The sequence below is a fragment of the Mustela nivalis genome (genome assembly GCF_964662115.1).
Source record: "Mustela nivalis genome assembly, chromosome: 1".
NCBI classification, from domain to species: Eukaryota; Metazoa; Chordata; class Mammalia; order Carnivora; family Mustelidae; genus Mustela; species Mustela nivalis.
In genome coordinates, this window is record NC_139020.1 from 199,542,192 (window position 1) to 199,610,251 (window position 68,060).

Consider the following 68,060-nt stretch of genomic DNA (forward strand, 5'->3'; position numbering starts at 1 on the left):
TCTTCTCTGGATTTTTTCCTCCCCTCCCCTACCTTTCCCTCCCCTCTTTTCTCTCTCCCTCTTTCTCCCTGTTTCCCCCTAGAGGAAATGTGCTTGTAGGGAGGAAATGTGCTTGTAGGGAGAATCATTTCCTTGGTTTTCTGCCATGGATCTCTAGACATTGTTTTGCCTGTTTTTGAATTTCACACCGTATGTACCTTTCCGTGTCCGGCTTCTTTCCCTCCGTGGCATGTTATGACATTGGCCACGTCTCCGTGGAGCAGGCCACTCACTGTTGGCAAGCATTCTGAACCTCCCCCCTTCCTTGGTTAGCTTTCAGTTAAGGCTCTAACCAGCAGTACTGGTGTGAACCGTCCTTAGAATCTTCCTGTGCATCTGTGCATGACCGTGTCCAGGGCACGCAAGTGGGAGGGTGCATACAGGTTGTGGGACAGGCATACACTCTGCCTTACTAAGTGATCCCATAGTTCCCCACCGTGCTGGCCCGGACCATACCCCACCAGTGTGCCAGCAACCTGGTTACCCTGCATCCTCGGCAACCCTGGTGAGGAGGGGCAGGAGGGAGCTGTCCTAATGGATAGTGTGAAGCACATGGGGTCCCTGGGGGGAACGTGACTTTCAGAGAGGAAGAAGCTTGCAGGCCTGGGTCTTCATGAGCCAGCAAAAGAAATGCCTTCTTGGGGACCTCAGTGAGGTGCTGGGGAGGGCTCCCCAAGAAGGCATTTCTTCTGCTGGCTCATGAAGACCCAGGCCTGCAAACTTCTTCCTCTCTGAAAGTCACGTTTCCAGGCCTGGAACACCTGGCCTCCCTCTACCCAGGAGCCAAGGTTGTGGGAAAAAGGAAACCTCAACTTCTGGCTCAGGTACCCCCAGTAGGAACTAGCCATCATCCCCTTCCAGTGCCTCAGTTCCCACACCTGCAGGGTGCTCTCAGAAGGGTTTCATGGAGACTGGACTGGGCACCGGGGTCTACAGGTGCTGTAGTGGGCTCAGGACTAGGCACACAGGAGCACCATCAAGGTCAAGGCTGAGCCCAGGAGGCACCGTCGTGAGCCAGATACCAGCTGCTGTCACAGGCTCAGGGCTAGGCACTAGGCGCATCATTCCAGGGAGCGGCCTGGCAGCAGCATCCCTTTATCACGCAGGCCAAACCTCACCATGACCACACTCTCCTTCTCAGGATCCTGCTTCTGTCCCAGCTGGGTGAGCCCCCGACCCTGCGGCAGAGGCCCACTCCCCGCTACCGTGAATAAACAAACCATGAGTTCTAGAATTCTCACATAGTGGAGATGCCCTGCCCCACCCCCACTCCCCACGTCCCATTGGGGACCAGTGCAGGCTGGGCACCTGCTGGCCATGGAGTGTGGGCCAGGAGATCTTCAGAACCTCACATCTCCACTTGCCTCTGCCAGAGATGGGAACACCCTGTATTTTGAAGGTAAGTCTTTAAGGACATGGGAGAGAAGCGGGGGAAGGGAGTGCTGTCCTCATGCCTCAATTTCTCCATATCCTGATGGCCACATCATTACCAGCCTGCATGGTGTGCCAGCCTAGTGACCCAGAGGGTGTTGCAGAAGTTCTGGTTCACGAGTGGCCACGACTAGAGGGAAGTGCCTTGTTAGAACCTGGGGAACAGGGGTGCCTGGGTGTCTTAGTCTGTTGAGTTGATGTGGCTCAGGTCATGATCTCAGGGTCCTGGGACTGAATCCCACATCAGGGTCCCAGTTTAGTGGGGAGCCTGCTTCTCCCTCTGTCTGCTGCTCCCCCTGCCTGTGTGCTCACTTGTTTCTCACTCTCTCTCTCACACAAATAAATAAAATCTTAAAAAAAAAAAATTCGGGAACAAGCTAACAGCCTTGGACCAGATGAGCTTGTTTGAGGGGCGCAATCTCAGAGAACCAGGGCAGTGGGAGGTGTGAGTGACGGCTTCATGCTACCGACCCATGGTCTCAACCATGTGAGCTGGGCTTTACAGTACCCCCATTTCACAAGAGGAAACTGAGGCCCAGGGGACTTACGCGACTTGCGGAGCCGGAGTCAACACCAGTTTTCAGGAGACTCTTCCGGGTGGAACATTTGGGGCGCCGTGTGACAGAAGTCCTCTCAGCTGCCGCGTGGGATCTGGCCGTGGCAGCCCTGGCTCAGGTCACCCGCCGGCTGACCGCTCAGCCACTTGTCAGGAAACATGCTGGTGTGGAGTCTGTGGGTAGGGACATGTTCCCCAACTCAGGGACCTCGCCTTTCTTTTTCCCTCACTGTGCACCTCCCCTTCTGAGACCAGTGCCTTGTAGAGTGAGTGAGTGAGAGAGATTGTCCTACTCAGGCCTGCCCCTTGACATCAGGGATGTTTTAGGGCAGGGAGGGTGGGCTCTGCCCCCCCAGAGCTGGCTGTGGTGCCTACGATGATGTGGGAGTGGGCGGTACGGGGGTGTGACCTTACAGAGACAGAGGTCAACGAGCCAAGACACGTTTTCCTGTTGCCGCAGTTGAGCGTGGGCCGCGATGTCGAGGTGCAGCTTGTAAGTGGGCGTGCTGTGACTCCCGGGCTCTAAGAAGGGGTAGAGGTCGTCTGCTGTGGAGTCCATTTGAGCCCCCGAGGGTCCCCTGTGTGTGGGTTAGTGATACTGGGCCTCTGGGGAGGGTGATCTGCCAATCCATCATGGCTCGCCCCGGATCTGGGGGAGCTTGGCATCTCCAGGCAGAATCCTGCCATTCCTGTGTGAAGTTTTGAGGCAGAAGGTTGGAGTAGGTGTTGTTATGGATGTGAGCGTGGGGAACGCATGCGAAGCCTACGCCTGCCCCTAGGTCAGTCACTTTTTAGGTGCTGAAGGTCATTGTACAGAACCCTGGCTCCGCAGGGCCCACAGCTTTGTGAGGAAGGAAAGGGCAGGCTTCTGGAACTCTTCTTTCCTCCCAGAGTGGGACAGTGCCCGTTGGGCAGGCTGTCCTCTGAAACAAGGTAGCCAGAACCCTACCATACCACATGAGAGGAGCTGGACATGTGGCTCGCTGCTGAGGGGAGATGGAACATAGGACAGCAAGCCACTGGACAGAGACACAAGCAGGAACGGAACAGTGAAAGAACAAGGCAAGACATAAGTCCGTGGAGATGTGGGGCCTCGTGAGGGTGCCTGTGGACCCCTGTGGAAGGCCCTGTTGTGGGCAAAGGTGTCCAGCCATCGAAGTCTGTGGCAAGGGAAGCGGCCATCCACATGTCATTGCCCTGGGACACGGTTGAATGGTTTGGGGGGACTTCTATGAGGCAGGGCTCACTAGATGTTTCTGGACCACCATAGAATATTAGGCTTATCTGATTATTAATGGACCCCTCCACCAGCGTCATGGGCCCTCCCTAGGCAAAGACAAGTCTTGGTTACTGCTTCTGAGTCCCTGATGATCTGCTTGGCATGCACACTGAGGGAAACAGACTTTCTGGAACCACACCAGCTTCTGACGGCTGTAAACACATGTCTAGCTTTGCCTGTGATCTGTGATTGTGTGTTAACAGCTTGTTGGCCAGCCCAAACGTGACAGCAGGCTATATGCATAAAAAGCCTTATTTGTCTTTCTTCTTGGTCTCCAACCTTTGCGGTAGCATTTCTCCCTTTCCTGTCCTCAACGATGTTCAGTTATTAAATCCCAGTGCAAAGCAGTCCAATTCAAGATCTCAGTCTCCAAACTAGTTCCATGCAGCTCCTTCTCCTCCCACTCCTCCCTGTTGGGGACAGGAAGGGGCAACGGGGGGACTGACATCACTACTCACTTCCACCTATGGTCACACAGAGCACACCTCTTGGGCCGTGGCTGTGAAGGTGGGCCCTGGAGTTGTACAAGGTGGCATCATTGTCCAGTCCTTTCTGGCTGGGCATTTGCTGCCTCTGGGCCTTTGGGTATCATTTTTAGGGCAGTATGTGAGGTGGCTAGAATGTGGTGCTCTCTGCCTCGATGGTCTGCTGTGCTCAGCAGTTAGAGGGCCACTTGAGAATCTGCTTTGGGCTGGTATAGTCCCCTTTTACCATTTTCCTTAGATCCCTGGTTACAGACCTGTGGTCATACCAACACTGCCTGCAAGATGGTGAAGGGGAAGCTGGTGGAGGTAGGCAAGTGGCCTTGGCACGTGAGCATCCTGTTTCTGGGAGCGTACATCTGCAGCGGCTCCCTCATCCACCACCAGTGGGTCCTCACGGCTGCACACTGCCTGCACAGGTCAGTCAGCGTGGCCAGCGGGTCCCAGGGGCTTTGCTTTCTGTCCTCAGGGGGAGCCCCCTGGTAAATCTGGGGATCTGGGACTAGGGGGCTGGTGATGCTATGCTCTACTCAGTCTGTGTCTCTCCAAACACTTTTGGCCTCACTGCTGGCTACCTGCCTCCTACCCCTGGCCCTGCAGATCCAAGGACCCCAAAATGTACTCTGTCAGTATGGGAATCCAGCACCTCCCAGGCAACGGCACTCAGCTCCTGCTCACCCGCATTGTGATTCATGAGGATTTCCGCAACCTCATATCCCAGGACATTGCTCTCCTGAAGCTCAGGGACCACATCTCCTGGTCCCCCCTCATCCAGCCCGTCTGCCTTCCCAACAACAGATTCAAGCCATCTATCGGAACCTCGTGCTGGGTGATCGGGTGGGGACGTAAACGCACTCAAGGTGAGTGAAGGCAGGCAGAGGGACCAAGACCCGGGACTCTTCAGAACACAACTCCAGCATGGGCTCATTTTATCAGTCTATCTATCTATCTATCTATCTATCTATCTATCTATTTACTTGAAACAGAGAGTGAGTGGGGGCTGGGGTTGGGGTGGGTGAGGCAGAAGGAGAGAGAAAATCCCAAGCAAGCTCCATGCCCATCCCGGAGCCTAATCTGGGGCTCGATCCCACGATCCCCGAGATTATGACCTGAGCCAAAATCAGGAGTTGGATGCCCAACTGAATGAACCACCCAGGCGCCTCACTTTGTTCATTCCTTTATTCACTTGTTCCCTCCATCAGCACACATTCCTGAGAACTCACACACACTGCACATTACCCTGACTTCTGTTGCTAGGAAGATACATACAGGGCTCTTGTGTAAAAGACGTACATAACCTTCATGAACCTCTGTTGCCAAAGTGGGGTTAAATCCAGTGCCAAGCCCACAACTTGCAACATGGCAGGGAATTGATCTTTGGCTATTAATGGGGTTCTCTGTCTGCAAGTGGTATATGGGCCATGGTCTCAGGAAGCCTTAAGGCTTTGGGCAGCATTCATGCATACTCATTACCACCAGGCACCAATAATTCCTGGAGATCTGGCCTTTGTGGGAGCCACCCTCGAGTCCTAGAATCGAGGAGTGTTTGTGGGATCCTGCCTTCCAGGGGGTGGTGCACTTCGGGCTCTGGGGTCTTGACATCTTACCAGGTAGCCTTGGAGCTGTCAGAGTTTAGCCTCCACCCTCATGAAACCTGAATTATTGCAGGAATCTCTCCTCGTCCTCATTCAGTGCCTGGGTGTTGTTTTGAGCCCTCGGGGATAATTTTGCTTCAGTCTTTTTAATGAGTTTAGTGTTCCCCACCCCACAAAAGTCAGGCATGGGGATGGGGCCTTCACAAATTACCATCCCAGGAAACAGCCCTGCCTCTCACCCTGGTGAATCTGGGCAACTTCAAGTTGTAGGTGTGCCCGACAGTTGCAGGGATGACAAGGAAGGATCTCTCTCTCTCTTTTTCTCTCTCTCTCTCTTCAGTAACCCCAAAGAACACCTACAGTCTTCATGAGATGGCTGTCAAGATCATAAGCAGTGAAAGCTGCCATCAGCAGTATCAGTTCCTCTTCTTGAAGGACAAGAAGGACTTCATTGGGAAGGACATGCTATGTGTCAGCTCAGAATGGGGCATGGACTCTTGTCAGGTGCGGGGTGTGTGGCCCAGGGAAGGGAGAGGGCTTTCAGGCGCCATGTCTTCCTTTTCACAGGGCACTATATAACCTTATGAAAATCTCCTTTCCTTGGTCTTCATTTTCCAAGTCTGTAAAACAGGGCAGAAAATAATCTTTGCATTTGTCCCCAATAATGGTAATAATTGGCAATGCATCTCAGGTCTTCAAAAAAATTTTTTTTAAAGATTGTATTCATTTATTTTTGAGAGAGAGGGAGAAAGCAAGCACGTGCACGCACAGGGAACAGAGGATGGGCAGAGGGAGAGAATCTCAAGCAGATTCCCTGCTGAGCATGGAGCCCAACACAGGGCTCCATCGCATGACCCTGAGATCTAGACTTGAGCCGAAATCAAGTCAGATGCTCAACCGACCTAGCCACCTAGGCGCCCCAGGTTTCAGTTCTTTTCATATCACACACTGCTAGGTAGTCTCACACACATCTCCCCATTTACACGTTCCAAAATTTCTCGATGGGATGTATCCCACAGGGAACTTGTGGGTCATAGGCTGTGCATACCTTCATCTTCAATAGTTCTTGCCGAATTGTTTTCCAAAGTGATTGCACGAATCCGTATTCTTAGAGCAGCGTTTGAGAATTCTGCTCTTCCCTATTGTTGCCAACATTTTTGGTACTGGCAGACTATAACACGTTTTCCATTCTGTTAAGTGAGAAACAGAGTGATAGTACACCATTGTGGTTGCCGTGGGCATGTCCCCAGTTACTAGTACAGTTATACATCTTTTCCCGTGCTTGTTCTCCATTCGTGATTCTTCTTCTATGAATCACTATTTCAGCTACTTTGCACATTTTCTATTGTTTACCTTTTCTTTTTATTATATTTTTGTATTTTGGATACTGGTTCTGTCTTCATTGTATATATTTCAGGTATCTTGTCCCAGTTTTTCATTATGCTCCCAACATCTGTTGCTGAAGAGCAGTTTAGGTTTTTTTTTTTTTTTTTTTTTTTTAAAGATTTTATTTATTCATTTGACAGAGAGAGAGATCACAAGTAGGCAGAGAGGCAGGCAGACAGGCGAGGGGAGGAAGCAGGCTCCCCACTGAGCAGAGAGCCCGATGTGGGGCTCAATCCCAGGACCCTGAGATCATGACCCAAGCCGAAGGCAGAGGCTGAACCCCCTGAGCCACCCAGGTACCCCAAGTTTAGGTTTTATGGTATCAAATGTAGATCCATGTTTTCCTTTCTGGTTTATGCTTTCTGCATCTTATTTAAGAAATCTTTCCTTTTCCTGAGGTCATAAAGACATTTTCCCGTATTATTTTTTTCTTAAAAGTTGGGAAATTTTGGTGTTCACATTGACATCTTAAATCCATAGGCATTCATTTTGTGAATGGTGTAAGATTGAGAGAGAATTATTTTTATTTATTTCCTCATGTGGACTTGCATTTGTCCCAATGGCACCCATTGCAAATTAAAAAAAAAAAAAAAAAAAAAGGGGACATCATATACACAAAATGTGGAGGTGATGGGGGTATAAAAATGTAGTGTTGAGAATATGTTCAAACTTAAGTGATGTTAACTTAAAATAGATTGTTATATAAATAGGATGTTATGAACCTCAATGGTAAACACAAGTCAAAAACCTCTAATAAATACCCCCCCAAACACACAAAGAGAAAGGAATCTAAGCATAACACCAAAGAAAGTCATCAAATCTCAAGAGAAGAGAACAAGAGAGGAAGAAAGGAACAGAGAAGAACTATAAAAACAACCAGATAACAATTAACAAAATGGCAGTAAGTATATAACTATCAGTAATTACTTTAAATGTAAATGGGCTAAATGTGCTCCACTTAACTGAATGGATTTAAAAGAAAAAAAAAAAGCAAGACCCATTTATATGCTGCCTATAAGAGACTCACTTCAGAACTAAAGATACATGCAACCTGAAAGTGAAGGGATGGAAAAAGATATTCCATGCAAATTGAAGCAAAAAGGAAAAAAAACCTGGAGTAGCAATGCTTATATCAGACAAAAGAAACTAAAAAAAAAAAAAAACCCTAATGTAATAAAGAAGGGGATTGCGTAATGATAAAGGAATGAACCTAACAAGAGGATATAACAATTGTAAATATCTATGCACCCGATATAGGAACATCTAAATACATAAAGCAAGTATTAACAGATGTAAAAGAAGAAATTAACAGTAGTACAACAATTTGGGGGTAATTTAGCAAGGAAACAACCCACTAGGTCAGATGGACTTTAATATAGTATATATGCTGCTGAATGTTTTATATATATAATATATATGTATGTGTATGTATATATATATATGTGGTGTGTATATAATGTATATATTATACATACATATATATAAAAAATCCCATCCAAAAACTGCAGAATACACATTCTTTTCAAGTGCACAAATGCACGTTCTCCAGCATAGATCATTCTCCAGGATAGATCACATGTTAGGCTCCCAAAACAAGTTTCGGTGAATTTAAGATTGAAATCCTATCAAGCATCTTTCTGACCACAACAGTATGAAACTAGAAATCAATTACAAAAAAAAAATAAAAAAATTAAAACCCTGGAAAAAAATGGAAATGTGGAAGCTAAACTACACACTCCCAAATAAGCAATGGGTCAATGAAGAAATCAAAGAGGAAATTAAAAAATAACTTGAGACAAATGAGAATGGAAATGCAATGGACCAAAATTTTTGAGATGAGGCAAAATCAGTTCCTCTTTAAAAATATTTGTTGTTTTTAATTTTAATTCCAATATAGTTAACGTACAGTGTTACATTAGTTTTAGGTGTACAATATAGTGATTCAGCAAATCTATGCATCATTATGCAGTGCTCATCATGGTAAGTGGACTCTTACTCCCCATCACCTATTTCACCCATGCCCCCACCTCCCCACTGATACGCTTTATTTTTTTAAAGATTTTATTTATGTATTTATTTATTTGACAGAGAGATATCAAAGGTAGGCAGAGAGGCAGGCAGAAAGATGGGGGGAAGCAGGCTCCCTGCTGAGCAGAAAGCCTCATGCAGGGCTCAGTCCCAGGACCCTGAGATCATGACCTGAGCCCAAAGGCAGAGGTTTAACCCACGGAACCACCAAGGTGCCCCCGATATGCTTTATTTTAAATGAGTACCCTCAGTTAAAGTTACTATTTTTTTTTCAACAAGAACATTTTTTACTTGAAGCATATTTCAAAATACATGGTCCTAAGAGATATATAGAATATATTCCATCCAAGAAAAATACATATTTTCCACAAGAATACATAGAAGAATACTCTGATCAAAATATAAGAAGGAATACTCTGATCAAAATATAAGAAAGAGAAGAATAGGGGCACCTGCGTGGCTCAGTGGGTTAAAGCCTCTGCTTTCAGCTCAGGTCATGATCCCAGGGTCCTGGGATGGAGCCCCGCATTGGGCTCTCTGCTCAGCAGGAAGCCTGCTTCCTCCTCTCTCTGCCTGCCTCTCTGCCTACTTGTGATCTCTGTCTGTCAAATAAATTAAAAAAATAAAAAATTAAAAAAAAAAAGAAAAAGAAGTATACTCTGATCAAAATATAAGATAAATATTACAGATTTAAGACTGAAATCATACCAAAGGTATTTTCCAACAATATCAACAATAAAACAAAACTGGAAAGTTTATAATGTAAATATTAAATATTTAATACATAAATATTAAATAACACACTACTGCACAAGCAATGGGTCAAATAAGATGGCAAGTCAAAATATGTCTCAAAAGATAAAGAAAACACTATTCTAAAACCTATGAGATGCAGCAAAGCAGATTTTAGAGTGAAATTTATGTTATAAGTGCTTATATTAAAAAAAATTTCAAATAAATAACATTACACCACAAGGAGCTAGAAAAAGAAGAGTTGTAGCTAAAATTTAGTAGAGGAAGGAAATAACAAAAAAATCATAAATAAATAAAAATAGAGACCATAATAAACAATAAAGTAACATTGAAAGTAATGACTAGTTTTTTCAAAACAAAACAAAGCAAAAAACAAAACTGACAATGCTTTGACTAAAAACAAGTTTGTAATATACAGGCCTACCTTGAGAAACAAAATATCAGACAATCTAAACTTACATCTGAAGGAACAAGAAAAAGAACAAATCCCAAAGTTAGTAGAAGGAAATAATAAATATTGGAGTGATATAAATAAAAGAGACTAAAAAAGCAATAGAAAAGATCACTCAAATTAGGAGCTGGTTCTTTGAAAAGATAAAATCGATAAACCTTTAGCAGGCTCATTAAGGAAATGAGAGAGGGCTCAAACAAACAATGAAATTAGAAATGAAAGAGAAGTTCAGGGCGCCTGGGTGGCTCAGTGGATTAAGCCGCTGCCTTCGGCTCAGGTCATGATCTCAGGGTCTCTGCTCAGCAGGGAGCCTGCTTCCCTCTCTCTCTCTCTCTGGCTGCCTCTCTGTCTACTTGTGATTTCTCTCTGTCAAATAAATAAATCTTAAAAAAAAAAAAAAAAGAAGTTCAACTAACATCACAGAAATACCAAGAATTATAAGAGATGACTATGAAAAATAATACACTAAAAAATTGGACAACCTAGAAGAAATAGATAACTTCCTAGAAACATATAATTTTCCAAGAATTAATGAGGAAGAAATCAAAATTTGGAACAGGCTGATCACTAGTAATGAAAAATGAATCAGTAATAAAAAAAAACCCTCAAAAAAAGTCCAGGACAAGATGACTTCACAGGCGAATTCTACCAAACATTTATTTTTTATTTTTTTTAAAAAAGAGGTTGGAATCTTTTATTTTACTTTATTTTATTTATTTGACACAGAGAGATCACAAGTAGGCAGAGAGGCAGGCAGAGAGAGAGGGGGAAGTAGGTTCCCCACTGAGCAGAGAGCCTGATGTGGGGCTCAATCCCAGGACCCTGAGATCATGACCTAAATGAAAGGCAGAGGCTTAACCCACTGAGCCACTCAGGCGCCCCTCTACCAAACATTTAAAGAAGATTTAATACCTGTTCTTCTCAAACTATTCCAAAAAATTGAAGAGGAAAGAATGGCTCCAAATTTATTCCTTGAGGCCAGCACTACCCTGATACTAAAACCAGACAAAGACAGTACACAAAAAGAAAATTATAGAGCAATGTCCCTAATGAACATCGAAGCAAAAATCCTCAACAGAATATTAACAAACTGAATTCAACAATACATTAAAAGAATCATTCACCAGATCAAGTGGGATTTTTTCCAGGATGCAAAGATGGTTCAATATCTGCAAATCAATCAACATGACACAACACATTAACCAAAGGATAAAAATCATATGATCATTTCATTAGATGTAGAAAAAGCATTTGGCAAAATTCAACATCGATTCATAGTAAAAACTCTCAGCAAAAAGTGTATTGAGGCAAGATACAACATGATAGAAGCCATATATGAAAATCCGCCAGCACAAAATACTCATGATGAAAAACTGAAAGCTTTTTCTCTAAGGTCAGGAACTAGGCAAGGATGTTTACTCTTGCCACTTTTGCTCAACATAGTATTGAAGTTTTAGTCACTGCAATCAGACAAACAAAAGGAATAAAAGGCATCCAAATTAGTAAAGAAGAAGTAAAACTGTTTCTATTTGCAAATGATATACTATATATAGAAAACCCTACAGACTCCATCAAAAAACTAACAGAATAAAGGAATTCAGTAAAGTTGCAGGATACAAAATGAATATATAGAAATCTGTTACATTTCTATACACTAATAATGAAGTAACAGAAAGATATTAAGAAAACAACTCCATTTATGATTGCATCAAAAAGAATAAAATGCCTAGGAATAGATTTAACCAACGAGGTGAAAGACTTGTACTCTGAAAATTATAAGACATTGATGAAAGAAATTGAAGACAACCCAAACAAATGGGAAAATATACCATGTTCATGGTTTGGAAGAATTAATCATTAAAATGTCCATACTACCCAACTGAATCTACAGATTCAGTTCAATCCCTGTCTTAATACCAACAGGAATTTTGACAACTAGAAAAAAAAATCCTAAAATTTGTATAAAGCCACTAAAGACCCAGAATAGACAAAACAAACTTGAGAAAGAAGAACAAAGCTGGAGGTATCACAGTCCCAGATTGCAAGCTATACCACAAACTAGAGTAATCAAAACAGTATGGTACTGGCACAAAAATGGGCACAGATCAGTGGAACAGAATAGAGAGCCTCCAAACAAACCCATGATTACATGGTTAATTAATCTATGGCAAAGGAGGCAAGAATAGACAATGAGGAAAAGACTGTCTCATTAATAAGTAGTGTTGGGAAAACCAAACAGCTACATGCAAATAAGTGAAACTTGACCCTTTTCTTACACCATACACAAAAATAAACTCAAGATGGATTAAAGACCTAAATGTAAGACTCCCAAACCATAAAACTCCTAAAAGAAAACAGGCAATAAACTCTTGCATATCAGTCTTAGCATTATGTTTTTGAATCTGTCTCCTCAGGCAAGGCCAACAAAACAAAAACAATACAATTGGGACTACACCAAACTAAAAACTTTTGCACAGGAAAGGAAAGCATCAACAGAATGAAAAGGCAACCTACGGAATGGGAGAAGATATTTGCAAATGATATTTCCTATAGTGGGTTAATTATCCAAGATATGTAAGAAACCATCAACATAAAAAAAATACCCCAAACCAACAAAAAACCCAAAAATCTGATGAAAATGAGTAGAGGGCCTGAAAAGACATTTCTTCCAAAGAAGACCTACAGATGGCCAACGGACCCATGAAAAGATGCTCATCGCTCATCATCAGAGTAATACAAATCAAAACCACAATGAAATATCACCTCATGCCTGTCAGAATGGCTAAAATTAACAACACAAGAAACAACAAGCATCCATGAGGATGTAGAGAAAGGGGGGACCCTCTTGCACTGTTGGTGGGAATGCAAACCAGTGCTGCTGAAAGACCCCTCAGACCCCTCCCCCAGAAGATAGATAAGATAACTAACCGCTTGTTTGCTTTTCTGTAAACCGCTGGCTTGTAGGCATAGATTAGGTTATTAATTGAATTATCAAGTGCTTATTAATTGCTCTCTTGCCTTTCTGTAACTGCTTGGCTTATAAAAATAGAGATGGCACTCCTCCCTTCCCCTTTTCATGTTCCCCTTTTCCCGCCGCTCTCCTCCCGCGCGAGCGGGTCCCCACCCTTCCCCTTTTCATGTTCCCCTTTTCCCGCCGCTCTCCTCCCGCGCGAGCGGGTCCCCAAGGCCAGTCAGCAAACTCCACATATGCCTTTTTCAAAAGTTCAAACTGTCCACCAATCAGTTGCGCCCCACCCAAAACTTGTTTGTACCTGTCTATAAAAACCCGGCACCACCCCAGCCGGGTGTGCTCAGCTAGCAGGAGCTGCTGACCACCCGCAGGTGCGCGCTGACCACCCGCAGGCGCCTGCGTAACAATAAAGAACCTCTTGCTGATTGCATCCAGTGGCAGTGTTGGATTCTTGGGTAAGGGGATCCGCGGGTCTTTCACTGCCACTGTGGAAAACAGTGTGGAATTTCCTCATAAAGTTAAAGAGTAGAACCACTCTATGATTCAATAATCCCACTGCTGGGTATCTACCTGAAGAAAACAAAAACACTAATATGGAAAGATTAATGCATCCCTACACAGATTGCATTATTTACAACATCCAAAATATGGAAGCAGGGACGCCTGGGTGGCTCAGTTGGTTAAGCAGCTGCCTTCGGCTCAGGTCATGATCCCAGCATCTTGGGATCGAGTCCCACATCGGGCTCCTTGCTCAGCCGGGAGCCTGCTTCTCCCTCTGCCTCTGCCTGCCATTCTGTCTGCCTGTGCTCGCTCTCTCCCCCTCTCTCTCTCTGATAAATAAATAAAAAAAATTTAAAAAAAAATATGGAAGCAGCCCAAGGGCCCACCAATAAATGAGTGGATAAAGAAGACCTCTAATGTGTTTTTGAGCTTTTTTCTTTTCTAATAAAGGTGTTTAAGGCAGGGCGCCTGGGTTGCTCAGTGGGTTAAAGCCCCTGCCTTTGACTCAGGTCATAATCCCAGGGTCATGGGATGAGTCTCTCTGCTCAGCAAGGAGCCTGCTTCCCCCCTCCTCCCGCCTGCTGCTCTGCCTACTTGTGATCTCTGTCAAATAAATACATAAAATCTAAAAAAAAAAAAAAAAAAAAGTATTTAAGGCTACAAATTTCCCTCTAAATACTGCTTTAGCCTAATGCCACATATTTTAATATGTAGCATTTTTACTGTTATCCACTTTCAAGTATTTTCTATAATTTCCATTCTTATTTTATTTTGACCCATGACTTATTTAGAAGTGTTTTTTTTTCCATCCCCAAATACACGTGTGCTTGTTTGTTTCATTAATGATTTCTGACCAAGTCATCATGTGGTTATACATGGGGTAATACATACAGCAATACCAATTACATGAAATATGTTGCAACTTGCCTAGTTGCCTGGTATGTAGTTTAGTTTTTAATATTTATCTCACTGTTTTCTATTTCTCTTAATTTTTGTCCTTCTTCCTTTGGGCTCGAATTTTTTTTCCTATCTTCTTGAGCAAAAAGATTTAGTTTTGTGTTTGAAGTACTTAAAACCATGAAATCATCTTTTAATTAAATGTGGTTTCATCTCTTAAATTTTATATTATTGTGATTCCTTTATGACTACCTTATTTTAAAAATATATATAGTGTGATTTGAAAGGAAATGCATGCATTTCCTTCAAAAGGTGGTACATAAATGAAAAAATTGGGAAACGAAACTCTCCTATAATCAAACTACCTAGAAATTTCCCCTCTAAGTTGCTTAGTTTCTATCCTTAACACTTTCTTTCTATTCATATATGAACTTCTAAAAAAGTTTTAGGGTCTCTTCCTAGTTTTTAATCTTTAATGAAAGACTGTATTATAATTTTATTCTCCAAATTGTTTCTTTTACTTGAAATAGATCTCGAGCTATCTCAGACTGTCTATATAAATACAGTCCTTTCTTCCTAAATACTGAACAACAATTCTCTCATATGGCATAATCTATATAATCATTCTCCTATTGATAGACTTATTAATTCATTTCAGTATTTTTCTACCATGCCAGAGTAAAAATCTTTATTCATAGATCTTTGCACATTTGTTCAAATATTTCTCTAAATAAATTTTTAAAAGTGTAATTATAAGATCAGTTGTATGCACATTTAAAATTTTTAAAAATATTGACAAATTAGCTTTCTCAAATATTTGATTTATATCAACACCAACAGTATTTTCTCTATGTCATCACCAGAATTAGGCATTATTTTTATTTTAACTTTTTTTTTTAAAGACTTTATGTATTTATCAGAGAGGGGGGGAGAGAGCGAGCACAGGCAGACAGAATGGCAGGCAGAGGCAGAGGGAGAAGCAGGCTCCCCGCTGAGCAAGGAGCCCGATGTGGGACTCGATCCCAGGACGCCGGGATCATGACCTGAGCAGAAGGCAGCTGCTTAACCAACTGAGCCACACAGGTGTCCCTTATTTTAACTTTTGTTCCTCTTGTAGACTAAAACTTTTATATCTGCTTTAATTTCATGAAATCAGGCAATTTTGTAAATTGCCTGTGCAACAGGCTATTAAGTAGGAAGTTTCAATGAAGTCATCAAAATATACTGTGTATCCGGATTCAAAGGTAGTTGTGTGACTGACGTTCCACAGTGTGTGTGTGTGTATCAAAGGATCAAGATGGTAAAGTAGGAGGTGATTTTATGAGGAGAATTTCCCAGGAAAGAGCTGCTCCTGTGCACTTACTCCTCCCCCTTTAAGGGATGGGGGTGGGGGAGGGTGCCTGTCCCACAGTCAGATCTCCTGGGAGGGGTTTCAACAAGACCACTCAGAATATGGTGCTGGCCCACTCAGCGGTAGTCAGGTATCAATCTCCCCAAGATCCAGAGAGCAGGAAGTGCCTGGGGGATGAGCGGGTTCCCTTTCCTCCTCACTCTCCTGCTTTAACCTTGGAAGGTTTAGAAAACTGGGTAGCCAGATGGGGTTGGATTGGAAGGATTGCTGAAGGGAAGGAATGGGGAAAGTAGACCTGGCTTCCTCCTTCCCAGGCCTCCTGCTTGCCAAAAGCCCTAGATAGCAGTGGGGAGAAGTTTTACCTTCAGTTAAGTGTGGCATCGTGACTGTTGTGTGGGAATGGATATTCTGATTTCTGAATTGAAGTATGTTTATGTGACTGTGTCATCACAGCGACGATGATTACATTAATCGCAGTGAGCAAGGCCTTCTGGTTCTGCCCAAGCACTTACCCAGGGTCAGGGAAAAGAGCTCAACTTCTAAATAGATTGTAAAAGAACAGAAGGTGTCCAGACTAAGATGCTTGAGTTGTTCAGTGGACCATTAACACTTTTCTTGGTCCTTTGCTCCTGATTTTCTATTAAACTACTTTTGTTTTTATTGATTTGTAAAAACTCTTGAGTATTATATGCTGTACTTATTATTGGTGAAGGAATATCATGTCTTTTTCAACATAATTTAAAATGTTTTATTAATATGTGTACTTTTTATATAAACACACATACATACACGGAGAGAGAGTATATAAAACAAATATGGTAAAATATTAACAATTAGTAAATCTGGATAAATATATACTTGTAACTTCTTTGTGAGTCTCAAACTACTTCAAAATAAAAAAGTTATTTAAAGCTTTGGGAGCTGGAAGTTTTAACCCTTTATAAAATGCTTTACAATATTTTACCCTATTTGTCCATCATTTGCCTTTTTTTCCAAAGAGTTATTTAAAAATTTGATTTATCATTATTTCCCTTGATGATAGTGGTTTTTGTGCTGTGCCTAGAAGTACCTTTCCCACTCTAAGATTATAAAATTATTCACTCATACATGTTCTTAATTCTTTTCTTTAAATATTTTAATTTCAATTCATCAGGAAGTTTGATAGAAGGGATGTATTATTTTCCTCCAAACATAGCCTTTCCTCCAAATATAATCTTTTATTGAATACTTAATTTTTTTTTGGCAATGAATTAGAAATGGCCCCTTTAGGAGCTGCCTGGCTGGCTCAGTCAGTGGAGCATGTGCCTCTTGATCTTGGGGTTGTGAGTTTGAGCCCCATATTGGGTATAGAGACTACTTAAAAATAAAATCTTAAAAAAAAAAAAAAAAAGAAATGCCCCCTTTATTATATTCTGCATTCCCATTTTATTTTGGTCTGTCTCTGAATCTTGCAGTCTCACTCCTCTGCCAACTCCACTCTTCTTAAATTATTGTAGCTTTTTAATTCCTTTTTTTTTTTTTTTGGTATGTGGTCAGACAAGTCCTCCTTCATCATTTTCCTTTTAAAGAATTTGCCTGGCTGTTCTCCCATGTTCATTCCAACTGAACAATCTCAGTAGAATGTCAAAAAGAAAATAACTTTGGCGATTTTGGTGGAAATTAATAGATTAACTTAAGGAAAATAGACTATTTTGTTTGATTTCTTTCTGTCTAGAGCAAGGAATTTATGGTTTCCTCCACATAGTTACTGCATGCTTCTGCTTAAGAATATGCCTACATGATTTATATCTCTTGTGAGCAGTATGTTTTCTTTCATTGTATTTTCTGCTTGAATTATATATTTGGTTTGTGCATGCACACGTGTGCGTGTGCGTATGTAACAAGCATTCTTTCTGGACCTAGTTGATTCTCTTTAATTTCGCAGGTCCAGAGACAAATCATCTGCAGTGATCACTTGAACTCCTTTCCAATGGGTAGACTTCTGATTTTTCTTATCTACTGCAGTGTAAGAACTATATTCCATGGCTCTGTCTTCCAGGAGATACGGCGCCATTTTGTTTTGAGCGTGTTTCTCTCTCTCTCTCCTTTTGAAAGATTTTATCTATTTGAGATAGAGCAAGAGCAAGTGATTAAGAGAGCACGAGGAGAGGCAGAGGCAGAGGGAGGAGCAGGCTATCCACCGAGCAGGGAGTCCGACATGGGGCTCGATCCCACGACCCTGGGATCATGACCTGAGCCGAAGGCAGATGCTTAATGACTGAGCGACCCAGGCGCCCTGAGTGTGTCTCTTGAAATATGGCATAGAGCTGGATGCTGTTTTTGTCAGCGTATCTGGGAGCATAACCTTTAATTCATTTACCAAGAAGAATGTTTCTTTTTGTCCCCCCTCCTTATGTTTTAGGTTGATTTTTTTTTCCTCTCTACTTTTCTGCTGTAATAGTTTAGAAGTTGTCATGTTTCAATTTCATGCTGCTACTGGTCACTTTATATTTCCCACACACATATTTAGCCTTGAATTAACAAAATAGAGTCCATCAGCGTCTACAGCTTCTTCCTCAGTAGGACAGGACCTTCCTTCATTTTCACTTTCTTTATTTCCTTCTCCCAGACTCATCCTCTTGTTGAAAATATCTTGTTGAAAAGAGTGAGCTGAACTCTTTTGTTATTTCCAAGAATTTTTAGTTGACTCTCTCAGGCTACGCAGGCCTACAATCCCAGGAGCTGTAATTAGTAATGATTTTACCTCTTTGGTTTTCACGATGCTTGGTTTTTTCCATTCCCTTGGGCATGTCTCCCCCAAACAACCTGGAATTTGTAGCTGGGCCTTATCTTGACGCTGGCATTCACAGATGTTCTCCCTACACTTCATCACGAAACACGATGTTAATGTGGCATATCATCTATCAGGGAAAGAGAGGTTCCTTCCTGATCTGCTCTAGCATTTTATTCCAAGACTGAATGCCTTGCTTCATAAGACATATTTTCTGCAGCTCTCAAGATGACTTCTCACTCTGATCAAATTGCCGAGTCAGCCCCGAGAGCAGACTCCTCTTGTCTGCCTTGCTCGCCAGGATGTCTTTCCCTGCTCACCGTGTCCTTCTGCTTCACTCATCTGTCAGATTCAGATTTATAATATCCTTTTTTAAGAACATGTTTAATTTGTTTATTCATCCAACAGACAGCCCGTGCTGGGCTCTGGGCCAGACACAGGGCCATGTGGGTGCAAGGCCCAGGAAAGGTACTGGCCTGGGAAGGAAATGTCCTGGGACAGCCATCCATGCATCATGACCCACCTGGCCTTTGCATTTTGTTTTCTTCCTCCAGTGAGGCTGGGCTCCTTTTTAAGGCATGCTGAGGAGGTCACCTCCTGTATCAAGATAAAGAATCGAGACGAGGCTTCACTTGAAAAATGTTAGCCCACGTTCTGGAACATTTGAAACAACATAAAAGATTTGTAAAGAATCGAGACGAGGCTTCACTTGAAAAATGTTAGTGCATGTTCTGGAACATTTGAAACAACATAAAAGATTTGCTCCTTGAATGCTGGATAGAAGTTGCCTATGAAACCACGTGGGCCTGTTTTCCTTTGAGGGGTAGGTTGTGGGCACAATTTTAAGTTGTTTTGCCCGTAGTTATTGGACTTATGTGATTTGCATTTTCTTAAAAATTACTCATTTCATCCAGAACTTCAATCCACAAAGAGGAGGTTACAAACATTCTTCAGATTCTGAAGAAGTGTATTTTCCCAGGATGCGGTTCTTGCCTCTTTTCTACTCACACCATGAAGTATTTGCATTTTCCTTCCCTTTCTGTTCTTCTTGGCAAGATTTACAAGGTGCTTATCTATTCTGTTGTTTTTTTTTTAAGAACAACCTATTGATTTTATTTCTCAAGGTGATGATTTTCTGCTTTCTACTGCACAGATTATCCCTTTTTTGTCTTGAGCTGAATGTGAGCTAATACATAACTGAGAACAATAATGAATAAATTATTTTCATTCTCTCTTGTTTGAGGAAACTATTTAGACCAAGACTCCTCAATGTGAAATTCAGGCCCATATGCCATGGGCTTGGCCACATGTGGTTTTCTTATCGCTCTACATAATAATCATAGATTTTAATTCTGTTTTTACTTTAACATTTTTGAAAGTTAATTTATTTTCCTTTGTTAGGGTAGTTCACATTTTGTTATGGGCTCTGGTTTTATTTCACTGTGGTAAGAAAATGTCCACATTTGAGATCTTTCTTTCTCCACACTATTGTCTCTGAGTTCTCTTTGTCTCTGGGCCCTTGGAGTCCAGTTAATCTTCTCTCTCAGGTAAGGCTCCTCATGTTATCATCATTAGCTGGATTATCCCTGTCTTGATTTTCCCCTTCATCATCCGTATTCTCTTCTGCAAAGGCACCTACTTAAATCTGTTTATTACATATCTTTAAAGATGCCTGTATCTTTGAAAAATGCATAGTGTTGCTGTATGTGTATTTTCACTTGCATAAATGACATTGTGATACTCATTCCCTCCTGTATTTGTTTGTTGAGCAGTCTCAATCTGTTAGAGAATCCACACTAAATGGTTTTATTCTTTCAAATCTCTGTCCACCTCCTCAATCCAATGTGCCTTATGTCAAAGCTTCTTCCTTCCTTAAACATCACTTTGGGCAGTCACTTTTAGTTATTACATGCACTGTCAGATTAGAAGTCTAAATTTAAATTGATTTGATTTAAATCTTGCCAAGCCTACCACTTTGCTCTCTTTTGGTCTCCTGGAAACGGGGTCCCCACTTCCAAACTGTCAGGGATCTGGAGACTGGGGTGGACACTCTGGAGTCTCCCTTAACCCTCTCTCTACTCCAGCTTCCTTTTCAATTCTATTTGCATGATCAGTGCTTCTCCATCCCCTCACTTTCAATCTGCATGTGTCTTTAAATCTGAAAGTAGTCTTCCGTAGGCAGCATATAGATGATTCTTGCTTTTTTTTTTTTTAAATTCAAAGATTTTATTTATTTATTTGACAGAGATCACAAGTAGGCAGAGAGGCAGGCAGAGAGAGAGGGGAGGAAGCAGGCTCCCTGCTGAGCAGAGAGCCCAACGCAGGGCTCAGTCATGACCTGAGCCAAAGGCAGAGGCTTTAACACACTGAGCCACCCAGGTGCCCCTGATTCTTGCTTTTTTGTCTGTTTCTTCACTGTATGTCTTTTGATTGGAGCATTTACTTCATTTACATTCAGAGTCATTATTGAGAGTTATGTACTCGTTGCCATTTTGTTACTTGTTTTATGGTTGTTTCTGTAGTTCTGTTCTTTTCTTCTCTTGCTGTCTCACAATTTGCTGGCTTTCTTTAGTGGTACACTTGGATTCTTCTCCTTTTTTTTTGCATATTTACCATCAATTTTTTATTTGTGGTTACCTTCAGATTTGTATGTAACATCTTCTGCATATAGCAGTATCTATTAAGTTGGTGGTCACTTAAGTTTGGACCCATTCTTTACTCCTCTCTCCCCTACCTAATGTTTTAGATACATGGTGTCAAACTTTACATCTTTTTATTTTGTGAGTCCTTGGATTAATTTTAAAGATATAGTTCTTTTACTGATTTGTGCTTCCTACTATTCTTACTCCTGCTTATGGTTTTTCCTTTCCACCAAAATGTCACCTTTAATATTTCTTGTAGAGCAGGTTTAGTGGCCATGAATTCCTTAACGTTTGTTTGTTTGGGAAGCTCTTTATCTCTCCTTTTATTCTGAGTGGTAGACTTACTGGATAGAATATTATTGGTTGTAGTTTTTTTTTCCTTTCAGCACTCTGAATATATCAATATATAGGTCTTCAAGGTTTCTGCTGAAAAATCAGCTAATAGCTTTATGGGGTTTCCTTTGTGTATAACTGTTTTCTTCTCTGTTGCTGCTTTTAACATTTTCTTTTTTTTCACTACTTTTTGCCATTTTAATTACTATGTGTCTTGGTGTGGACCTCCTTGAGTTGATCTTATTAGGAGCTCTTCATGCGTCCTAGATGTGGATCTTTGTTTCCTTCCCCAGATTAGGGAGGCTTTCAGCTATTATTTTTTTAAATATATTTTCTGTCCCTCCTTTTTTCTCTTCTCCTTCTTGGATCCTTATAATGTGAATGTTATTACACTTAATGATGTTACTGAGTTCCCTTAATCTATTTTATTATTATTATTATTTTTCTCTCTCCTGTTCAGCTTAGTTGCTTTCCATTTTTCTGTCCTCCAGGCCACTGACCTATTTTTCTGCTTCCTCTAATATACTATAAATTCCATCCAGTGTATTTTTCATTTCAGTTATTGACTTCTTTATCTCTGGTTATTTTTTATGTTTTCTATCTCTTCTATCTCTTTGCTGAGGGACTCACTGGGGTCTTCCACTCTTTTCTCAAATCCAGTGAGTATCTTTATGACCACTCCTTTATTATTATTTTTTTAAGATTTATTTATTTATTGAGAGAGAGAGAGAGCGAGAGTGAGCACATGAATGGAGTGGGGTGAGGGGGCAGGAAGAGTGAGGCAGAGGGAAAGAATCTCCAATGGACTCCCTACTGCCCTGTTGAGCACAGAGACTGACACAGTCTCAAACCCATTACCGTGAGATCATGACTGGAGCTGAAATCGAGAGTTGGTGCTCTATCAACTGAGTCACCCAGGTGCTTTATTATGACCATTACTTTAAATATATTATCTCCATTTTGTTTAGGTCTCTTGCTGTGATTTTTGTCCTGTTCTTTTGCTTGGGACATATTCCTCTGTCTCATTTTGTCTAACTCTCTGTTTCTAAGTGTTAGGAAAGTCAGCTACACTTCCTGCTATTGCAAATAGGAGATTTCTGAAGAAGATGTTTTGTAGTGCCCTCAGTACAATGTTCCTGGTTCACCAGAACTTGGCACTTCAGGAGTGTCTCCTATGTGTGTTGTGTGCACCCTACTATTGTGATTGAGCCATGTTTGCCTCCAGTCCAGTCATCCGCAGTGGCTCTCTTCACCTGCTATGGGTAGGATTTGGTACCTATATTGTTACTGTGTCAGTCTGGGGCTGCCATAGGCTTGAGTTGAGTCAGACCAGGTATTTGCAAGAACTGTAGTAGCATTGAACTGTAGGATGCTCTTTTTAGGTGTTGTCCCCTGAAAACTTTCACTGGTGGGTGGGGCCTGTAGTCAGTCCTGATGTCTGCCCCCAGGCCACTGCTGGGGGCTACAGCTGGACTGGTATGTGTGGTTATCTTCCCCTCTCCCCAGAGCTAGTCAATTTGGAGTGGTGCTAGACCCTGTTGGCCTGGTTGCACTCTGCCAAGCTTGTGGCACTGCTTTGGATGGTCTCCTGCCAAGGGTGTGTTGGAAGGGGTGAGACTGCAGGAGAATGTGGTGCAGGTTGCACAGTGCCACCAAGGTCTGTGCTGGCCCACTGCAGGAAGATGATCTTCAGCTGCCTGGGAAAACTCTGCTGAGGCCAGCTCAGATGGAGGAGTGGGATGTGGATGCACTCTTAGCAAACTAGATGGGGAGGATTCCCAAGGGGCTGATTCCTGCCAGTGTCCATCCATGTATCTAGGCTGGAAGGGTGGGGGTGAGAAATGCACCTGCTGGGTCTTTTCTTCCTGGAGAAGTCTCCCCCAAATCCCTTCCTCTCCAGCACACACTCTGAGATTAGTAAATAAATCTCCTTCTCATATATGCTAGGTGTTTTTTAAATTGCTGCTTCTGTGTTGTATCTCCATGGCTGTTTGTTATGCTATCTCTGTAAGAGCGGGGGCTCAACTTCCTATGACCCTCTGGCTCTCTCAGAGCTGAGCCACTGATTTTTTAAAGTTCCAGGATTGTAAGAACTCACAAAGTTAGGTCCCTCTGGTTTTCAAAGCCAAATGATATGGACATTTGTCTTCACAGAGGGAATCCCCTGTGCCTGAGGGACTCCTCTCTCCTCCCTCCACCTGTGGCATCCCCCCCTCTCAACAGACAGTCTTACAGGTCAGTTTGGCTCCTGACTGGGTCTGACCCTTCCTACCCTCTTCAATGTGGCTTCTTCTCTATATTTAGCTGTGGTGAGTTTGTTCTGCCAGTCTTTGGGTCATTTTCTGGTTTATTTTCTCTGATGTGGGTGATATCTAGGTTTATCCATGGGGTGAGGTGAGCCCAGGATTCTCCTACTCTGCCAGCTTCCTCAGTCTCTCAATTCTCTTTCTCTGCTTGTTAACATTCAGGGTGTCCTTACAATATATTAAATATTGACCTCTCCCTGGTTTTAAACAGAGTAAATGCCCTATCTTAATTAATCATCTATCTTCAATGAGATTCAGTGTCCTTCACTGAATAGTCATAATTTTGATGTAATTAAGCCCAACACATCTCCCCTTTGCAATTTGTGGTCTTTGAATCTTATTTTAAAACATGGGCTTCATCTCAAGGTAAAGTCATGGCTTACATGTTTATAATGAGCCTTTAACTTTTCACGTTGAGAGTTTTAATTCCTCTAGAGTTTTGTTAGGTAGGATCCAACTTCATTTTTCTTCATCAGTTTCCCACCATTACCACAGAGATCTCCTTTCCCAGAGCTTTCTGGAGCACGTGCTACATCTTCTCACGTGCTGGCATTGGGTTGGCTCTCCAATGCATGACTTGTCTGTTTTCCTATTTTTATGCCAGTACCACAGTTTCTGTAATTACAGATTCGAAATACATCTAACTCTGGTGGGTCAAATCTGCCCCCAGCTTGACTCTCCCATTTGCTCTTCTTTCTCAGACCTGTCATAGAATCCATGGACTCATACCCTTCAATATCAATTTTAGAATCAGATCATCAAGGTCTTGGAAAAAAAAATCCATCTGACATTTTATTTGGAATTGTGTGAACTTTAGAGACTGACGTAAGGAGGATTGACACTGTTATCTTTTAAAATAATTTTTTGCTTTCTATTGAAGAGACAAAAGCATATTTATAGAACATATATAGAGAATAGAGAATAACACAGCCAACACCCACAGCCTCCCTCCCAAGCCTATGAAATAGTGCTGCATTTCCAGAAACACTGAACCTTCCCTGGATGATAATCCCTGAGTCTCAAGCCAAGAAGTCTTTAATTATGCTCTTTTTTTTTTTTTTTTCCTGCTGCTGGCACTTGCTCATGGTATCTCCACTTCCCCATGTGTGGGATGATGCTTTAAAGAGTGAGGAAATGTTCCTTAGGGTGTCCTCTTTGAGAATTCTCTGGGCACATGACAAACCCAGGACCACTTTGAACGACATCCTTGGTTGGGTTTTTGGAATCACACACATAGTGTGAATTCAAATTGCAAATTCACATGAGGGGCAGGTATTCCTAGTTTCTCTGTCCTCAGAGGGCATGGTCCTTTTTTGGAGGTGTAGCTTTTTGCAGGAGGTTTTTGCCTTGGGCTCCCCTCCTTGCACAGGCCCTGGGTTTTGTCTTTTATCTCCGGCACCAGTGAGGAACACTGTGGAAATGGAAGCTCAGTTTCACCGGGTTTGGCAAAGAGCCTTGGGACCAAAGCCATGTGGGCTTTGCTGACCTCTCTGGGTTTTAGCCGTCCCTTGGGTTTTGGACTCTGAGGAGTCTTTATTTTCTTGCCAGCTCATCTGTGCATTTAAAATGAGAAATTTTTTTTAAAGGCTTTATTTATTTATTTGACAGAGATCACAAGTCCAGACAGGCAGGCAGAGAGAGAGAGAGAGAGAGAGGGAAGCAGGCTCCCTGCTGAGCAAAGAGCCCCATGTGGGACTCGATCCCAGGACCCTGAGATCATGACCTGAACCGAAGGCAGTGGCTTAACCCACTGAGCCACCCAGGTGCCCTAAAATGAGAAATTTTTAACATCACACATATTTAATTATCTACAGCAAGGTCAGGTAGGGTATCTGGCCTTGTATACTGCAGAAAGCCAAACGTTGAGCATTGGTATTTTTATGTTTTCAGCCGTCTCACCTAAGAACCAACATATATCTTTACCTGCTTGTCAGTCTTCTTTTAATTCTTAGGTATAGTTTTATTATTTTTTTTCCTTAAAAGTGTCTCGTGCATTCTTCATTAGATTATGTTCTTTAAATCTTGGTTTGAGTCACATTAAATATATATATGTATATAAATGTATAGAGACAGCCCGTTTTCTGATTTATAAAACTTTTCAATACAGAAGAGCATAGAGGAAGTTTTAAAAAAAATCATAAACCTGCTCTCAGCAGACATAACAGCTATGAGTTTTTGATGCTTGTTGTTATTAACATTATTCTTATACTTCCACTTGCTTTACACAAAAAGAGGGGGCTGGTTTGCATTTCAAATAGTCACTCTGCAAGCAGGAGTGTGGAAAGAAGGTAAGGTAGTCAAGGGTGGCACCTTGGAGGCCCACCGGAATTTAAGGGAGCACAGAGGTGGGGACGGGTGTTGGGTGGAGGTTCTGATCAAGAGTTAGCAGGAGAATGAAGAGGAAGGCCAGTGTGACCCTGAGCTGGGGCCCCAGGGCAGAGCTCCCATGTCACAGAGCAGGTTCCTAGCCATGCCTCATTAGCAGGGATGACACAAGCCCAAGGCAGCTCGCACTCAGGATCTGGTTCAAGAAGGGGTGAATTTCCACAGCACCTGCAGTGAGGTCCTCACGATGCCTCCTTCATGCCTCCCCTCCTCCGCTCCACAGGATAATTCTGGCAGCTCCCTGGTTTGCCAGATGAACAACACCTGGATTCAGATGGGCGTGGTAAGCTGGAGTCCGAGCTGCCACCAGCCCCGCCTCCTGAGCATCTACACCAGCACCTCCGACTTCACCTACTGGATCAAGAAGCAGATCACCGACATGATGTTCACGAACAGGGCTGGCCCTGCCTTCCTGAGCCCAGTCGCCCTCACGGGCTACATTCTACTGGTGTCCTTGGGCTCCCTGTGGCTCCTGTGAGCGGTGTCTCTGGGGCAGGCACTCCCAGAGGCCCCTTCTTCCTCCCGAGTTCTGCCCTCAGGAGCCATGCAGACCCAGGGAGCACGTGACAATAGGACAGAGAGTCCGTGGGGAAGGGTCCCAGAGCCACTGGTTTTTAAGTTCTTCAATGAAGATGCTCTTGAGTTTTACGCCATGGAAGTCCTCTTTCTTCTTGACCGGGGCCAGAACCCTTCAGAGCCTCCCCAGCCCTGAGAGGCTTGTCTGTCGTCTCAAGGGGAGCCTTCCCCTGAAGGGCTTCTCTGTGCCACTGTTTGCCATGTTCCCCGCCCCCCAATTCTGGGAAGCAGTTTCCTCTTCTGCCAAATACCAGGTGGAACTCTGTGGGCCCTACTCCCTATTTAATCATCTCAGCACCCCAGCAACCCCAGTCCCCATGGTCCTCCTCTAGGTCTCTGACCAGCAGTCCCCTCAGGCCTTCCAAAGAGAATCTGTCATCATCCCAAGAAACTCCGTGACCCGACTTAGATTTATGGACTTGGTTCCAGAATCTGTGAGCCTCTCCCAAGCACTCAGATCCCCCTAAGGGTCTCCAGAACCCAACCAGTTCCTCTTCTCTCCCTGGCAGAGGTGGATGTTGGGGTGAGGGGGAGAAAAGGGGGCTGAGGCGGAGTGCTTGCCGGGATGAATCGTAGGAGGTGACGGCACCCGGAGCTCCCAAGCTGCCTCAGCGACCTCCATCAGACTCTGGAGGTCAAGGCCAGGCTGGCCCAAGGGAGCCAGAGCCCTGCCTCCAGAGTGGAGATTGCCTGGGGGCGGCTCAGAGCTGGTGGGACTTGGGTTCAGATCCCTTGTCCTTCGGGTGCCACAAGTGTCGCGGGTATGATTTGTTGTCTCCGCAGAGACTGGAGTGCTGAATGCCCAACCTGAGTGTGTCCTGTGTGCTAAATGCCCAACTGGAGTGCTGAATGCCCAACCAGCAGGTCCCGGCAAAAGATAGAGTGTCCTAACTTGATTTCACGTTCACCTAGAACTTCCCTACAGCTTTGAACCAAAGTTGCTCATAGGATTTCCCCACACTACTTATTAGATGAGTTATCTATGTCATGGAGCCATCAAAATGTTCCCCCAATTCCAACATACCTGAAGGCGGCCTTCTGCTCCCAGCAGGGTCTGCTGGCTACCGTCACTCTTCCTTTGTGACCAGGAACAGCGCCTACACAGTCTTTCCCAAGCAGATGGATCGGTCAGAGAAGAGCCTTTGCTGAACGGAGGGAGGGCGGGTGCTGCTTAAAATTATGCCATCTTCAAACATCGTTCTTGAAAGCCTTTCCAGCCGCTCAGTTTCAGTGCCCTGGGGCAAAGCCCCACTGCAGTTACCAGGCTGGGGGGTGCGGGGAAGGTGGGCCCTTTGGAAATCCTGGAGGACAGCCCCAGAGGTTGGGTCCCATCTCACGGGGTGGGGGGGAGGGGGAGGACGGAAGCACAAACCCAGCCGAGGGCGGTGGGCTGCAGGAGCGAGGCGGTACGGGAACTGGCTGTCCTAGCCCGAGGGACTCCAGGAAGGGCCTGTCCAGGCGCAGTGAGCGAGACCGTGGGGCGGAGGAGGCAGACCGCAGGAAGCCCTGAGTCCGTCAGGGCCGCCCCTGGGCTGACGCGGGGAGCGCCACCGAGGGCGGCCATTGGGGGGCGCTCAAGCGGGACGGGGTAGCGGCGCCGGCCTCGCCCACACAGCGGACGCCGGCGCGGGCGGCCGATGGGGGGCGCCGTCGCGAGAGGAGCACCGCGGCGCCATCGCTGCCACTCCCGAATGGAGCTCCGGTGCAGGACGCCGGCCCGCAGGCAGGGCCCCCAGGGCCCCGGGGCATCTGCTCTTCCTCTGCTGCTACTGCTGCTGCTGCCACTGAGGCCCGTGGGTGAGCCCCATCCCGCCCCCCCCACCCCCAGGCCTTCGCGGGGCCTCGTCTGACTGCCTCGCCCGGGCCTGACCTGACCCTCACTGCATCCTTCCTCAGGCTGCCTGGCGAGCCAAGCCCCAGGGACACTGCCTGAGCCTGCTTCCGCCGACCCTGGCGTCCCCTGCGGCCCCAATGCCACCTGTCCCTCAGACGAGCCTCGCCTCCCCCGCCAGGCCCCCACCGACCTGTCGCAGCCCATGACCCCCCAGACCCAGACCATGTCTGTTTCTACCGGGTACAACATCTTCCTCAGTGAGTACCGTGGACTCCCTGGGGGAGGAGGGTGCAGGAGCCATCGGAAGGACCTGTGACCCCTGGGGACCGAGGGGGACGGCGGAGGAAGGGGCAGGGAGGAGTGAGAAGAGAGCTTCCTCGTACAGGGGTTTGTTGAGCATCTACTGGGGGCCAGGCCTCCCGTCCTGGAGACGTGGGAAGGAAGGACACTCAGAGGAGACTGGGGAGCACTGCTGTGTCCCCGCCCCCCCCCCCCAGAGCTGACCCAGGCTCCCAGCCAAGGACTTAGGGGATTTCCAGCACAGCTTTCAGGGAGCCACCCCATGGGTGTCTCGGGAGCACCCCCGGGCGACCTTCTCTCCAGCAGCAGCTTTCCATCGTGTTGAACAGAAACCCCCAGAATGATTTCTTATCTTGGAACTCAGTGCCCACAACTGAGCTGCCACCAGAAGCCTGTCTCACAGGGCCCACTGCGTGCCGACACCCCCTCTCCTATGTGGCGCCCAACACGTGCTGGTGCTGGCCCATGCAGGCTGATGTCCCCATCCACACACAGTCCCCCCCCCTACCCCCCGCAGGAAAACCCTGGGGGTGGGTTACTCTGAGGTTAGATATGTGCATTTTCGGTTTGAGAAGTTTTCCAAAGTGGCTGCACGCTCCCCGCAACCGGGGATGAGTGGTCTGGGCCGGTAACCCTCACCCATTGCTTGGGGCCAGAGCCACTGAGTTTCGTCGGGCAGGTGGTGTGGAGGGGAACCTCCCTGTGCTGAGGTCTGCAGGGCTCGCGGAGGATTCCTGGGGCTCAGCAGCTTCGAGGTTGGCTTGCTGCTGGGATGTCGTCCTTGGGGTGTGTCTGTTCACGCCCATGGCCCGTTTTTCTCTTGGGTCATCTCACTGAATCACAGGAGGGTTCCCAGAGGAGGGAGAGGGGTCTGGCTGGGCCGAAGTATGGGGGGTGGGTGCAGACAGAAACACGGATGAGTTTCTGAAGGATCTGGTCAGAGTTCCAGGCCCAGTGCCATACCAGAATGGGGGCTGGGAATGCTCTGGGCCCCCGGTCTGGGGGAGGAGGGACAGGGGTACCTGGGCAGCGCTGAGGCCCTTTAGAAGCTGCAGACTTCCATTTTCATGTGCAAAAAAAGAGAGATTCCTGTGGGAAAAGAGAATCACTGCCTGAGTGTGGGCCACAGCTGGAGAGGCAGGAGATGGTCTGAGGGGAGGGAAGGCACCTTGGGGCCGGGGGGGGGGGGGGTTGCACGGGCCCATCCTCCAGCAAGCTCTCACCTTCCTCCTCAGCCTGCGGCTCCTCCCAGGAGAAGGACCCCACTCTCAGGGACCCAGAGGCCATGGCTCGGCGGTGGCCATGGATGGTCAGTGTGCAGGCCAACGGCACACACATCTGTGCGGGCACCCTCATTGCCTCCCGCTGGGTGCTGACCGTGGCCCACTGCCTGATCTTGTGAGTTGGGGCCTAGGTGGGTGGGTGGAAAGGTATCCAGAGCCACGGGGCCTGGTCATGCTGCCAGCTGGGCCTTCGGCGGCAGCTGTGCTCTGGTCCCAACCCCAGCCTCTCTCTGGGCTGAGTCCTGCCAATTCCTGATTCCTTCCCACAGGGCTGGGCACTTGCTCCCCTCCCCTTGGCTCCCCAGGCCTCAGCAGTCCTGCTGTAGATAGGAGATGGGGGCTTGGAAGCCACTAGCCAGACCTCCTTTCTCCTAGCCGCAGAGAGGAGGTCCTAAGTCCTCCGTCCCACACACCGTTTGCTTCACTTACATGCCTTCCTTCCTTCTACCCATAGCCTTTGACCCTCCTTTGAAACCCTGGCCTGGGCCCCAGGGGCAGAAAGGGGTCGCATCACTCCTCTTGGCTTGCTGGGGCCAATAGATGAGAAGACAGGTGCTCCCCGGGGAGTCCGGGCGGCGTGGGGACAAGAGAGAGAGCATGCCCACGTGCCAGGGCCAGGGGAGGGCCTGAGGGCAGCATCCGGGGAAAAGCCTGCTCCAAGCCCAAGGGCTGACCTGGAGATTGAGATGCATGCTGGGAAAGGAGGCTGGAGGACGAGGCTGTGGCTGATTGATTGCGCCCAGCCTCTGCCACTTCCAGGGCCTGCACTGGGTACCAGACAGAGTCCAGAGTTTGGAACTAGAGAAAACCGGGTCCACGTTCCAGCTCTGCCACTTCCTGGCTGTGTGGCCTTGAGCCTGTTTGCTGGGCTTCTCTGAGTCTTGGTTTTCCTCTCCGTAAAGTAAAGGGTTGTTGTAAAGGGCAGGACCACACAGCGGATGTGCAGAGGGCCCTGTTCACAGCTGTTGGGAGAGAGGGGCTTGGGGGGCTTGAAGTAGGTGGGTGGCCTGCCTGGACTGACTCGGAGTGCCACAGCGGGGTGGAGGCCCGGGTGGGTTGCCTGGACCTGAAGACAGACTCCCCTCGTGGTCCCCTAGGCAAAATGTTACCTATTCAGTGCGGGTGGGGAGCCCGAGAATAGACCAGAAATCCCCGACGACCTCCGACGTCCCGGTGTACCAGGTCATCTTGAACAAACGGTACCGGCCCCATCGGTACTGGTCCTGGGTGGGTCGGGCCCACGACATTGCCCTCCTCAAGCTCATGTGGCCGCTCAAATACAACAAGTACGTCTGGCCCATCTGCCTGCCTGGCTTGGACTTTGAGGTGAAGGACGGCTCCCTCTGCACTGTAACGGGCTGGGGACTCCCCAAGTTTGACGGTGAGTCAGAGCCTCTCCGGAACCGGTGGGGGGCGTGGTGGTGTGTGGGCGAGAACCCAGGGGGGGGAAGGCCGGGGTCTCTGTGGACAGCTGTTTCTTCGGGCTCTGGTCTCCTTCCCCCTGGGGGGTCTTGGCAGCAAATGCGTCATGACCCTTCAGGCCTGAAGGGTCCCAGAGGCCCATGAGCCCTCAGCCCCAGGCCAGGGCCTGTAAACAGGACTTCCTTGAAGGCAGAGGGGCGCAGAGTGACAGCTTGCCTTGGGCGTGCAATCCGAGGATTTGAAGCAGAAATTTGCAGTGGGAGGAATAGGGTTTGGTGACTGTAGAAAGTTCCCCCAGCGGCCCTGCATGGTTGGCTAAGGGCCGTCTGCAGCCAGAGTTGGCTAAGGGCCAGTCTGCAGCCAGTGAACCTCAAGTCCTTTATCTTCCCCGGGGATGGAGCAAGGCCCAAAGTGTAGGAGGGTCTTCCCAGGCCCACCCAGGCGCTATTTTCTTAGGAGTTTTAGGAAGGCCCAGTCCATTCAGGGAGCCCCTCTTTTCCACAAGGCAGGCGCTCATCCCTTTGGCTTCACGGAACCATCTTGCCTAAAAATAGTCTGCAGTGGTTCCAGCCTGGGGCTGCGGGTGGCTGTTTGTCTTTCCTGCCGCGGCCTGTCTGGGGAATGGCTGAGGATGGCCCCCCAGGGGCTCCAGCTAGAGACAGAGTCACACTGGAAGAGAGGGAGGACGGGGCAGGAGGTGGGAGGGCCTAGGGCCCACAGAGTGGGGTTGGGGGGGTGGGGGGGGTCTGGGCTAGCTAGGGTGAAAGAGACCTTTGGGGGAGGCTTAGCAAAGGAGGAATTTGGACCTGAGAGGGGCTGCGCAGGCCTTTGAGCTGGAAGGGTAGACGCCAAGCTGCTGAGATGGGAACAGACCCCATGGACTGGAGTCTGGTAGGGGTGAGACCAGGCCTGGCGAGGCCAGGCTGAGGGCAGCCTGCTCCGAGATCTCCAGGAGGGCCTCCTCAGAGGCTGGGGGGAGCAGGCCAGCCGCAGCAAGGACAGCCCCCCCACTGGCAGTGAACCATGGGGGGGGACCTGTCCCCGCAGGCGTGTGGCCCCAGTTCCGGAGCATTCAGGAGAAGGGAGTCACCATCCTGAACAGCAAGGACTGTGACAAGTTATACCACAAGACCTCCAAAGTGCCCTCTCTGGTTCGGGTCGTGGACTCCCAGATGGTCTGTGCGGAGGACTTGAACCGGGAAAACTTCTGCTACGTGAGCACCTTCCTCCTTGCTCCCTCACCTCCAGGGGCGCCTGCAGAGATGGGGGGGGCGCTCAGAGGGGAGGGGAGGACGGAGGAAGAGATGGGAAGGGAGAGAGAAGGGGGTGGTGAGAAGAAGTGGGGTGGGAGCCTGAGGGGGGGGGAGGTGAACCTTTCTGAGGGAGGTCTCCTGGGTCTGGACCTCGAGGACACCTCTCAGCTAGCTGACCCCCTGGGTTGTAGTAGGGGAGCTGCTGTGGAAGACAAGTGGCATGAGGGTACCTTGCTTTGTCCTTGAGCCGGAGCACATCTCCCTCTGACCCTTTTCGTTACACACGCCTCCTGCAGGAGATAAGTGGCGAGCCCTTGGCCTGTTCTGTGGACACTACGTGGTACCTGGTGGGACTGGTGACCTGGGGCCCAGGCTGCGGGAGGAGCGAGGCCCCGCCCATCTACCTGCAGGTCACCGCCTACCAGCACTGGATCTGGGAACAGGTCAGCGGGCAGGCCCTGCCAGCCCCATCCAGGGCCCTGCTCCTGGTGCTCCTGCTGCCCCGCAACCTCCTTGCTGCCCTCTGAGACCCTCGCGCTGTCCCCTGGGGGTGCCGTCCTCACCCTCTGGGCCCAGCATGCTGCAGGTGTAGCTCTCCCTGCCCCGCAGGGCAGGGCAGAGCAGAGATGAGGTGCTCAATTAAATGCTTCTCTTCCCCAAGCTGCTTCCTTCCTGAGTCTGCTTGAGTGGGAGGTGAGCGAGCCCGGGAGGGGGGTGGAGTGAGGAGGCAGGGGGGAGAGGGGACTCCAGACTGTCTCTCCTGAAAGGCGCAGAGCCCCCTGGGTCTGTCTCCATCTATAGGTTTGGGGTGGCTCCCGCAGAAAGTGGAGGGAGAGTATAGGAATGATACTGGGGTCCAGAACATATTCTGTGGGCTGAAATGGGGCTGCTGGGACCCAGGGTGAGGCTGGGGTAAAGGGGCAGCTATATCTGGGCCAGGGCAAGGAGTGTGTTTTCTGGGCTACTTTAGTGGGAGTCAGGTTCTCCTTGACTTTGGCTGGAGCCACTCCCCCTCCCACTCCGTCTCTGCCCAGAAGCACTGTAGTGAACTTGGACCTTCCAGCCCTGTGCCCTGCCTAGAGCCTGAGGCAGGTGCCCACGGGGCTCAGACGTTAAGGGTGGCAGCCCTGCCTGTCCAAGAGAGACTAATAGAAGCCCTAGACCAGGGAGCAGGGCAGATGCAGCCCTGGCCTGGACATCCCCCTGTCTTTACCAGCAGCTTCTCCGACTTCCGGTGGCCCCTGCCCCTCTGGGCCTCTGTTGACTGGGCCACACAGGAAGCCTCTGGCCTGTATGTGCTGTAGGACCTTAACCACAACCTTAACCTCCTGCATGAGAAGCCCGTAGGCTAGACCGTGAGGCTAGAGTCAGGGTTCTGACTCCAGGCCCATAGCGGGGCTTCTGGGGTTTCTCTGTCCCTTCATGGCTCCGTGACCCGTGTCTTCCCCGGGTCCCTCTTCTTGCATCACAGTCATCCAGCTCCAGGTCAGGATCCACACTGGACCCCGTCCCCAGCATGGGGCTCAGGCCACAAAGTGAAGGGGGGAGGAGGAGAGAGGGGGCAGCTTCCTCCCGGTCTCGATGCCCAGCTGGCGGGTGCCTCTCCCTCCAGCTCGTCCCAGTTCAGGCTGGGGGCATAGTTAGGGGAGGGAGATCCTGCTTGGCCAGTGCCGCCCGCCAGCCTGTCCCAGTGCGTCACCCTCTGCGTATATGCTCCAGGGACAGGGCACCCCGAGGGATCATCTCAGGCCACTCAGGTACAAGAAGGCACTCAGCTTTATTTACACATCCGTCGCAGGCCACCAGGGCTGCTCGCCCCAGCTCAGGAACGAACCATGGGGTCTCCTCAGTTTCCAGGCCCAGATGTGTGCGTCTCCGCGGAGGTTAGCCACCATGTGGAAATCCCTCTGTATGTCCCCTCCCCGAAAAGTCAGCCTTGGGGTGAGGGCTGTGGGCCTCCCCGACTCTGGTCCGCAGTGACTCCCGGAGGCGCCACCATTGAGGTGGTAGAAGAGGGAGCTGGATGCTGTTCTGCACAACAGGTGGAAGGCTGCCTGCTGCCTTGGCGCCCCTGACTGTCCCCTGCGGTGACCCCGGCAGGGGAGGGGGGACCCTGACGACCCCCACAATGCTCCCCTCGGCTTCTCTGGGTCTCCCTGGATTCTCCCAGATGGGGCCCTGCTACCAGCTTTCTTCCCTTCTCCCTTTAGCCCGCAGGCCTCAGCCTTCTGCACCCCGACCCACCCCTGAGGCCCCCCCACAGCCCCGAGTCCCCAGGCCTCACCCTCGGCCTCCCAGCAGCCTCAGCTCCAGTGCGGCTGCCTGGCATGTGGGGCTGGAGTTCCCCTGCCTCCAGATGGGCGTTCTAGTCACCTCCCCGGCCGGGACCCCGGCTGGGCATGGGCCTGGGCAAGCTCCCTGGCTACCAGGGCTGCGTCTGGAGAAGGCTGAGAGCCTCGGCTCGGCTTCCCCCAGTGACCCTCTTCTCCCCCGCGGCCAGCCTGGCTGTGGCGTCACACCCCAGCCCCTCCAGTTCTGCCGTCTCCTTCTAAGAGGCAAGCCACGTCCTGTCAGCCCCGCAGAGCCACTGCTGTTCCTGGCAGCAGGGACAGAGGCATGTCTGGGTGGGGGCAAGGCCACCCCACTCCGGATCTGCAGGGGGACAGTGGCCCAAAACCACCTTTGCTGAGCGGCCACGTGGATGAGGTGAAAGAATTGGAGTCCAGGCTGGGAGGCAGGATGCCAGGTGCAGTCCCGCCCCTGCCCCCCAGTGGGCTGTCAGGATGGGGCCTCAGCAGGCCCCTCCAAGCCAAGAAGAGGGTGTTCTGCAATCTCTCTAGTCCACGGATGTGCTGGGAGTCCAAGATGCCCGGACCCTGGCCAGAACTTGAGCCCCAGGGCTAGCCAGCCTGGGCTGCCACCTCCAGGAAGCCCTCCTCATTTCTCCCCTTTCTTCTTCTTGGCTTCGTTCTTCTCATCCTCTTCTACCTTGATGGCCACGGTGTCCACACTGTCCTTCTTCTTCTTCTTCTTCTTATCCTCTGTGGGGTAGAAGAGGGACAGGGGGCCGGGGTGAGGCAGGGGGTCATAGGACCCGCACCAGAGCCCCCCACAGCCAGCCCATCACTTCTTCCTTCCAAACCTCTCTCACCTGCAGAAGAGCTCCTTGTGTTACCTGCCTCACTCGTCCCGTTTGTGCACTCTGGTCTCTAGGGACCAAAACCTCATGCTGGGTGAGGGGAGGAGCAGGGCCACTCTCAGTGGCAGGACTGAGAATCGGGCTGGTTTAGGAGGGACAGGTGGCGGGGGAGGGGGGGTTGGGGGACCCCTGTCTGCTCACCTCCAGGGATCTCCGTGAGCTCATTGAGGGGGGGCACCGTCTCCAGTTTGTCCGTGTACATCTTGGCGGCCTTCCGCTGCAAGTAGCGGGCTTCAATCTCCTTCCGGGTCCGGGGCACGCGGCAGTTGAAGATGCAGCACAGAGTGATGACTGTGACAGGGGTGGGGGTAGGGGGTGGACAGAGCAGGCTTGGCCAAGGCTGGAGCTCAGACATCCCAGGAACGGTCCCCACATTTCAGACCTGCCCTCACCTGCCTACGTGCATCTCACCCAGCAATCGCTGGCAGAAGGCTCTTCGTTTGCATGAGATCCTTGTAGGCTCTGGGATTCTTCCTGAGATCTCTTCTCCTGAGCAGGGCGGACTTCAGAGAGTCACACAGGGACCCGCTCTCCGAAGGACCTGGCGCTGGGCTTAATGGGCTGCTGTCGCTGTTCTTAACAATTTCTGAACAAGGGGGTTCTGTACTTTTTGCACTGGCCTCTAAGTCCTATTGCTGATCTTGCTTTCTGACTAGATCGGGGCCCCTGGAGGACAGGACAGAGGCCTGCACAGTGACTCAAACGACAGCCACCCAGACGCTGGCCTGTGTTCCCACCCAGGCCTCTCAACTCCTGGTGCTTCCCCTCCAGCCTCCTGAGAGGACCTCAAACACTGAAGGACGGGGCCATGTCTCCCTCAGCCTCCCTTAGGACAAGCCTGGGCTTCTCCTGGCCATGAGGGTCCCCCAGAGGGCACAGACCCTGCCCTGGGGCGTTTACGCAGATAGTTATTCCAGGAACGGTTTTCCGGCTGAAGGCAGCTGTGCCCACGCGAGCTGGGCCAAGGAATGGAGCTGGCCTGTCTAGTGATGGGCAGGGCTGGGCACGGCTGCCAGGACCCGGCTGGACTGAGTTTGTTTTTCTAAGGCCCCACAGTCTGACCACCCTGGCCCCGGCCTCGGGGGAGGGGACCGGGCTGCTGCTTATTATAAATCGGATGACAGGACATAACTTCCTGGCAGACTCCTGGGGGCAGGATGGCCAAGCAGGACAAGCCAGGCCTATTTTAAGGAAGATGGATTAGACCGATGTAGCCGGGACTGAAGCACCCTTTGGGGTCAACTTATGCAACCCCTTCAGCCAAATCTTGTGGCCCCACTAAGTCTCACCCAGATTCACAGAATGAGGGGGAAAAAAAAAGAATGAATGAATGCGTGGGTTGCTCTCAAATCCTTTGCTCCTGAGGACAACCAGATTCCCGAATGGATGGACAGGGGAGCTGACAAGAATCGGGAACCCTGGGGGACTGCACGAGACCCCAGCAGTAGGTCTGACTGCACAGGGCTGTCCAGGGGCATGCGCTTCTCCTGGCACCTTGGATAAGCCTTTCTTATCCCTTCGAAGCTGGGTTCTAGTCTTCTCCAGGTCCCGGTGCGTATGCCCACGGCCCTGATCCTGCTGGCTTGGGCCCCCCCTTCTAGCCGCCCGCTGGGCACGTCCTCTCACATGCTTGCTCTCCCCAGAGGCTGGTCCCAGGCCCCGATAAAGCCCGGGATCCAAAGGGAGCTCAGCTATTGGCACCTGGATCGGGGCTCAGACGCTGCCCCTCGATCCAGGCCTGCCCCACCCAGACTGGCCTGGTCATTTCTCATCAAAGAAGTTAAAAAACAATGTGCCTTGGATGGAGATCCAGGGCCCCGACAGGGGCTTGCAATGTGAGTCCCCAGGCTGGAGAGACCTCCCGGGGCACCCCCGTCCAAAGCCAGCCCCTCTGCTCAAGGTTCTGGGGTGACACGTCACCAACAGTGGTGCCACTAGGCCCAAGCTGACTGGGAGTCAGGAAAGACGATTCATCCCCAGAAGATGGGGTTAGGCCCTCTCTGCTCCCTAGAGCCTGGCACGGAAGGTGACCACGAGTAGAGACCGGCTGCTCAGAGGCCTTTGGGACTCTAGGGAGAGTTCCTTTTCTAGGAAATAGGGTGGGGTGTAGGAGCTGGTCTACATGCTTCACATCCAAGCTCCTCTTTGGGTCTGACATTGCAACCTTCTTGTGTGGTCCAGGCACCTCCACTGTCTGGGGCCGAGCAGAGCCCGGAGAGGCTAGCCTGTGTCTAGAGGCCCTTTGGTGTCTTTACTCCTGCTCGCTGGAGTACCCTGGAACGGCTCCCTTGACCTGCACCCTACACCCGCTCCAGCAGGCAGATGCCTCTCAGAATCCTGCTTCTTGGTGCTGGGGTGCAGGTGTGGGGTGGCAGACGGGGCCATGGTTTCCCCTCTGGATACCTGGGCTCGGGCCGCAGCCACAGCTGGCTGGCCGCGGGGCCTCCACAGAGAGGACTCAGTAGTTCTTGCCTTGGCCAGGAATGAAATGTAGCCTCTTGCTCAGCTCCCACTCCCACCCCAGCCGTGAAGAAATGGTGATGGTGGGGTGTGGATTATTTTCCCACAAGGAGGGCCTTTCTGGTGCCAGGAGAAGCACATGCAAATCAGATGTCTTTGTCTCCCTTGGAGTCCTTACATCTGGGTGGGCCCTCTGCCAGGACGCTCCCCTCCAGGGGACTTCATCCTGGGACAGCTCCAGCTAGAACTTAAATGACATTTTCGCTGCCCAGACCCGGGGTGCAGTCAGCAAAAATCCTATAGCGGAGATCTGAGACTTTGTGTCGGGGGCATTTCCTCCCACCTCGGCTGATACCATCCTCTCTGCCTGGAATGCTTTTCCACTTGCCCACCCAGCAAAACTATGCATTCTCTCACTGATGTGCAGCTAAGAGACTCTTCTCCATGAAGCTTGTGTAGGGGGAGTGGGTTTGCTTTCTCTTCCTTGCCTGCATCTCTTCCGATCCATGGTGTACGGAAAGCGTTGTCAGACTCTACGTGGTACCCTGGCGGCCTCCCCCTTCCATTGGCCTTTCTCTACCCCTCTTTCCCCAGCGGCAGACCCCTTACTCTGGAAGGGCCGAAGGGAGCACACCAAACCCATTTCTGTTGTGAGTTCGCATCCAACAACTCCCAGTCCCAGGAGAGGAAGGGGTCTCCTGCTTTTAATTGAGGGGGGTGTGAGTCATTCCAGGGGAGTGGGAGTTGACAAGGCACGGTTTCCAGCCCGGGAGCCGCATCTGCCGGGCGTCTGGGGAGCCTCTAGGCTGAGCTGTGGCCAAGAATGGCCTTGCTGGGGCCTCTGGGTGTGGGCCCTTTAAGCGGGCCAAACTGCAGGAAAAGCATCAGGAGGCCAGCGATAGGGAAAAATGACACGTCCTCATCCTGGTTCAGTGGAGTCCCCTGTAATTACCGTAATTGCCCTGTGGCTGTGTCCCAGCCGGGCAGAATACTTCAGGTCACCACCAGCCTGTCAGTCCTCCACAGGGACTCTGTGTAGAACAGGAGATGCCAGAAACCACAGTGGGCCTCCTGCGGGCGGCTGGCCTGTTTGCACTGCCCGGAATTGCTGCTCTGAGCCCCTGGGGGATGGTGCTGGTAGGGATGGGGGGAGACAGGGGGTGCTGTGCTTCTGCAGCGGCGTGGGAGGGGGCGGGGAGCAGCTACTCACTGATGGACAACACGAAGAGTGAGAAGATGCCCACCACGTGCCAGAGGCGCATGTCCCAGAACACCACCGTCTCCTTGGTCAGCGGGGGCGGCTTGGGCTTGGGCGGGGCCGTGCTGGGCTGCAGGTCAGGAGAGAGCGAATTGAAGCCAGGCAGAGACCAGGGGCTGGGGCTGGGCAGAGAGAGGCCCAGGTTTCAGTAAGGACTCAGCCCGAGTGTTCCAGAATCTCCTAGAATCAGGTGTCTTATACAGTCACAGCCAACGCCCTGGATCTTGCGAGGGTCCAGGTTTAGAGCGAGAGAAGAAAGCAGAGCCCCAGAACCATGGAGCCAGTGACCTGGAGTACCAGGGTGCCTGAGGACACCAAGGCCTAAAGGGGCAAGGGGGGATGGCTTGTCCCAATCAGGTTCAAGTCCCCTTCAGGCAGACTGCTAGTCTCGCCTCCTGCTCCAGCCCGGGGCCCCACAGGCCAATGGGGTCTCAGGACCAAGGCCAGAGACAAGGCGAGGACGGTGCTGTCCTGGGGGACTTTGCTTCCAAGCATCCTCAGTGTGGGGTGGGGTGTGGAGCTGGACCTAGGTCCCGTGGCTCTGCTTCCTGGCCAGGACCCCCACTGGGTGACCTCAACATTTGCCTCTCCTGCCAGAGTCCTCTTCTGACTATGGGCTAGGCCGGAGCCCTCCCAGGACAGGACGAGATAAATAGTCTGCAAGGCGGCAGCGACACCTAGAGGCCAAGCATTGTAAGCATGGCTGGAACATCCCACCTTCCCAGTGAGATGCCACCTTGCTCTGGGAGTCTAGGGGGACACAGCCCTGCCCTGGGGGACTGAGGGAACAAGACCCTGCCCAGTAGGTCTGGGTAAGACCTGTCCCTAACCTGAGGGACTGAGAGGGCTATGACCCTATCTCTGTCACCAAATTAGGCTGAGGGATGTGGGCCGTGGAGAGGGGGGAGTGGGGGGCGGGTGGGATTGGTTAAGGCTCAGAGGGAGGGAAGATGCTGGGACATCTGTGGACTTTGCTGTCTCCGGACTAACTGAATCAGGACAGACCTGCAGTCTCCTCTGGCTCTCTAGGAAGGAAAGGCAGCTCGAAGCTCAACCATCCATCTGGTCTTTCCCCTGGTCCATGAGGCATGGGCTGTGCACCTACCACAAGCCAGGAGCTTCCTCATCTCAACAACACCGCCCTTCAGCACGTCCCAGGTAATCTGTGAGCTTGGGATTGGTATGTGATTCCCCATCACTTTTCCCTGAGTCAGGATAAACTTGTTACCTCTAAGCCTCACGTTCTCCACCTGTAACTTGAGTCAGGTGGTTCCTGGGCTTTCTGGGAAGCTCTCTCTACCCGATCAGAGTGGTAATGATGAGGAGAAGATACCCTTCCTCAGCATCATCCCGGGGGACTGGATCCATTTGTAGGGTGAGACACATGGATGTGGGGTCAGGCACCTCTGTGGGGTCAGGGCACATGTGTGTAGGTACAGGGTATGCGTGCTGTGGGGGTATGCATCTGTGGTCAGTCATAGGTCTGTAGAGTCCAGTGCTGTCTGGGCCAGGGTCTGGGCAGTGGCTGGCTTCCCAATTCTAAGGCTCAGTGTGTTTGGTCCGGCTGGGCTGTATGGCTGGAAGGTTCTCAGGTCCAGAGACAAGATCTCGGATTCTGGGCCCCAGTAGCTGAGAGTCCACTTCTGACACCTTCTCATTCTAGCCTTGTTCTGGGCAGAATTAAGATTCTAATCTCACCCTGATAGGGATCTTGGGTAGAGGGTACTAGCCAAGAGTGGCCATCTCTGTGGTGGGCACTGCGGAAGGTCTAAACCTAAAGCTTGGGAGCCCCAGGCTCCAGCAGCTGGAGAATGCTGCCTGGAGGGGCCGTCGTGGGTGGTGTTGCGGACTCCGGCCCTACCCATCCTTCTGGTGCTTGCCTGGATCCCCTGGGCTCAGCCAGGCCCTTGTTCAGGCTGTAGGCAAATGGCAGGCAGATGAACTGCAAATGCAATTTCCCTTGATGAGCAGGGAGAAGATGAGCTCCCGGGGGCTGAGGGGAAGAGTCCTTGGCTCAGAACGGACACGAGCGCCACCCTCCGCCTTCTCCCGCACCCAGGCCAGCTCAGTTTCTGCACCCAAGGCCTTGGGGCAGCCAAGAAGGGGTCCAGGTACACTCTGTGTGACTCAGGCCAGCCTGGCTCCCCTTACAGGGACACTGGAGCTGACACCTGACTCCAGCCCAGCCTTTTGATCACACTCCCCGGTCAGGAGCATGGACAGGCTTAGTATTAGGGAATAGGGCTCTCTCTTCTTGTCCCTCAGACCCTCAGGTTCAGGGCTGTGTCCTCTTAGGTCCTCAGGATAAGACTGTTCTCCCTCTCCCATCCTGTCCCCTGGCACCTGCTCCCAAGGGCTCTCCTGGACGCCTCACTGTTTCTTGTCCTTCTTTCTCTCTGTTCTCTCCTCTCTGCCCCTTGCACAGGCTCCGAATCCTGCTCCTTCCTGGCCCTGCCTCTTGGGCCTTTCCATCTGGCCTCATGTTTCAGAATTCTGGTTCTGGTCTGCCTCTTTGGCTCCCCTTCAGGCTCAGCAGGAATTGGGGACAGAGGGGACAAGGAGGCTGCAATGGTCCCCACTCTTGCCCTCCCAGCCCTTCTCGGCCCTAGCCATGCTCCTGGCCATCCACCCCACCCATCCTCCTCACCTTACTGGGCTATCTCAGCAGTGTCCCCAGCTCCCCCAGCTACATGCCCTCTTCCAGTTTATCCTCCTCCAAAACTCATCCACGACTCTTCCCTGCTCAGAGACCTTTGCTGGCTCTCCATAATCACCATGACCAAGTAAGACCTCCTGAGCCCTGGGTCCTGCCCTGCCTGTACCTTCCCTCTGGGGCCAAGTGCTCCACATGGGAGCTGAACTCAACACCGGGCTCCTCTGTAAATGGTCTCAGTCTTGTTGTCTCCCTGACCCCACCCTCCAGCTTGGAAAGCCCTCACCTTCCCAAGGCTATGTCACCCCCATCAGCAGAAGATTTTTCCTCCAGCAGACTAGATCTAAGCAGACCCTAAGCTCAGGGACTAAGATTAGGAACTAGATCTCCCCTATCAGACTAGAGGTCACTGACACCCAGGACTCTGTCTCCCCCACCCCTCCCTGGCCCTCATTAGACCAAAGGCAAGAGGGTAAGGGCTGACTGAGCATAGCTGTATCCCCGGACAGGGAATCCATATGATCAGAGTGAGTCTCCCCCACCAGACTGAAATCTGGGGCTGTACCCTCCCATCAGGGACCCTAAGTTTGGGGGCTGAGTCTCCTGCACAGCCTGGAAGCACAGGGGACAGGGCAGTGTCACCCCACGATCCAGGTCTGCGAGGACAGTTGGAAGGGAAAAAGCCAGCTCCCAGGCAGATGGGCTTTCCCTAAGCCTCTGCTGGCGGGCCACAGCCTCCCCGGCCCTCCCGCGTCGCCACGCCTCACCTCCACCAGCTGCCCGGCGACCCTCGCGAAGCAGAGCCCCAGCGCCCAGAGGGGCCCCGCGCCCCGTCGCCGCCCCGCCATCTTCGCGCCCGCAGCTCCGCGCCCGCGGCTGCAGGTGGGGGGAGCCGGTCGCGCGGGGCCGGGCGCGGTTGGCCCGGTGACCGCCCCGCCAGCCGGCGCTCGCGGCGGCGATCTGGTCGCAGGCCGCGAGTGGGCATCATTTATTCATCATCGGTGTCTGGTTCCTGTGCTGCCGGCCCAGGGCCGGCCCCCCCCATCCCCTGGGGGATAAGAGTCTGGATCCCCCTCCCCTAACCTCAGCCAGTCCGCCCGAGGGGTGGGAGTGGGTGTGAGGAGGAGGATGGGCTGGGGGCGGGTCCTTGAACTACAGGTCCCACCCCCACCCCCCTACCCCCCCACCCCCGCCCCAGTTGGGCCTCAGTTTCTCCATCTGGGGCAAGGGGAGGGGCTAACATCTGCTGATCTAAATTTGAAAAACCCTGCTGGACCCAGGCTGGTGATGATAGTTTGCCCGGGGGGGGGGGGGGGGGGGGGGGGGGGGGGGGGTGTTGGTAGGCAGGTTGCCATAGGGACAGGCGCTCAGGGATGTCCTGGGCTTTCTGGGCTGGCTTCCTGCCCAGAAACGGGTCTGGTCACTCTGGACAGCGGAGCTACAGAGGGGGATGGGGACCTGGGGATGGTACGGTCAGCACTCTAGTTGTGGGTACTATGGAAGGTTCCTGAAGAAGCCAGCATCTGCTTCCCCCCGAGACAGGGAAGGCTCCACTTGGAAGGGCTGGAGGACCATTTCCCAACTCTGGCTGACCCTGAGCCTCTGCCACAGTCTGAGCCCCCATTGTCACTCCAGTCTGAGGCATGATCCTGACCTCACTCTCAACCTGGCCCACATGTTCTCGGGTCGTCAACCCACGATGAGCCTTGACAATCCAGGAATGGACGGAGGGTGGGTCTGAGGAGCTGTAGAGACCACAGGGGCTCTGAAGGAGGAGGAGGGAGGTCTGGGGTGGGAAGACTTCTCTGGTCCATCCTTCCTCTTCTCCCCTTTCCTACTTCCCCCCTCCCTTCCCCCCTCCTCCCTCCTCCCTCCTTCCTCCTCCCTCCCTTCTTCCCATCCTCCTCTCTCCTTTGTTATTTATCTTGTGCCTTCAGAGTGCTGGAGAACCAGCCAGCTGTTGGACCCTACATTCTTCATCACCATACACAGGGGAGAAGGCTGAGGGGCTTCGAGCATTGGGTCCACCCTCAGAACTAGGGATCTTGTATTACAGAGCACAGAGATGCAGCAGATGGGCGAGGACCAAGGCAAGTGACAGCAGAGAGCAGAGGGCCAGCTGTGGACACCCACAGGGGGTAGGTCTGGGAGATCACAAGGCAGGCAGAAACAGAAGAGCCACTGGCAAAGGACAGCTGGCTCGAGGGATCCTTGCCAGTGGGGTGGCCAAGGCTGAGGGCTGGGTGGACTGGGCCACCCCATCCTCCCCATGCACGCCCAAGCCAGGCAAACAGGAATTCTACTAAGGCTCAAGTCACTTGCTCAAGTTCCCACTTCCTCACGCCATCTGTCATAGGCCAGGTTAGGGAAAGACACACGGACCAGCCAGGGAGGTCAGCCTTGGGACATAGGGTCAGAGAGGCCTTGGCTGGACTGGGCTGAGGTTAGTGGGCCTGACAGTGGCATTGGGGAAGCCATTACTCCTGTCTGCTTTGAATTCCTCATCTGCGGAATGGAAAGGATAAGACTGTCATCAAGGGGCTGTTGGGACCATGACATTGAACTAAGGATTACAGGAGTGCTGAGCGTAGGATGGCTCAGCCCAGGAAAGGTATTTCCCGCAAAGTTCAGTCCTTTCCATCCAAAGTTCAGTCCTTCCATCCAAGTAGGGCAAGCTCAGTGAAGAAATCTGAAAGGGAATACAATCATGTGTGTCCTTACTGTCCCCTGAGATGGCCATTGTTCCACATGGGTTCCATTTCTTTGCAGGCTTTTTTTTTTTTTTTTCTTTAACCCAGAGCTTTTACCCAGCCCGACAATCCTAGACCCGCATGTCCCCCAAAGGCACTGTCAAATACTGTCACACAGGCTTTGAAGTCAAACTGACTTTAAAAAAACAGGGAGTCCTAAAACAGGACAGTTTTAAGCTTTTATAATCTGAGAAGTATGAAGCTGCAAATTTACAAGAAACACAGTTCAGAAGTTTATTCAAATTTCCTCTTTTTGCCCTGTAGAGATGGCAAAAGTTGACTGAAAACACTGAAGTTATTATCCAAAGTTCACAAAACTAAAGTTCACAAAACTAAAGTAAATTTTCCTTAAAAATTTAAGGAAACTTTTAAATTATGTTTCTTATAGGCTTGTAGCTTTATACTTTATAACATCTAAAGTTAGTAAAGCTTAAAACTAAGACTCCAGGGACATGGTCATCTTGATGGCTGTGAGACCTCAGTGGGCAACTAAACGCTCTGAGCTTCAATCCCTCATCTGTAAAATGGGTATAATAGCAGTATCATGGCCCCTGCACGTCGCAAGCCTTTGGGCCATGCTAGTTGTTCTGTTGTGGTTATTGTGGGGAAAGGCAGTGTGATATCACACGGTAGTAAAACCCAGCAGCATTGGGGGTCCTAGGTGACTCAGTCGTTAAGCGTCTGCCTTCAGCTCAGGTCATGATCTCAGGGTCCTGGGATCGAGCCCCGCGTTGGGGTCCCTGCTCAGTGGGGAGTCTGCTTCTCCCTCTCCCTCCTCCCCTGCTTGTGTTTCCTCTCTCATTGTCTCTGTTAAATAAACAAAATCTTTTTTTTTTTTTAAAGATTTTATTTATTTATTTGACAGAGAGAGACCACAAGTAGGCAGAGAGGCAGACAGAGAGAGAGAGGAGGAAGCAGGCTCCCCGCCGAGCAGAGATCCTGATGCGGGACTCGATCCCAGGATCCCGAGATCATGACCCGAGCCAAAGGCAGAGACTCAACCCACTGAGCTACCCACGCGCCCCAAATAAACAAAATCTTTACAGAAAAAGAAAAAACCCAGCAGCACCTCATTCAATGCCTGTCAAATATTTGCACTTTCCCCAGTTCTCCAAAATGTGAAACACCACGGTGAAAGAAACACCCGAAAAGCTAAAAAGGCTTTTCTATCTTGGAAGGCTCTTCTTCCTTCCATGTACTTATGAGGAATTGAAGGCCGGAGAGGGGTTCTGCCCTCCGTCAGGTCACACAGGAACGGAGGACTCAGACTCAGTCTGTGGCCCCTGACCAAGGCTCTGCCCCTGCCCAGTACTATTTCTAGTCCTGCCCAGGATCCCCCTGCATCCTACCGCCAACAGGGCCCATCAAGTCTGGGTTGGCAGAAGTCTAGACCCTCAGGCTCCCCAGCCAGGCTCCCCTGGAAGACAAGTGTCCCCACTCCATGCATGGTTGCATGAAGGTTGGCCCGCAGAATCCTGTTTGTCCTTTGTGTGCTTTTTTTTTTAGCTCCTGTGGATTTCCGGTGGGGACCCAATCCTGTTTCCTGGGCCTCTGGGTTGGAAGCCATGGGCAGAGTCAATTGATGGGGGCCAGGGGGAACTGTGACAGCTCCTTCTTGGGGCCAGAAATGCCACGGCTCGAGGCTCAGCTCTGGTGAAGCAGAGGCTTGGGACTGGGTATCTTCCCAGCCACAGAGCCAGGCTGGGATCCGAGATATCTTGGACTTAGCCTGGGCTGGGGGTGGTGGGGGTGAGGTCAGGTGGGGGTGGGGAACAGGGCCAGCTAGGCCTGTGACACAGTGGCTGGGGCCTGCTGGGTGCTGGCCATCTCTGACCTTGTTGGCCCCAGGCCTGGCCCAGAATAACTCTGGGGCTGGGCTTGGACCTGGTGAGAACTTGTGTCCCAGGGCACGCATGTACACAGAAGTGCAGGCACACTCTGCACTCGCTTCTCTGCGGGTCCGAGTGTGAGTGTATTGCGTGATGCAGTGTGTAAGTCTGTGTCCATGGGGATGGACACATGGTCCACATAGACCCACCCACAGGTCTGCCTCCTGAAATGTGCTACGTGGGAGTCCTGCCAGTGAGTTCAGTAGTAGATGGGTCTGTGTGGTACACTTAAGTGTGCACACCACACATCCCTATGACTGTGGAATCACACATGTGCACAGGGGGACATGGGAGTAGTGTGCACAGGTGTGTGCCGCACTGTGGCACTGTGCCTAGTGGTGGGACTGGGCATGGGCCCTTGGCCATGTTGCAGGGGACCAAGGGCAGGCAGACCCGGGGAGGTCGTCCTTCATACACTACTGGGGGCATTACAGATGACTTGGCCCCATCCGAGAGAGAGACAGAGACAGAGAGGCTTGGCGGGTTTTGCCCCATTTGGCAGATAATAATACCACGCTTTGCAATGCTGGTGAGGTCACCCAGGCTGGGGGTGGGCGGTGGTGAAGGGAAGACCAGCCCCAGCCTTCCAATCCCCCTAGATGTGGCTGAACAGGAAGTCTGGGCTGCGGGGAGGAAGCGGAGGGGGCCTGTCCCTTCCTGCTCCAGCCCAGCTCCTCCCTCAGCTACAGGTACAGATGAGGACACTGAGACCCAAAGAGGGGAAGTGCTGGCCCAGAAAAGCCAAACACAAAATCAGCTTCCTCCTGCTCGGGACTCTGTCCTGCCTGCCTTGCTGGTCACGCACAGTGAGAACACGCACTCTTGGACAGCCGTTCGCTCTCTGCATGTGGCTATGGCTACTCTCCAGCCCTTGACCCTTCCTCCCAAGCCCCAGAAACCCCTTGCCTGACCACCCCCATGTGCTAGGGGACCTGCAGACCCACCAGGACCCTGCTCTTTTGGGAAGGAACCCCTTGAACCATCATGAGCTCCCTTCACTGGGGATCTCTCTTCAGCTTGGTAGGATGAGGCATGACCCCCCACCCCTCAGACTTGAGTAGGAGGTTGGTGGGCTACCCTTTCTGCTCTTCCACTGCCCCCAACCGGTCCTGTTGGTCTCAGTGTTGTCAGCCATGAAAGGGGCAATGACTCCAGTCATCCCCTGGAAGCTGAGTCCCACGGGAATTGATGGGGGTTGGGGGGACTGGCATGGCCCCTGGAGGGGGCCCAGACAGCAAGACAGTGGGCTCCTTTGTTACAGGCTGAACCTGCCCCCCCCCCCCCGCCCTGTTCCCCTTGGGATTAGGCTTCCACCACCATTTCCAAGGTCACAGGCTCTGGAGCAGACAAGCGCTGATTTCTCGCTCTACTGGACCATGTAGAGACCCAGCAGTTCGGGCAGGGGGACTTCCCTAAGGTCACACAGAAAGGAGTGGAGGCTGGCCGTACACACCTGGCCCAAGGGGCTGCAGGGCAGCCTCGGTTTCCCCCACCCTCGGCTTCAAGTTTCTTGTGATTCTTGTGATTCGGTATTGGTAGAGGGGGTAAGGGGCTGCACCCAGGCCCCAGACCGTCAGAACAGGGGCAAGTGCACCGAGAAGGCTCTGGCAGGAGGACCAGGCAAGCCACGCTGCTTCCCTGCCACTGCTTGCTACGCTGGGAGAACTTCCCCCGCGAAAACAGGCTGGCCCGGGCCTGAGTAAGTGAGTGAGTGGGTGTATGTGTGTGTTTCAGGGGGGCGGAGGAGTCAGTACCCCTTCTCTCACTCCCATCCGGTCCCAGGAAACTTCGGACCCCGGAGAACTCCAGGTAAAGGCCGCAAGAGTAAACCTCTGGCGGGGGCGGACCGACGCCGCGTCCCACCTCCAGCCAGGCGGGCCGGTCGGCGCCAGCTCCAACTTCCACTGGCAACTCCCGGAGGTGGGGCGGGGCGAGGGGCGTGGCGGGCGCCGGGGGCGTGGCGGGGGCGGGGCGGGCGCCGGAACGGGAGGGGGGCGGTGGGCGGCGTGCGGGCGGCGGGCTGCGAGCGACCGCGGCGACGCTCCCCGCTCGGGGTACCGGCACCGCACAGGTAAGGGCGGGGCGGAGGTCGCGCGTCTGTGGCCTGGCTCCTGGGCTCCGCGTTCCCTCACTCCAGGTGGGACCTTCGCCTAGCGCCCCCTTGGCCAGCGCGTCGCCGTCACTCCACGACTCCTCGGTCCCAGGCGGCACTCACGCCAGGGCTGTCTGAGGTTGTCCCAAGGCCCCCTCCGTGCCAGCGGACTTAAGCCTCGTCCTCCCCGCCCCGTGGTCACCCGGCTCGGGTTTAGGGGCAGCGCAGGGACAGCCCCCGCACCCCCGTGTGGGGTGCGAGGGCCGCCCCCTGGACCTCACCCAACCAACCTGGGGGACTGCCAGGAGGAGGTGACGCCTGCAGTGAGACCGGCATGGGCAAATGCCTGGTGGCTGGAACAGGATCCCATGTTTGGGAAACTCTGGGGACTGCGTGTGCCCGGAGGGGGAGGGGCAGGAGAGCTGTGAGAGCCTGGGAATGGGGTGGGGGTGGTGGGCTGTCTAGGAGGAGAAATTGGGAGCCATGGAGGGCCAGAAAAGGGGTGCGGGGGTGGGGGGGAGGCCCAAGTGGTGACTGAGGGGTCAGCTGTGGCAGTTGAGTGCTGCCTCCCTGGGGCAGCCCCTTTCTGCTCTACTGCTGTGCTTGCTGGTTGTTTTAGGGAGCCTGGGCAGCCCAGAAAAAAGTCACCAAGCAAAACTTCCTTGCCTATCCTGACCAGGAAATACCAGAGTGGGTGCCATGACAGGGTGTGGCCCAGGGGCCTAAGAGGCCTTGGAGAGGGTAGGGGATGTCCCAGTGACCCTGCCTGAGAGCAACCTGGCTTGGACAGAGGCCGGGAATGCAGGGGAGAGAGCAGGTCTGGCTACTGGTTAGATCGACACCGGGACGGGCAGCTGACTCACCTGGGCACGCCGAGACTAGCCAGTTCAGTCCTCACCCGCCCCACAGAGAGCACCAAGGCTGCCTGAGGAGGTAGGAGGCAGGGCCCTACTGGGAATTTGCTGTGTGCCCTGAGGCAAGTTGCCTAGCCTTTCTGAACTGCCTAGCTCAGGTGAGCCTGGTGGGACAGGGAGCCAGAGGCCTGGGTCAGACTGAGCCTTGCACGTGCTCTTCAGATAGTGTCTTGGTCCTCCAGTTCCTTTCTAGGCCTCAGTTTCTCCATATGTACCTCCTGTGCAGCCTGCCACTAAGGGACCTTAAACCTGGGTAGAGGACGAGGGTAAGGAGGCCATGCCCTTGACCACAGCCGGGTGGGTTGGGGGTATGATGGGATTTGATCAGGGATTACTCCTGCTGGGTCCCTCTCATGTTAGGGCTTACACCTCCCCTCTACCCCCAAACACACTCATACCTGATACCTGGCCTGCTCCCTGCTCTCATACCCTTGGTTGCCTCCAGGATGAATTCCAAGCTCCCTAGCCAAGGAGTAGGGTCCCATGGTCAACACCAGGCCAGACCCCCAACCTCATCTACAACCTTTCCCCCCACCCACTACCTCACCAGTCATGCTTAACTTCTGGCCTGTCCTCTGGGCGATGTGCCTCAGTTCCCTCGGGGTGACATCCCTTTGGGGCCACAGATCTGGAAGGGTCCTAGAGTCGTGTCTGCCAGTCTGGGTCTGTAAGACTCATCCTGAGGGGTCCAGGCAGCTTTGAGCCGGGAGGGAAGCAGAGGACCAGGTCTCCACACCCAGAGCAGCTCCCCGCACCTGTTTGTCCCTTCTAGGGAGGACTTACATAATTTGAAAGCTCTGATCTAATCAGACCCCCATTTCACAGAGGAGGTGACTGAGGCCTAGAGAGGAGCAGGGCTCTGGATAAGCTGGACCATGACCAGCACTGAGCAGTGGGGTCAGCAGGGAGTCCCTTGGGGGCTGCTGAGATGTGGGCCAAGGGTGCAGGCAGATAAGTAGGGAGGGGTAGCTGCCAGCCCTGCAGGGGGGCGGGGGGGGGTAGTCTGAGGTGGAGAGGGATAGAAAGCTCCATGTCCTGGGTCTGGCGTGGCTGTGGTGAGTCCCAGATCAGTGTGAGTGTGGGGCTGCTTGCTACTCAGGACCTCCCAGCCTCCGGCTGTTGACAGCAGGTCCACACTCGCCCTCATCCGGTTCCTATCTGCTGGCTTCGGAGGATGCTGGCTGCACCCTCTTCCTCTACCTTTAGCCCATGTCCTCACCTCTCAGTTCAGACCCCGACTGACTGGCTGCCCACTGGAGATGGAAAAGTCAGCCCCCAAAGGGTCTTTCCATTCCATCTGTTTCTGGAGATAATGGGGGAGGGTCAGGCGGCCCCCACTTGCTGTACCCTGGCCCCTCCACAGGGGCCCAGAGGGGCCCAGGGAGAAAGCAGGCCACAGCTGGGTGTCTAGCTGCTTCCCCTTCCTGCCTGTCCCTCCCGAGGCCTCGCCCTCCTGAAGCAGCAGCAGCAGGAAAGGTGGGGCAGGAATGCCGTGGCCTGGGCCCTTGGCCAGAGCTCTGAGGCGCCCGCCCCCCCCTTCCCCAGAGTTTTGCCAGGGGCCTGAATGCCCTCTGGTGCCGCAGGGCTCGGGTTGGGAGGAATGAGACCCCTTCCTCTCTGCCCTTTTTGGGCTGTCTGTGTTGCCTGCTCATTCCAGAAGCTTCCATTGTATCTCCCACCCCACCCCACTTAGCTAACTGTGGAGCTTCAGAGTGTCAGAGCCAGGGAGAGGCAGTGTGAGGGTCTGGGGCTAAGAAACCCTCCAGCTCTCACCCCTGAGACGTCTGGTCAGGTCATTTGGGCAGATGAACTTTGCTTGGTGAGGGCATCCAGTGCTGCTGGGAGAGGGCTGTGTCTCTGGGAGGCTGTAGCCTGGCTGGGGGTGCGTGGGTGGGTGTCTTGGAGCCCAGGCCCCCTGCTCCCCCTGCCTCTCATCAGAAAGCCGCATTCCCAGGGGATCCCCTGCCTGCATGGTGGGCCCCTCACTCTGGGGTAAGAAGTCCATAGGATCAAGCCCACCTGCCCACCCCTGCAGCCCCCCTCCCTTTCTTCCAGGCCCAGCAGGGTCAGCCGGGTTGAGGGGCAGGGGGGTCTAGCTGTTACCCACACTGACCTCACCCCCCCCCCCCCCCACTGCTCGGCACTGTCATCATGCCCATCTCTGCAAGTCTAACTCTGGGTCCTACCGCTTCCTTGCCCTGAGGTCCTCCATGGCTCCTCTGATGACCACTTAGGCCACTCTTACCCTCGGAGCCTGGGCCCTCAGGCCCATGATCCTTTGCTCTCATGGTGTCCCACCTGCATGCTTTGTCCATCTCTCTGCCTCTTTATTTCTTGCCCATCTGTGATGGCTCCGGCAGGAGAGCACCTCCCTACTCCCCTAGACCTTTCCTTGCTTACGCAGCCCTTTGGGTGACAGGGGGTCCTCAGTCATGATCTTGAGAAAAAGGCTGGGTTCTTCTGACAGTGTGTCCTCGTTTCAAGAGACTCGGTGGAGGGGGAGTGAGGTCAGAGTGCCACTAGGTATTACTGTGAGCCCTTGGGAGCCATGGTGGATGTTTGAGCAGGGGAATGACGAGGCCAGAACTGGGCTTGAGGAGCACCTGCTTGGTCAGGTCCCTCAGCTGGGCCCGGGGGCAGAGCAGAACAGGGCAGGGGTCAGTGGCCTGTCCAGAAATTCCTCTTTGAGGCCGCCTGGGCCGATTGCTCACAGCTGTCATGGATGGTCCTGGGCACACGGACGGAAGGCATGGCACTGACCGTGCTCTCGCTGGGGCCCTCACTCTTGCTTGTGTCCCTTTCACAGGCCCTGAGGGCAGTGCCCTGGCCATGTGCAGCCGGGAGGAGGAGGCCCTGCGGCGGCTGGAGGAGGTCTTCTCAGCTACCCTCGCCCGCATCAACAGCCTTGTCCTCCAGCCCCTGCTCGAAACCAGTGAGTCTTGGCTCTGCAGTGGCGAGGGTGGGGGACACTGGGACCATCCTGGGGATCTGAGCCCTACCCTGTGAGACCTTCCGAGGCACAGCTTTCTCAGCCTCAAACGGGAGTGAGAACACTTGGTATCGGCATCCTCTGACAGGACGGGGGCTCTGCCTCTGGTCGCTGGCTATTCCCTTCTCCGAGGCATCCCCCGGGGCCAGACTGTGAACCCCTAGCCTAGACCCAGCTATACATAGAGTCAAAATCCCACCTCTTCCAGGGCATGGGCCTCATTCTCTGCTTGGATTCTCATCCCGCTCTCACCTGGGCCATGACCCACTTGGGGGCTCACCTGTGAAGTGACCTTGGTCAGGTGCCTTCCACCTGGGGGCTCTGTCCGTGCTTCTGTGGGTACCAGAGGACCACGGGATCTTACGGACCCCATATCCCAGACCTGAGAAAGCCCAGAGTCTTGGGAGATTTAGTGTACTTGGTACCCCTAGGTCATGAGTGCTGACCCTGTTTCGTGAGGGGGTGGATTGGTCCCCCCGCCCCCGATTCCTCAAGGGCACTGCCCCGCACTCTAGCCTACCCGTCCCTGCTAAGCTCAGGGTGCCACACCGGCTTCCTCTCCTGTCCTAAGGACCCCAGCTGCAGCTCCTGGGCTACAGGGTGCCGCCCCCCTCACATTGCATTTGTGCTGCCCCCCCTTCCTCCAGCCCCAGAGCCCTCCGACCCCCAGGTCAGGGAGTGCCTGCGGCTCGTGCAGCAGCTGCACCAGAGCTCCCAGCGGCTCTGGGAGGTGACGGAGGAGAGCCTGCACTCGCTGCGGGAGCGGCTGGGCCACCACGATGCTGTGGGTCTGGAGTCCCTGCTGTTGCTGCGTGATGCTGACCGTGTCCTGCAGGTCCACGTGGAGTAAGGCAGCGAGGAAGGCTGGGGCATGAGGGCTCACCTGGCTTAGGTCAGGCTTAGGCCAAGGTCTGGGTTCAGTCTGGGGTCAGGCTCTGCTGGGGTCGGCCTCAGGGCCTTGGGCTTCACCCCTGCCCCCGGGCACCGGCTCAGAGACCCCAGACCTGAGCTTTGGGGCCTCCCAGGGAAGAAAGACTAGGTGGAATTATCTGGTCAGGCGCAGGGCTGCAGCCAATCAGTGGGTGGGATCCGGGGATCCTGGCAAGGCAGGGATTAGGGTGCGAAGCTGTGGACTGGGCCTGCAGGCTGTCTCCTGTGCTGCTGGCAGGTACATCGAGTCCTACGCTAGCTGCGTGGCGGTACAGGCCTTTCAGAAGGCAGCAAAGAAGAGGAGGTGAGCCCGGGATGCTGCAGGGTCCCTCTGCGTGGATGGGGGTGTCCAGGACAGAAGGTCAGGGAAGTCCCATCCCCAGAGCAGCGGGTGTCAGAGCCCGTGATTCATCCTGGTTCTGACTGTTCCACACCGCTCCACACCGGAAGAGAGGGAGAGAAGTCTCTGGGGGCTGTAAGCACAGTCCAGACATCCAGTAGCCAGACTTTCCCCTGGAAAGGGGAAAGAGGGGCCGTCCTGTTCAGGGAGGGTGCTTGGACTCAACAGTCCCTTCACACGGAGAAACTGCCATTGACTCTGCAATAGGGCGGCTGTATTAACCTGACGGGAGAGCCTTCTGGGGTCTGGGATTGCCCCTGGGATCTGGGGGCTCAGCTGGGGGATGGGGATGGCCGTGGGTTCAGGAAGGGAGGAGGGGAGTGAAGGTGGTGTGTGTGGCCGTCCATCCACCCAGGGAGTTCTGGCGGGGCCAGCGCAAGGCCCTGGGGCAGCTCCTGTCGGGCGTGAGCTCCGAGGCCAAGGTGGGCACCGCACTGACCCAGGCCCTCCGCCAGCCGCTGGCCCATCACGTGCAGCAGTATGTGCTCCTTCTGCTGAGCCTCGGGGACAGTGTCACGGAGGTAGGTTGCAGGGGTGTGGGGGGGGGGCATGGAACGCTCACCAGGCCTGTTGCTTGTAGGGGAGCCAAAGGAGGAGGGAAGTAGGGCCCTGGCTCTGGGGACTCACCTTACTCGGTTTGAATAAGACCCAGCCACATGTTGGGGATCATGCAGTGTCCTGGGCCTGGCGGGGGGTGTTGACGGGGCCTGAGGTCTATGCTGTGCCCTCGGGGGGCTGGCAGAGACCCAGGAGCAGATGGAAAGCCGTGTTACTGGATGTGAGGACCTCTGGCCCAGGCCCAGCGGTGCTCTGGAGCCCCTTCGCTCTGGCCTCGCCCTGAAGGAAGGGCTGACAGGCAGAAAGGGACACACTTCGGCTTCGATCCAGACCTTCCGAGCAGCTGGGGCCAAGCCGGGGCTTGGGCAAGCATCACAGGGTGGGGGAGGCTCTGACGAGCCTCCCGTCTCCCCGACTCACCGGCCGCTCTGTGTCCCCGCAGCCTCACCCTGCTCGGGAGCTGGTGGTGCACGCGGCCACCCTCTTTGGGAACCTGCAGTCCTTCATGAGGCAGGCGCTGGACCAGGCCCTGGCCACGCAGGCTCTCTGGCACTCCCTGAGCAGCCGGCTGAGAGTGAGTTTAGGGCCCCATGCGTGGTCAGGGAAGGGGCCTGCTGGACTCACTGTGCCTCCATTTCCCCATCTGGGAGTGGGGGCGGGGGCCGAACCAGGTGGCTGGGACGTCTGTCCATCCAGCAGTCCTCAGGCGCTTGTGGAGCACCTCCCTGGTCAGGGGTCAGGCACCTGGTGAGCTGGCTCTGAGGAAGGGGAGTCAGAATTAATGCCACCAAATGATCCTATGGTGACGTCACTGCCCGCTGCAGCAGGTAGTGCCCCCGCTGGGGTGGAAAGCCCCCCTGTGCCCTGGGAGGGTGTGACAGGCCTAGGGCACAGGGTAGACAGTTAGGTGAGCAGGAGAGGGGACATGACTTGCCAGCGAGAGGCAGGGACTGCAGAGCCGCAGTGAGTGTTGTTGGGGGCTTGGCGGGGGCAGTGGATCGAGGGGCGGTGGGCGTCAAAGCGAAGCTTCAAGACAGGCTGTGCTGCCCCTCCAGACCTTGGAGCCCTGGTGTCCGCCACGGAGCTGGGGGCCTCCAGGAGATGCTCAGACTGTGGGGGGCTGGTGCGCCTGGTAGAGGCAGGTGGAGGAGTGGGTACAGCCACCGGGAATGGGGGGTGCCTGAGTCCCTACCCCCCTGCTCTGCTCCCCAGGATGTACTCTGCACCCCTTCGCGCCGACTGCTGCAGGACAGCCAGGACGTAGCCGTGACGGTCACCCCGCTGCGGGCAGAGCGTGTGCTGCTCTTCAACGATGCCCTCGTCTTGCTGCAGGTTTGGGGGAGCTGACCAGAGGTCCTGGGGCCGCAGCAGGGGTCTGGGGTCTGGCCGAGAAGCGGGATGGAGATAGCTGGCAGCAAGGGAGAACTCAGGCTCCCCGGGCTTGGGCGGGGGGAAGGATGGGGAGCCGAGAGGCTGGCAGGCCGGGGTGGGGGCGGAGGGTAGAGTCATTCCTGCAGGAGGGGCAAGGCTGCTCCAGGTGTGTCCCAGCCTCAGCCCTTGCCGACTGGCATCCCTGCTAAATATTCCCTCGGTTTCCTCCTCTGCAAAGTGCTTGGGAGTGAGTTTGTCCTTCTGCGGATGCCGGACAACTCTTAGTTCTCTTCCTGGGTGGCTCTTGGTGGCTGGGAGGGCTGGATAAAACCTCAAGGCACACAAGAGGCTTCTAGAGAAGAGTGCCACGTGGGAACAGTGCCTAGGATTCTGGATATCACAGGCCGGGGGTTTGGGATTGCTCCCTGGCCCGTAACCTTGACTGTGCCTAGCTCCCCCTGAACTCAGACTGCCCTTGTGTTAGCCAGAGCACTGTCTTCTTTGTCCCCTCTGAATGTCAGTCTGGGACTCCCCTGCACATAGGAAGGCTGAGGCCTGGCAGGTTGGCTACCTGCCCAGACCCGTGTCTCCTGAAATCTGGTTCTGGGGTTCTGATTCACTTTGGACTCCCCTCCACTCCCGACTTCGCTGTCTGTGCTCCAGATACACTGATGGCATGTCACTTACATGCTCTGTGCCCTTTCCTACCTCTGGACCTTTGCATGTCCTGTGCCGGGCCCGCCCTTGTCCCTGCCTGTGTCTGGCCCCCTCCTCCTGCCCTTTGGTCTTGGGCCTGAACCCCCTTTACCTCCTAGGGCAGTGAGGCAGTGATCAGCCTGCTTAGGCCAGGCAGGAGGTCCCTGCATGCATGAAATCTTTTTTAGAGGAAGGGATGTTCATCAGCTCTCAGAGCAGGGACTGCTTTCCAGGTAGAGGAAGCAGCATGAGCCAAGGGTCAGATTGAGGGGGACTAGGGGAGGCTTGAGATGGTGTGAGTGTGGCAGGGCCATGGCGTCTTGGTATGGAGGGGGCGAGGAGTGGAGACCTGGGAGCCAGGAGTGGTCTGTGTGGTCTCAGGGGTCTGGCTCAGCAGCGAGGTCCCCATCCCCCAGACGGTAGGAGCCTGAGAGGTTTCTAGCAGGGGCCGATGGTATCCGAGCTGTGGACATGATGGAGCAGGATGTGTGGGGGGTGGGGGAGGCTGCTCCCAAGGTCCCTCCAGCCCTCAGATGGGAAGGGAGACGGAGGAGCTGCCCTGGATGTGGGGACCAGTCTCACTGCTGGGCACGCTGGACTGAGCAGCCAGGGGCACTCAGTGGTGTGGCCGCAGGTCAGTGCCTGGAGCAAGCCTGGGCCAGATCAGTAGGGGAGCGTCTGAGCTGGGCCCTGGGTGACCCGGTGCCCCATCTTCTTCCAGGGTCACAGTGTCCACACCTTTGATCTGAAGCTGGTGTGGGTGGATCCTGGGCAGGACGGGTGAGCAGCCCCCTCCAATGACACCCCGGGCCTTCTGTCCCTTCACCCTCATGAAACTGCCCGCACCCCAGGGCTGGGGCCTCCCGGAACACCCTCCCGGACAGAGCGGGGGCCTACTCGTCACCTCCATCTGTCTAGGTGCACCTTTCAACTCCTCACACCCGAGGACAAGCTCTCCTTTTGCTCTAAGAACGCTCAGGACCTGGTGAGTGTGGGTGGGCTGTGAATCGAGGCAGTGGGGGGAGAGGAGTGAGGGGAGATACCAGGAGGGGCGGGGGAGGGCACGGGTATGGGCACCCTGGAGGCTCCCTGCGAGTGGCCAGGCCTCTGGGGTCATGGTCAGAGGGCGGCGGTGGTCAGCCTGGGGTCAGGCATCAAAATGCCACAGAGCCCAGGGCATTTTCCCCCATGAAGCCGGGATTGGGGCCTGTGCGGGTCCTGGTGGTTCTGTGTGGCCCCTCTGGGCAGACCCTGAAACAGCACAAGAGGAGCTCAGGTCTGGATGCGGGGCCCTCTGGTGCAGCATGGGGCGGTGGGAGTTCCTCCAAGTGCCTGAATGGGTCGGGGGTGGTGGAGGCGGTACTATCTGGAGTTACCCTGCAAGGCTTCCTAGAGGGGCCGCTGGCACAGCAGGGACCTCTCCTGTGTCTCCCCTGTCCCCACCAGATGGTCTGGCAGTGGAAAGTGACTCAGGCTGTGTGCCAGGCCCTACGTGGGAAGAAGGACTTCCCTGTGCTGGGGACAGGCCTGGAGCCCTCCGAGCCCCCCGCCTGCCGCTGCGTGGCATACACCTTCCGTGCTGAGGGCCGGCTCTGTCAGGCCACCTACGAGGGCGAGTGGTGTCGGGGCAGGCCCCATGGCAGGTGAGCGACCGGGGCTCCTCCTCGGAGTTAGAGGGGCGGACAGGACCCAATCACCTCCGGCCACCACCAAAGGCTCTTCCTTCCTACATGCGTCAGTCAACTCTGTTTGTCCCCTATTCTGTCTTAACACGCCGTTGGACAGGACCTGGCCCATAGTAGGTCTGTGCCACGTGGAGTGTTGATGCTGGTGATGAGCTCCGGGCACGTGGGACAGACTGTAGGTCTGCAGTTGCTGTTCTCAGGAGGGCGGAGGGATCATTTTCATGTCCCCGTGACACTAGCTGGTGATGGAAATGGTTGGCAGACCTCCTGTCTTCACCAGTCTTTATGAGAACACGTCGGGGGAGCGTTAACTGCCCATTCTGTAGGTGCAGGAACTGAGGCCAGAGACTGGTATGACTTGCCCAAGGCCTTAGGGCAGGTTGTAGGGTGAGTTCAGCTTCAGCCACAGGTCTGTGTGACCCCACGAGCAGGAGGGCTTTGGGAGCACATGCGCTCCCGCTCCCCGACCCCCAGGCCACAGCTGGGAAAGCCGAGGCCCAGAAAGCAGAAGGGACTTGCTCAGGTGATGCTCACAAGCATGTTAGTCTCTGAGACCTTGCCTACTTCCAGAAGGGTCTCGAGGAGACAAATGAACAAAACACAACAAACAAACAAAGCAAACAAACAAAACCCAGAAAACACGAGGCCATATCAGAAGAGGAGAGGAGGGTGCTAGAAACCACTGACGAGTGTTCGACTTAAGCTTAAAGTTTAGCTTGGACCTTCCTGTTGATCAAGGGGGAAAAGGGAACCTGGATGTTTCCAGAGCCCTTCCTGTGGGGTGTGGTGAGTGTGCTGGCGGCTGCTGGGGCCGTTGTGTGGGCCGTTGTGTCAGGAGTCAAGAAGGGTCAGAGAAGAAGGCTGGGTGGGGGCAGAGAGTCCGCTCCAGGGGGAACCTCTGAGGGAGCCCGCGATGGAGGTCAGCCAGGGGGCCTGTGTTTGTTGAAGGGTGGGCCTGGCAGGACTGATATGCGTGGCCCTCAACTGTCTTGCAGGGGCACCCTGAGGTGGCCAGATGGCCGGAATCACGTGGGGAGCTTTTGCCAAGGCCTGGAGCATGGGTAAGGCGGGGGGTGGGCAGACAGGTGGCTTTCGTCCTCGCTACCGTCCCCAGCCTGGCCCCATCCTCGATTCCCAGACCTCAGGCAGGAACTTAAGGCCATTTGGTCCAGCTCCCCTTAGGGCACAGAAGGGAAAGCCCGGGGCGGGGGGCATGGAGGGCGTGGTTGGGGCGGGAAGGTGCTCCGGGGATGCGTGAGGGGTAGGGACAGGGGTGTCCCGAGAGTAGCCCTTGGGAAGTAAAGATTCCTGAGCACCTAGGAGATTCTCCCCGTCGTGTGAGAAGGCCCCTCGGAGGCAGGGACACTCCGGGGCAGCGTGGAGGGGTGCCGTGGGGTGTCCTGGGTCAAGGGGACAGCCAGGGGCTGATGGTGCTCCCCACGCACCCACACTGGCAGCTTCGGCATCCGCCTGGTGCCTCAGGCCTCTGAGGACAAGTTTGACTGTTACAAGTGCCACTGGCGGGAAGGCAGCATGTGCGGCTACGGCATCTGTGAGTAAGTGTCCCTCGGCCGGGTGGCAGGGCAGGTGCGAGGGGCAGCCGCATGCCCCGGGCTGAGCTCGGGGAGGCCGGGCCAGCTTTGGTGACCCTCCGCAGGTACGGCACCGACGAGGTGTACAAAGGCTACTTCTGGGCAGGCCTGCGGCACGGATTTGGGGTCCTTGAGAGCGCCCCGCAGGCCCCACAGCCCTGCAGGTACACGGGCCACTGGGAGAAGGGCCAGCGGAGCGGGTATGGCATCGAAGAGGACAGCGACAGGTGAGCACTCCGCTGCCGCCCTGCGGGGGGAGGGCAGGGTTAGAGCTAGACCCCCACACAGACCCGGGTGCCTCAGGGTGCAGCACTGTCGTCAGAGGGTCAGGTCCATTTGTCCCCCCAGAGCCCCCCCCGAAACCCCTCACTTCCTGTCCACAACCTTGGTTGATGCTGAATCTCAGAATGAGGGGGCCCTGAGCTCGCTGACCAAGGAGCGTCCCCGGTCTGGCCCCTCCTTGCACTGTCCGGGAAGAGTTTCTGAGCCCTGGTCTAGTCCATGTAGGGACCACAGCCCTTCCTGCCTCTCTGGGCTGTGAGACAAAGCCCAAGGCCCTCAGCCTGGCATTCAAGGCTTGCCTGTTTCTCTGACTTCACCCCTGCCATGCCGCCGTTGCACCCTGCCAGCCTTCTAGACCACCAGATGCCCCCTCGTACATTGTTTCAGTTGTAGGCTCCTGCCTCCGTGACTTTGCTTTCCATCTGCCCTTCCTGCCACCGCTTCCAAGAAGCCTGCCAGGATACCCTCCCCCAGGCAGGCTCCCTCCTCCTCCACCCTCTTTTCCTCTTGGAGGTCTTGACCTCTCTCACCCCATGTGTGAGTTGAGTGGGTTCAGGCGATGTCATTGCTCCTTACCTGCTCTCCACCCCCATCCCAATCCCAACCACACTGGCAGAGCACACAGAAGTGCCCGGGAACGATTCTTACCCCACTCTGGCTCCTCTCCAGGGGGGAACGCTATATCGGCATGTGGCAGGCTGACCAGCGCCATGGCCCGGGGGTCATGGTCACACAGGCTGGTGTCTGCTACCAGGGGACCTTCCAAGCGGACAAGATGGTGGTGAGTGGGGTGACCCATGTATGCCCTGAGCTACTCTCTCCCTGCACTGGTGCTGCATTCTGGAGCCCCCCTGCTCTCAGGGCCCCAATGTTGAGCAGAGGCTGGGCAGGGGTGGGTGGGGCAGGAAGCTGGGTTTCTAGGTGCTGGAGGAAGCCAGAGCCTCAGCAGGAATGCAGTTCTGCCAGCCCCGGACGCTGGCCTTGGCCCTCCCAGCCTCAGTTTCCCCATCAGCAACTCAGGTTTGCTACTTCCTGTAAACACTCAGGGAAATTAGCAAGGATGAAGTGCACGGGGACGGTGATACCAGCCGCCTCTGCAACGGACACGTAGACACCCCTGCCTGGAGGCTCTGGGCTCAGCTCCCGGTACAACCAGTAACCCTGTGGATCGTTTCACTGTCCCCAGCGAATGAATGACACATATGAGGCTCAGAGAGGTCAGAGAACCTACCTGGTGTCACATTCTATCGAGTGGCAGGGCTGAGCCTCGCTCCTAGTTCTCCTGAGCCCTGGCATACCTGCAGCCGCCTCCTGCCTCACCCACACCTGGCCATGTGCTTCAGCACATAGGAAGGCTCTGGCCTGGGGATTTTTATTGTTGTTCTGGATTGTGCTTTGGCTTGGGCTCCACTTTGTTCTGGAAAGGATTGAAGGAGGAAGAAACTATAAGAATAGACATATTAAAGATTCAAGTAGGACACAATTTATACCCCACTGGGCCCTGAGCTTCCTGGCAGCCAGTGCAACAAGGGAGCCTATTCAGCTCCACTGTCCCTGAGGGTCAGTGCCAGGGGAGTGGGGTTGGCTGAGGAGAAGCCCAGCACTTCCTGAGCCATCAGTGGGGAAGGAAGGGCCCCCAAGAGAGAGCTGGAGCCAAGTCCCAGGCAGTCATTCAGAGGAACTCAGGAATGAGGTCTGTGGGGCTGGTGCTCAGCACTCAGAGGGCCAAGGGCTAGCACCCACCTCAGTACAGTGCTGGGGGTGTGACAGGGCTCAGGACTGTTCTGCCCCCGGGGTTGATGCCTACTTCCTGTCTTCCTGCCGTCCCTCCCCACTCCCAGTCTCCTGGCCCTTCCCTTGCTCCTACTCCTGCTTCTGTCCCTAGGGCCCCGGGATCCTCCTCTCTGAAGATGACTCCTTATATGAAGGCACCTTCACCAGGGACCTGACCCTTGTGGGGAAGGTGAGAACCACTGAGACCCATTCCACCCCCACCAAGGTCTTGGGTGGACCCTGTAATCTCCCCACTCGGACCCAGGGCTGAGGGTGTAGGCAGTGGGTGGGGAAGGTAGGGGAGGGCCTCTCTCATCTCCATGGCATCCGGTGGGCACCATGACGCCCTCCTGCTGTGGAGCTGTGATTCGATCCTGATGGGAGGCAAGAGGGGACAGGTGTACAAGGTGCCGGTAGCTGGGCTCTGTCTCCCGAGAGGCCCCTGGGTCGGAATCCACCCCTTCCACAGGCATCGGTGCCTTGGGCAGGGGCCCCTGGAGTAACTGTCCTTCCACATCGCCCTGACCGAGCTGACCCAGCAGAAGACAGTTGGGCCCTCCTTGGGCCTTTGGAAATGTGGGGGCTGTTTCAGTCTCCTAATGACTGGGGGGCACTGTGGCATCAAAGTGGGGAGGCCAGGAGTGCTTGGAATGGGACAGCCCAGGCAGCAGGACCCTTCCCAGGGCCAATACAGCTCATGCCTTCCCCAGGCCTCTTCCTACTTCTGGACTTACCCCGTGTCCCGCCCCTCCCCATGTCCCATAGTAGTGGTTCTCCTGACCTGAGAGTCCCTCCCCCACTCCCTCTCAGTCTCCCACCTTTGAGGTGAGCTCCTGGGCCATTGGCACAACTCCTGATCGGGGGCTCCTGCAGGTGTGGATGATTAGGAACCCCCAGGGTGGGGCCAGTGGAACGGATGGTGGGAAGGCGACCTGTCAGTCCCTAGCCTCTGTGACCCAGGATGGACAGGCACGAGGCTTGTCATGATTGGAGGGAAGGGCAGCTGGACGGACAGACAGGTGTCCCTGCCTCCTTTCCCTGGTTTGCAGGGCAAGGTCACCTTCCCTAACGGCTTCACCCTGGAGGGCTCTTTTGGCAGTGGGGCAGGGAAAGGACTGCATACCCAGGGAGTGCTGGACACGGCTGCCTTCCCGCCAGATCCAAGCAGCACCCGAAAGAGGTGAGAGCCTGACCCGGCCCCCGGCCTGTGCATTCTGGAGTGTGTGTGTGTGTGTGTGTGTGCACCGTGCATGTGCATGTGTCTGTGTCTATGTCTCCAGCCCCGGGACTTGGGCCTTACCAGAGGAGCTTTTCTGTACTCCCTCTTAGCTCTTTGGAGAGTTCAGCGGACTCAGGTCACACAGCCCTCGAGTCAGAGACTCGTGGGATCAAGGGCTACGGCATAACTTCACACACCACAAAACCAGAGAAAAATATTATGCAGAGACTGCTTAGACCCTGCTTTTTTTTTTTTTTTTTTCCCCTGGGAAGGGTACATCGCCATTTGTAAACACAGCACACATAAGCAAGAATAAAATGGAAATAAAAGTATGAGTTGAACTTAAAGGAAGGGACGGGACAAGTAAGTCCTGTGATAGTGATGACTGAGTGTGAGCCTGGCTCTGAGTTCCCTGGCAGCCAAGGTAAAGAAGGCAACTTGCTAAGTGGTCTTACTGTCGCTATCATGGGGTCTTTGAGAAGGGGATTGACTTTTTCCCCACGGGGACAGAGTTCTTCCTTGGAAAACTAGTTCAGATGGTGACTTGGACCGTGTCTGTTGAGGTACGGATGGTATTTCTGATGGTCCCAGGCAGCATTGCAGGTGTGGGGAAGGAGTAGGGTTGATTACTAGACCCACTGTCCTTAACATGCTTCTCCCTGACAGCAGGAGCTGGGAGTAGACGGCAAACCTCAAAAGCATGGCCAAGCCTGGGTGGGGTGCAGATGTAGGAAAATCCGTGAACCTGACATGGGAAGGTGGGGCTCTATTGGGCACACACATGGCCAGACCCCCAGGCCTGCTGGTCAAGACAGGATCAAGCTCAGGAAGGAACCAGGTGTGGTGACAGGGAGCGTGGGCTCTCTCGCAGGAGGATCCGGAACTTCGGGCCGTGTTCTCTCTTAGGCCAAGAACCTGCTGTCTGGACTTGGCCTCCAGATCTCCAGATCTCTCTGTCTCCTTTCCATGGCTCTGTATGTCCCTTTCTTCTCCACTGTGGAGTAGATTCTCTCTCCCTTTCTCTGCCTCTCCTTTCTTCTCCTGGAGGCTTGGAGGTCAGCACCCCCCAGTCCACCTACCATTCCTGGGCCCCGGCTCGGGCCCAGGCGGGATGTCCCCACCTTTCCAAGGGCCTGGACGGGGTCCTGCCCGCTACAGCCCCATTCCTACCCCCCCCCACTGCCTCTGTTGCAGGCAGCTAGGTGTGGGTGCCTTCCCCGTGGAGAGCCGCTGGCAGGGGGTCTATGGCCCCTTCCGGGACTTCATTAGTGCCGGCTGCCCTGGGGACGAGCAGGAGGCCCTGCTGGGCTTCCATGTACAGAACTCGAGGGAGCTGCGCAAATCCCAGGAGTACCTGTGCTGTGACAGGTGGGTGCATTTGCGCGTGCGTGTGTGTGTGCATGGGGAGTACCTGCTTGTATGTGTGTGTGTGTGTGCATATGCGTGCACATGGGGGCACCCACGGCATCCAGAGAACCAGGGCGAGCATCCATGGGGCTCCGGGTAGGCTGGAAGGAAGGTCTCCTGGAGGGGGCAGGCCGTGGCCCACAGGTAGGTGAGAGACATGTGTGCCCGGTGCCCCAGGACCCAGCCCGAGGCCTGTGCAGGCAGAATGGAGGACGTCCTGGACGAGCTCTTGCTGCACCGGGAGCCCAGGGCCCTGCGGGAGTGCCTCGGGAAGGTGAGGGCTCTGGGGGAGTTGGGGAGGGGGTCTGAGGGGAGGGAGGTCATCTCACTGCCCCTTATACTGTCTGGATGGCCCAGGCCCGCGAACCCCTTCTCCTTTGAGGGTCTCAGTGCTCCCATCTAGGAAATGGGAGCAGCCTTGGGAGCCTTGCTGGGACGTGCTTTGCTCCAGCTCCTGGCGGCGAACACCTCTCTATTGCCTTTGCACCTGCCAGGCTCTGAGCAGCTCGCTGCACCCCTTGGGCAAGCTGCTGCGGATGCTGATGCTGACCTTCCAGGCCACGTATGCGGGCATCGGGGCCAACAAGCACCTGCAGACGCTGGCCCAGGAGGAGGTGAAGCAGCATGCGAGGGAGCTCTGGGCAGCCTACAGGTGAGCTGTATGGTCCCTGGGGATGACCGCAGCCCGGTCTGTGAGCACAGGCAGGTACAGCTCCGCTGTTCCCTGAGGTCGGGTGCTCAGCCTAGCCTCCGTGGGCAGGAATGGTGCTTCTGGATCGAGAAAGAACCAGAGAGTGTGTTGGTCAATGTTCTACTGGTGAGCAAAGGGGTTAGAAGGTAGGAGATTATAGCAAGGACTGCCTGTAGCCAGAGTCCAAGCCTAGACCAGGCGCTGGGCTGACCCCTGATCCCAGGGGAGCTCTCAGCCTCCGTGGGCTGAGCTTCCCTCTGGACTCACACCCCATCTCCAGTCTGGGCTGAGCCGAGACCCCTCTGTTATTACAAATGGGGGCCCCAGATGCTGCAATTCCAGCATTCTGGGGCTGATGTCCTGTGCTCCCAGCTTCCTAACTACAGAGATCTGGGAGGCTGGGCCCCTCATGCCCCATGGCTCTGGGGGGCGGAGCTTGCCACCCTGGGCTTTGGTGACTCGAGCTCTGTGGGAAGTGGCAGCTCTGCAGTCCATGTCATCCGTTTGCAGGGGTCTGCTGCAGGTGGCCTTACGACGTAAGGGCCAGGCTCCAGAGGAGGACGAGGATCCGGAGGCAAGGTGACCGCTCCTGTGGGGTGTGCGGGGTCCCCGCCCTGGGGGTAGCCAGGCTCAGGACCAGGGAGGCTGCCCACGTTCGCTTCTGGAGCCTCCCTTGGGCATTGGGGGTGCTTCCGGGGAAGTGTTGTGGGTTCATGCTACTGACCGATGTTCGTTCAGCATCTGAGGGGGTGCTTCCAGGGAAGTGTTGTGGGTTCATGCTACTGACCGATGTTCGTTCAGCATCTGAGGATTGGAATGCCCCATGACTTCGTCATTGGGTCATGTGGGCAGGGCCCCCACCACGAGGTATCAGGTGCATCTTTGTTGTAAAGTACCTGTCCCAGCCTCCTCTCTATGGTGCCCACCACCCCAGGTGCCCTCTCCCCCCTACATGCAGATAGGGAAGCTGAGGCCTGGCAGGTTGCCAAGCCCGAGGCCACACAGAGTGGGAGTGAAGTGCATCATTAAATCTGTCTCCTGTCCTCCAAGACCAGACCTTATAGTTTGCCTTCCGATTTCAGGCCCAGAGATCCCAGTCAGGGAGGCCTGTGGCTGCATTGCCGGAGACATGGGAGATTGGGTTAGGTAGAACATCCCGCATGGAGTGCTAGGAAGCCCAGAAAACGAAGAGGCAGCCCTGGACCAGCATGACATGGCTGCGGAGTGCTTTGCTGCAAGTCTCTTGTCTAGCCGGGGCCTGGGTTTTGCTTTCGATCACATGGGGATCAAACCCTGCCCCAGCCGCCATAGCGGTTCTTGGCATCCAGCGAGAGGATCTGGGGCCATGGATTTCAACCGAGGGAGTGAATCACTGAGAACGGACTTCGGAAGCATTTTCTAGGGAATGGAGAAGACAGGGACGCTGTTTGCTGTGGGACAAGGAGCTCTGTGGGCTTTTTGAGGGGCAGGCCAAGTAGGGATCCCTCCCCCCGGGGCCCACCCTGCCGGCCCCAACCTGTTCTGCTGCTGTCATTCAGGGACCTGCAGGTGCATGGCCTCGTGCTGCCGCTTATGCTGCCCAGCTTCTACTCGGAGCTCTTCACTCTCTACCTGCTTCTCCACGAGTCGGAGGACAGTCTCTACAGCCAGGGCATTGCCAACCTGAGCCTCTTCCCTGACACAAAGCTGCTCGAGTTCCTAGATGTACAGAAGTAAGCCTTCCCTCCTTGCCATGTTTGCTGGGGCCCATGTGCACAGAGGGTACACACAGAGTTCAATGGTCTTTAGCAGAAAAGGGGGTGGTGTTCATTGGCTCACATACCCATGAACTTCTAGCTTTATGCTAGTGTTGCTAGCTTCAGGTGTGGCTGGATCTAGCTGCTGAACTACCTAGTGAAGGAAAGCAACTTCTCTTTTTCTCTTGATGTATCTCCGGCTCCCATTTATGGTGCCAGACATGGTACCAGCCACTCAAGATTTATACTCCACCAGCTCTGTCCCCAACTGTGCCTCAGGGAGCCTGTGTCCCCTTCCTAACAGCTCCAGCAGGGCCCCTGAAGTCCCTCACTGGCTTGTCTCGGTGTGTGAGACTGCCCCTAAATGCTGTCTGTGGCCCACATAGGCCAATCTACTTCCCTATCTACTATGGGGGCTGGAGTGAGGTGTCCTGTTCCCAACAACTGGACTGAGAGTCGGGGAGGGGAGCTCCTGAAGGGGAAACTGAGGACTGTTCTGGGAGCAAGGCCCTTTTACCCTCAGTTGCTAAAACATCCTTTCTCCTCAGTACCCCTTCTGATCTCCTGATGCTACGGGTGACCACCTGCCTGACAGAGGGCATGGGTGCTCTCTCTCCCCCCACACCCGGTGGTCCCTTGTCACACAGCTGTGATGTTTCCCACCCACCTGAAACCCCGTTTCCCCTTCCATC

General features: G+C 53.3%; 4 protein-coding genes across 6 annotated transcripts in view; 3 read left to right on the top strand and 1 right to left on the bottom strand.

Annotated features, from left to right (window-relative positions):
• Positions 1-1,298: 1,298 nt before the first annotated feature.
• Positions 1,299-26,803, top strand: LOC309850873 (putative serine protease 46). The gene is made up of 5 exons (XM_082705408.1): positions 1,299-1,438; positions 4,029-4,206; positions 4,388-4,647; positions 5,723-5,886; positions 26,380-26,803. The coding sequence occupies exons 1-5, from the start codon at positions 1,357-1,359 to the stop codon at positions 26,632-26,634; spliced, it is 939 nt and encodes a 312-aa protein (XP_082561534.1). The 5' UTR covers positions 1,299-1,356; the 3' UTR covers positions 26,635-26,803.
• Positions 26,804-28,340: 1,537 nt separating this feature from the next.
• Positions 28,341-33,478, top strand: LOC309862569 (putative threonine protease PRSS50). The gene is made up of 6 exons (XM_082726569.1): positions 28,341-28,529; positions 28,629-28,823; positions 30,102-30,264; positions 31,247-31,530; positions 32,619-32,785; positions 33,121-33,478. The coding sequence occupies exons 1-6, from the start codon at positions 28,370-28,372 to the stop codon at positions 33,349-33,351; spliced, it is 1,200 nt and encodes a 399-aa protein (XP_082582695.1). The 5' UTR covers positions 28,341-28,369; the 3' UTR covers positions 33,352-33,478.
• A 1,122-nt stretch (positions 33,479-34,600) lies between these two features.
• Positions 34,601-43,290, bottom strand: TMIE (transmembrane inner ear). Its single transcript, XM_082684173.1, has 4 exons — positions 43,162-43,290; positions 39,694-39,811; positions 36,165-36,314; positions 34,601-35,865 (listed from the first exon to the last, which is right to left on the bottom strand). Exons 1-4 carry the CDS (start codon positions 43,240-43,242, stop codon positions 35,762-35,764), a joined length of 453 nt encoding a protein of 150 aa, XP_082540299.1. The 5' UTR covers positions 43,243-43,290; the 3' UTR covers positions 34,601-35,761.
• Positions 43,291-48,772: 5,482 nt separating this feature from the next.
• ALS2CL (ALS2 C-terminal like) overlaps positions 48,773-68,060 on the top strand; it is a 22,313-nt gene continuing 3,025 nt past the window's right edge. Inside the window, exons 1-21 of one of the 3 annotated variants that reach the window (XM_082705298.1) lie at positions 48,773-48,842; positions 52,846-52,971; positions 53,676-53,874; positions 54,197-54,262; positions 54,714-54,879; positions 55,359-55,490; positions 56,129-56,248; positions 57,705-57,763; positions 57,902-57,968; positions 58,430-58,626; positions 59,664-59,729; positions 60,126-60,224; positions 60,326-60,487; positions 61,212-61,323; positions 62,428-62,505; positions 63,365-63,495; positions 64,729-64,902; positions 65,119-65,215; positions 65,436-65,593; positions 66,143-66,211; positions 67,171-67,344. In XM_082705298.1, the coding sequence (XP_082561424.1) occupies positions 52,869-52,971; positions 53,676-53,874; positions 54,197-54,262; positions 54,714-54,879; positions 55,359-55,490; positions 56,129-56,248; positions 57,705-57,763; positions 57,902-57,968; positions 58,430-58,626; positions 59,664-59,729; positions 60,126-60,224; positions 60,326-60,487; positions 61,212-61,323; positions 62,428-62,505; positions 63,365-63,495; positions 64,729-64,902; positions 65,119-65,215; positions 65,436-65,593; positions 66,143-66,211; positions 67,171-67,344 (2,429 nt within the window). In that variant the 5' untranslated portion in view covers positions 48,773-48,842; positions 52,846-52,868. Of the gene's footprint in view, positions 48,843-49,020; positions 49,105-49,714; positions 50,059-52,845; positions 52,972-53,675; positions 53,875-54,196; positions 54,263-54,713; positions 54,880-55,358; positions 55,491-56,128; positions 56,249-57,704; positions 57,764-57,901; positions 57,969-58,429; positions 58,627-59,663; positions 59,730-60,125; positions 60,225-60,325; positions 60,488-61,211; positions 61,324-62,427; positions 62,506-63,364; positions 63,496-64,728; positions 64,903-65,118; positions 65,216-65,435; positions 65,594-66,142; positions 66,212-67,170; positions 67,345-68,060 lie in introns of those variants that run through there. The other 2 variants (XM_082705296.1, XM_082705297.1) reach the window with 2 other exon arrangements.

Coding starts and splice junctions, on each gene's coding strand:
- LOC309850873 (XM_082705408.1), top strand. CDS start 1,357: ATGGAGTGTGGGCCAGGAGATCTTCAGAACCTCACATCTCCACTTGCC. Junction 1,439..4,028: donor GAACACCCTGTATTTTGAAG/GTAAGTCTTTAA, acceptor CATTTTCCTTAG/ATCCCTGGTTACAGACCTGT. Junction 4,207..4,387: donor GCTGCACACTGCCTGCACAG/GTCAGTCAGCGT, acceptor CTGGCCCTGCAG/ATCCAAGGACCCCAAAATGT.
- LOC309862569 (XM_082726569.1), top strand. CDS start 28,370: ATGGGGGGCGCCGTCGCGAGAGGAGCACCGCGGCGCCATCGCTGCCAC. Junction 28,530..28,628: donor GCTGCCACTGAGGCCCGTGG/GTGAGCCCCATC, acceptor ATCCTTCCTCAG/GCTGCCTGGCGAGCCAAGCC. Junction 28,824..30,101: donor CGGGTACAACATCTTCCTCA/GTGAGTACCGTG, acceptor CTTCCTCCTCAG/CCTGCGGCTCCTCCCAGGAG.
- TMIE (XM_082684173.1), bottom strand. CDS start 43,242: ATGGCGGGGCGGCGACGGGGCGCGGGGCCCCTCTGGGCGCTGGGGCTC. Junction 39,812..43,161: donor TCGCCGGGCAGCTGGTGGAG/GTGAGGCGTGGC, acceptor CCTGACCTGCAG/CCCAGCACGGCCCCGCCCAA. Junction 35,866..36,164: donor GCTCACGGAGATCCCTGGAG/GTGAGCAGACAG, acceptor TCTACCCCACAG/AGGATAAGAAGAAGAAGAAG.